The sequence below is a fragment of the Rana temporaria genome, chromosome 8, assembly GCF_905171775.1.
Source record: "Rana temporaria chromosome 8, aRanTem1.1, whole genome shotgun sequence".
NCBI classification, from domain to species: domain Eukaryota; kingdom Metazoa; phylum Chordata; class Amphibia; order Anura; family Ranidae; genus Rana; species Rana temporaria.
Window position 1 is genome coordinate 184,150,138 of NC_053496.1, and position 72,089 is coordinate 184,222,226.

The 72,089-nt window shown below is 47.1% G+C and overlaps 2 protein-coding genes across 2 annotated transcripts; one reads left to right on the forward strand and one right to left on the reverse strand.

Annotated features, from left to right (window-relative positions):
• The first annotated feature begins 3,878 nt into the window (after positions 1-3,878).
• Positions 3,879-7,266, forward strand: LOC120909568 (zinc finger protein OZF-like). The gene is made up of 4 exons (XM_040321332.1): positions 3,879-3,883; positions 4,142-4,351; positions 4,807-4,915; positions 5,689-7,266. Exons 2-4 carry the CDS (start codon positions 4,247-4,249, stop codon positions 6,807-6,809), a joined length of 1,335 nt encoding a protein of 444 aa, XP_040177266.1. The 5' UTR covers positions 3,879-3,883; positions 4,142-4,246; the 3' UTR covers positions 6,810-7,266.
• Positions 7,267-26,349: 19,083 nt separating this feature from the next.
• On the reverse strand, positions 26,350-30,574 carry LOC120909565 (zinc finger protein 572-like). The gene is made up of 4 exons (XM_040321328.1): positions 30,294-30,574; positions 30,016-30,213; positions 29,726-29,858; positions 26,350-28,175 (listed from the first exon to the last, which is right to left on the reverse strand). Exons 1-4 carry the CDS (start codon positions 30,552-30,554, stop codon positions 27,289-27,291), a joined length of 1,479 nt encoding a protein of 492 aa, XP_040177262.1. The 5' UTR covers positions 30,555-30,574; the 3' UTR covers positions 26,350-27,288.
• Between the last annotated feature and the right edge of the window lie 41,515 nt (positions 30,575-72,089).

Consider the following 72,089-nt stretch of genomic DNA (forward strand, 5'->3'; position numbering starts at 1 on the left):
TTGTAATGCTTAACTTGTAATACCAACGGCCACCACCAGATGGCGCCAGCTTACACATCTGGTGGTAATAACTTGTAATACCAACGGCTCACCAGCAGATGGTGCCAGCTCACCAAAAAAAAAAAAATATATATTTTTTTTTTTTTTTTGCCCCCCCCCTTCCAAGCCAAGTCGCCAGGACCCTATTTCTAGTCGCCATGGCGACCTGGCGCCCGGGATTTGTCGACCCCTGTCTTAGGGTGCATATTTACGCTGGCCGCTAGGTGGCGCTTCCGTTGAGTTTGGCGTAGAATATGCAAATGAGCTAGATACGCCGATTCAGAAACGTACGTGCGCCCGGTGCATTTTTTTACGTTGATTACGTAAGGCTTTTTCCGGCGTAAAGTTAGTCGAACAAATAGCTGGCCTAGGCAATGTTAAGTATGGCCGTCGTCCCCGCGTCGAAATTTGAAAATTTTTACGTCGTTTGCGCAAGTTGTCCGTGAATGAGGCTGGACGTCATTTACGTCGAAACCAATACGTCCTTGCGGCGTACTTTGGAGCAATGCACACTGGGATATGTCCACGAACGTTCGTTAAAAACGTCAATCACATCGGGTCACTAGTCATTAACATAAAACACGCCCCCCTGTTCCACATTTGAATTAGGCGCGCTTACGCCGGCCCATTTACGCTACGCCGCCGTAACTTAGGAGGCAAGTGCTTTGTGAATACAGCACTTGCCTCTCTGACTTACGTCGGCGTAGCGTATATGCGATACGCTATGCCGCCTGAAAATTAAGCCAGTCTATCTGAATCTGGCTATCAGTGATTGACGTGATGACAAAAGCTTCCCCCCGGCGCATAATGCGCGTCACCAGTTTTCGAAAGAAGCCGAACTGCGAGTCGGCTCTATACGGCGCCTGCGCACCGACGTTCAGCTTCTTTCGGAAACTGGTGACGCGCATTATGTGCCGGGTGGAAGCTTTTGTCATCGCGTCAATCACTTAGTCTCTGAATAGGAACGCCCACTCCCGCGGGAGCCACTACCCGGAAGCCGGGGGGAAAATAACTATACGAGGGTATGTACAGCGAAAAAAAAACAGCATACTGTACATGTCGGCAGTATGCTGGATGCAATGGTATATACATGTTTTTAGGGTGAACCCCCGCTTTAAGAATAATGCTGGGAGGGGGTGCCTGTACTGAGGGGTTGGACTTGGAGAGAGGGGTTGTCTGTACTGAGGAATTATGGTGGGAAGGGGGTGTCTGCACTGGAGGGTGTCCGTATTCTGAGGTGTCTGTACTGAGGGGTGCAACTTGGAGAGAGGGGGTGTCTGTACTGAGGGGCTAGACTTGTTGAGAAGGTGTGCCGTTCAGGAGGATATCTGTATTCTGAGGTGTCTGTACTGAGGGGTTCAACTTAAAGAGAGGGGGTGTCTGTACTGAGGAATGATGGTGGGTGTTTGTACTGGAGGGTGTCTGTATTGAGGGGCTAGACTTGTAGAGAAGGGGTGTCTGTACTGTTAAACTATGCTGGGAGAGGGTGTCTGTACGAAGGGGTTAGACCTGGAGAGAGGGAGGGGGTGTCTGTACGAAGGGGTTAGACCTGGAGAGAGGGAGGGGGTGTCTGTACGAAGGGGTTAGACCTGGAGAGAGGGAGGGGGTGTCTGTACGAAGGGGTTAGACCTGGAGAGAGGGAGGAGGTGTCTGTACTGGAGGCTGTCTGTATTATGAGGTGTCTGTACTGAGTTGTTAGGTGGAAAGCCAGGTCTGTACTTGGAATCCTGTATTGAGGGGCTGGGCTTGGAGGGGGGAATATACTGGGGGGTCTATACTCAAAACTGTACTGAGGGGTAGTTTGGGTGGGAAAACTGTATTGGGGGGGGGGCCTATAATGCGGGAATAGGCTGGGAGGGGGTTCTGTATTGGAGGGTCTATACAAGAGCTGGAGGATTAATGGTTAAAAAAAATCGCAATCTTGATTCAACACCCCCTCACGATCTTAATCCGACATTTCCACGATTCATGTAACAAGTGCAGAGCAGTTCTGCTCACAGAAAAAGCAGCTGGCAATGTTTATCAACAACATTGCTCAGAAATAGAGAAACAAAAGAAATAAACAATGTATCCTTCTGTTCTTTTACAGCTCAAAGGGATGAACTTCGGTCTGCAAATTAAGTCAGTTTAACCACTTAAAGACTAAACCCTTTTCTGATACTTGTTGCTTACAAATTAAAATCTGTATTCTTTGCTAGAAAATTACTTAGAACCCCCAAACATTATAATTATATATATATATATATATATATATATATATTAGAGATGCGCCGATATATCGGCACAGATACATATCGGCCGAAAACAGCTGTTTTGGCGACATGCTGAAACAGCTTAAAAATTGCCGATATGGGCATCGGGTGCCCGTAAAAATGATGTGCGCTGGGCTGTCACGGGTCCGTCCTCTGCCTCTGCCTATGGCGAGTGCCACTGCCAAAGTGTTCCTCCTGACTCGATCGGTTATTCAAAAATGGCACCGGGTGGTGCCATTACGTATCTGTGCATGCGCCCCCCAGCCAAGCAGATACGAGCTTTCCTGAGCCGGGCGGCGCATGCACAGATGCGTAATGGCACCACCCGGCGCCATTTTTTAATAGCCGATCGAGTCAGGAGGACTCAGGAGGGACACTTTGGCAGTGACACTCGCCATAGGCAGAGGACGGAGCCATGACAGCACAGCCCAGAGTCCAGCCCTGCTTCAAGGTAATAAAGAAGATGGTGGCAGAAGGTGATGGTGGCACTGTGGCAGGAGGTGATGGTGGCACTGTGGCAGGAGGTTGAGGGGCAGGAGGTGATGGTGGCAGTAGGTGGGGGTGGTGTTTTAACATACAATTATTTACAAAAAAAAAATAGAAAAGTAATTTTCGGTTTCGGCCTGACATTTTTTTATTTTTTTTTTCGGTTTCGTTTGGGTTCTGAAATTTCCATTTCAGTGCACCTCTAATATAACGAGAGATTGGAGCTGTTGGTTGATATTTGTACTGTGGGGGGATACGGCCCTTGGGGGTGATTTGTACTGGCCTATGTAGGGGGGCGGGGGGGTTCTTGGTTGTATTCTGTGCAGTGGCCTGGCTGTTACGCACTCAGAGTTTAGCTACAACTACTGTGGCATATACTGTATGTGTTGTGTATACAGTGATTATGCTCCGTTTTTATTTAACTATGGCCTTTTAAGCCCCTCCCACTGTAAGCACAATTTGGCCACACCCACCATTTGGCTTTATTCCTATAGTTATTTCATGTGTGTTTTTATTATCCCCCATACATCCCCATCCTACTATTGTACAACCAGTACAGCCCAGATAATTCTCTGTTATTGGTTGACAGGAAACCTGTATAGATCACATGACCAATGAGGATGGAGGACAACCAGAGTCACATGACTGAGAGGATACTAAACTTCACCCTGGAGATCATCTACCTGCTGACTGGAGAGGTGAGGAGGATTCTGGGAGGTCACATGACATCACTCTTATCTCTATTAATAAAACACAGACCTGACCGGAGAGGTGAGGAGGATGCTGGGAGGTCACATGACATCACTCTTATCTCTATTAATAAAACACAGACCTGACCGGAGAGGTGAGGAGGATTCTGGGAGGTCACATGACATCACTCTTGTCTATATTAATAATACACAGACCTGACCGGAGAGGTGAGGAGGATTCTGGGATTCTAACATGATATTCCTATTGGTTCCCCAATACAGAGATTTCCTCTTGTGAAGTCAGGTGATCATATGACCATCACAGTGCCTCCATGTGACTCCCTAAAACCCGAGAGACACAACATGGAGAAGATTCTAGAAGTCACCAAGAAGATGATGGAGCTGCTGACAGGAGAGGTGAGGAGGATTCTGGGAATTCTGGGACATTATCCAGTAACAGACAAGGGGTGTGTCTGGATGGTGACATCTTCTTGGAGAATGGATCCAGTAATGGGAACCACCAGAGAGATGTCCCCGTCCTCTGTATTCCCGGGATTCCACACAGGAAGGTCACACCATCCCCCACCATCATCAGGTCGATGAGGAACAATTATTGGTAGTTATGATTTATACACATGTATGTTTGTTACAATGAATGTTTTTTTATATATTTAGAGTGAAAACCTCGAGGATTATAATATTGTTGTTAAGGAGGAGTATAAAGAGGAGGATGAGGAGTATGGAGTACTGAAGGAGATTTCTGAAGGACACAAGGACATTATGATGGAGCCAACAAATAAGAAAAACCCACCAGAGAGATGTCCCCGTCCTCTGTATTCCCGGGATTCCACACAGGAAGGTCACACCATCCCCCAACATGATCAGGTAGGTGAAGTTATGACTAAGCACTGTTTGTTAGTGTGAAACGCGTCAGCTCTTCTGTCCGTTCTGCTGTGGCATGTATTTTTGATAAAACATTTTGAATAAAAGGCAAACACTTTTTTGGAGTGCGACTGTCCAGAACTTCTCCCTGTTTTAGAAGAGGAGTTGAGGGTCGGGAACATAAAGTGATTGAACACTCTGGCATGTGGAGATGATGTGTGGACTCTACAAGATGATATTTTCTATGTGATCTCACATCATAAATACTTCTATGTTACTCTCCTCCGCTATGTGCCTTTCATGTTCTATCTTAGTCGCCCTGATTGCGCCCTTACATTTCTTGTTGCATTCTTTGTAAAGTTGGAATGCTGATGATGATCCCTTGTATTCTTTGAAGGCCTTCTCCTTCGCGTTTATATGCATTTCAGATGTTATTTTCTGCCATTCTGTTGGTTTAGGGTGAAGATCTGATTAAAATCAAAGTTGAGAGCGAAGCAGAGGAGACGGATGTGGAGGAGGCTGAAATGGGAACGTTCGAAGAGGACACTCCTTCAGAGATCAGCACAGGTGACCCATAATATATTCTTCTCTTATCTCCGCTCTGTTGCTGCACACTGATTGGTCCAGAGTAGGGCGGGAGCTGAGTGATATCAGCCAATAATAGGTTGATAATGGTCCCCTCCCTGTACTGATACCCGTCCTGGGGTTCATCTGGCTGTATTAGGTTGTGTGTCACTCCTAGTTACAGTAGCACAGATATGATAACACAGATTGAGCCTTTCTTAGGTTGGTCCCTCTTCTCCCAGAAGACTTCTAGATAAATGTTTCCGTAAAACTCTATTACCAGTCTTGTCGGGATGACAATTATCGAGTAACATAAAACAGAAACACAACTTTCCAGGAGGAAATCCTGCAGCAAGCTCCCTCCAGTGCTGCATATCACCAGAAGCCTAGGCCTATGGTCACTTGCTCTATGGTAAAGGGTCTACAAGTCTGAACTTTGACCCTCTTGTTTATCAGAGATCACATGACCCAGTGCCTAGGCTTGTGGTTGTGTAAAGAGCACGCCCCTCCCAGTCCCCATTGGTTCCTGCTCTTCTGACAAGGCTGTGTAAATGTAGAAGTGATCTGGGAGGAGGACCAAAGGTTCTTTGATGGGGGGAAGAGTCCCAGCTGGTTGGGACCTCCACAGAGAACATCTCCTCACTCATATCTACCTGATCCAGATGGAATCTTGATGGAAGTGAACTAACCCTCTCATATCTATTGATCGTGTTTTAATATCGTTCCAGGACACGCCATGGAGAATTACTCAAACAATTGTCTTCCTTTATCTCCAGGTTGTAAAATGGAAGACGAGGACATCACAGGAGATTGTGGAGGAGAAAAGACAATGAGCTCCACTATGGATGGAGGACTTCACAGTGTGGATAGACCATGGAATCCCTCTGACTCTGAGCAACCTCCTACTGTGAGGGGCGGGGCCGGGATTCCGAGGGAGAAGACATTTTCCTGTCCTGAATGGGGGGGAAGTTTTAGCTCGGAATTAAATCTAAATCGGCCTCAGAGTTCTGACACGGGGGAGGAGCTTCATTCCTGTTATGAGTGCGGGAAATGTTTCCTTCAGAAATCAGAACTGGACATGCATTATGGTTTTCACATGGAGGAGAATCTGTATTCCTGTCCTGAGTTATGGACCTCGGGACAGGAAAACACAAACGCCCCCCCACAAAAGTCCCCTCTTTCCGTACATCAGAGTTTACACACAGAAGAGAAGCCGTATTCCTGTTCCGAGTGCGGAAAAAGTTTTTTACGGAAATCGGACCTTCGCGTGCATGAAAGAACTCACACGGGGGAGAAACCTTACTCCTGCCCTGATTGCGGCAAATGTTTTACGCAGAAATCCAGTTTTTCCAAACATCAGGTTTTGCATACGGGTGAGAAGTCGTATTCCTGTTCCGAGTGCGGGAAACGTTTCTCACTGAAGGCCCATCTTTCCAGACATCAGAAATCGCACACTGGCGAGAAGCCGTATCCCTGCTCCGAGTGCGGGAAATGTTATCCATGTAAATCGGACCTGCTTGTACATCAGAGGTCTCACACCGGCGAGAAGCCGTATTCCTGTCCTGTGTGCGGGAAATGTTTTTCCCAGAGTTCCAGCTTTTCCAATCATCAGATAATGCACTCGGATGAGAAGTCGTACTCCTGTCCCGAGTGCGGGAAATGTTTTTCTCGGAAGGCCCATCTCTCCAGACATCAGAGGTCGCACACGGGGGAGAAGCCGTATGCCTGCCTCGAATGCGGAAGATGCTTTTCACAGAAGGTCTGTCTTACCAGACATCAGAGATCGCACACGGGGGAGAGGCCGTATTCCTGCCCGGAGTGCGGAAAAACGTTTTCACTGGAGACCTGCCTTGCCAAACATCGGAAAACGCACGCGGGCAAGAAGCTGCAGGCCTGACCTGAGTGCGGGAAATGTTACACACAGAAATAAAAATAACAAATAGGGGAGCGCTGATCCAAGGAATGGCAAACAGTCAATAGAGGATAAAATCCGTGTGAAACATAAACAAATTATTGATAAGAAAGGATAAAAGAATTGTACATTCAGTAAAATTGGCAATGCAAACTATAAGGAAAATAATGGGAAGTGCCTGAAGACCACGTGGATTCACAGTAGTCATAGCAGACATAGAGCCAGAGATGGTAGATGGTTGGCTGTCCCACCTTAGAATCCGTCTGGGGGAACGGACAGGCACACCAAGAGACAGGGGTGCCAGGTGGAATCCTTCTGGAGTGGGGATGCCGGGATCGTGGGCAGATCTCCAGGAGAGGAGGGAGATTTAGCAAGAGCCCGACGTTCCAGACCACAGGACGCCCAGGGAGAAGAAGGAAGAAGCCGGTACAGTAACCAGAGGATCCGGAAAGGGATAGGTGCTGGAGAGGTTACCAGAGGACCGACAGGAGCAAACACAGCTCGACTTCCGGGTGTCCAGACACACCCGAGCTCCTCCCTGGAAAACAAGATTTTTCGGGATTGAACCCCCTCCTCAGGTTTTACGCCGAAACGTGTAGTTTTACACTGCTCAAACTCCGGCACCGCTTCCTGGGTCACATGACCCTCTGTGGTCTGCTGGAACCTGCCCATGGTTGGAGGAGAACCGGTGTCCGAACACCCGGAAGTCGAGCTGTGTTTTCTCCTGTCGGTCCTCTGGTAACCTCTCCAGCACCTATATTCTCCCGGATCCTCTGGTTAATGTACCGGCTCCCTTCTTCATTTCTATGGGCGTCCTGTGATCTGGAACCTTGGGCTCTTGCTAAATCTCCCTTCTCTGAAGCTGCCTGGAGATGTCTGACCCGGCCAGGGAGGAGAACCGGTGTCCGGACACCAGGAAGTCGAGCTGTGTTTGCTCCTGTTGGTCCTTTGGTAACCTCTCCAGCACCTATCCTCTACCAGATCCTCGACCCGGCCAGGGAGGAGAACCGGTGTCCGGACACCCAGAAGTCGAGCACCTAACCTCTACCAGATCCTCTGGTTACTGTATCAGCGCCTAACTTCTCCCTGGGCACCCTGTTATCTGGTACCTCGGGCTCTTGCTAAATATCCCTCCTTTGACGCTGCCTGGAGATGTCTGACCCGGCCAAGGAGGAGCTCGGGTGTGCAGACACCGGGAAGTCGAACTGTGTTTTCTCCTGTCGGTCCTCTGGAAACCTCTCCAGCACCTATCCTCTACCAGATCCTCAGCCCGGCCAGGGAGGAGAACCGGTGTCCGGACACCCAGAAGTCGAACTGTGTTTTCTCCTGTTGGTCCTCTGGTACCCTCTCCAGCACCTATCCTCTCCCGGATACTCTGGTTAATGTACCGACTCCTTTCTTCATTTCTATGGGCGCCCTGTGATCTGGAACCTCGGGCTCTTGCTAAATCTCCCTTCTCTGACGCTGTCTGGAGATGTCTGACCCGGCCAGGGAGGAGAACCGGTGTCCGGACAATGGGAAGTTGAGCTGTGTTTGCTCCTGTCGGTCCTCTGGAAACCTCTCCAGCACCTATCCTCTCCCGGACCCTCTGGTTACTGTATCAGCGCCTAACTTCTCCCTGGGCACCCTGTTATCTGGTACCTCGGACTCTTGCTAAATCTCCCTCCTCTGACGCTGCCTGGAGATGTCTGACCCAGCCAGGGAGGTACACCGGTGTCTGGACACCCGGAAGTAGAGCTGTGTTTGCTCCTGTCGGTCATCTGGTACCCTTTCCAGCACCTATCCACTCCCGGATCCTCTGGTTACTGTATCAGCGCCTTCCTTCTCCCTGTGATCTGGAACCCTCGGGCTCTTGCTAAATCTCCCCCATCTGACGCTGTCTGGGGAAAGGGAGAGGCACACCAAGAGACAAGGGTGCCAGCTGGAAGCCTTCCAGAGTGTAGATGCAGGGATCATGGCCAGATCTCCAGACAGCGTCAGGGGAGGGAGGTTTAGCAAGAGCCCGAGGTTCCAGACCACAGGACTCCCAGTGAGAAGAAGGAAGGAGCCGGTACAATAACCAGAGGATCCAGGTGAGCATAGGAGCTGGAGAGGTTACCAGAGGACCAACGGAAGCAAACACAGCTTAACTTCCGGGTGTCCGGACACCGGAGCTCCACCCTGGGAAAACAACATGTTTCGAGCTTTAACCACTTCCTCAGGTTCCAGACCACAGGACGCCCAGTGAGAAAGAAAGGAAGTAGCCGGTACAATAACCAGAGGATCCAGGTGAGCATAGGAGCTGGAGAGGTTACCAGAGGACCAACGGAAGCAAACACAGCTTGACTTCCGGGTGTCCGGACACCGGAGCTCCTCCCTGGGAAAAACAACATGTTTCGAGCTTTAACCACTTCCTCAGGTTAGACTCAGAAACGTGTTGTTTTACACAGCTCGAACTCCGGCACCGCTTCACATTCCTGTTTCCCTCTCCTCTCCCTCTGTTGCTGGGTCACACGACCCTCTGTGGTCTGCTGGAACCTGCCCATGGTTGGAGTGTCTGACTCCTCCCAGGGAAGAGAACCAGTGTCCGGACACCCGGAAGTCGAGCTGTGTTATCTCCTGTCAGTGCTGTGGTAACCTCTCCAGCACCTATACATGCCAACCATGGGCAGGTTCAAGAAGACCTCAGAGGGTCATTCGTTGCCAATTGTACTTTTTGGATATACCATATTTTTTTTATCCTTTCTTATCAATAACTTGTTTTTTTTTTTAGATGGATTTTATCCTCTATTGACTGTTTCTTGCATCAGCGATCCTCTATTTGTTTTTTGTTTTGTTTTTGTACTTTTCCTTGTTTGGGTGCAGCAGGTTAACTGTGGCACAGTGTTAATTTTGGCATCAAATTTCGATTTAGTTTTACTCTTAAGGCCGTATCGAATTTTCCGACGGTGATTGTGCGATGGCAGGCTTTTGTCAGAAAATACGACCGTTTGTACTCTCCAACGGACAACTGTTGTCGGATTTTCCGACAACAAATGTGGGATAACATGCTTTCAAATTTTCCGACAACAAATGTGCCCAGAAGTTGCCCAAAGGGTGGCGCTAAAGAGCAGAAAAAAAAATTGTTTCATGTTTGTAGGCCAACAATTCTTTTACCGATTGTATGTAAGACACATTCCTGGCCAACGCCTTCGGACAAAAAATCCTACGCTTTGTCCGCGGAAAATCCGATCGTGTGTCCCAGGCTTTAGTCTTAGGACTAAAATAGCATTTTAGACCCGGATTCACGTACAGCGGCGTATCTTTGTGCGGGCGTAACGTATCCTATTTACGTTACGCCTCCGCAACTTAGACGGGCAAGTGCTGTATTCTCAAAGCACTTGCTCCGTAAGTTGCGGCGGCGTAGCGTAAATAGGCCGGCGTAAGCCCGCCTAATTCAAATGTGGAAGATGTGGGCGTGTGTTATGTGACCCCACGTAAATGACGCTTTTTACGCCGTCCGTGGAATTTCCCAGTGTGCATTGCTCCAAAGTACGCCGCAAGGACGTATTTATTTCGACGTGAACGTAAATTACGTCCAGCCCCATTCACGGACGACTTACGCAAACGACGTAAAATTTTCAAGATTTGACGCGGGAACGACGTCCATACTTAACATTGGTACGCCGCATGTACGCCTCATATAGCAGGGGTAACTTTACGCCGGGAAAAGCCTAACGTAAACGGCGTATCTGTACTGCGTCGGCCGGGCGAACGTTCGTGAATTCGCGTATCTAGCTGATTTTACATATTTCTAGGCGTAAATCAGCGTACACGCCCCTAGCGGCCAGCGTAAATATGCAGTTAAGATACGACGGCGTAAGAGACTTACGCTGGTCGGATCTAATACAAATCTATGCGTAACTGATTCTAAGAATCAGGCGCATAGATACGACGGCCCAGACTCGGAGATACGACGGCCCAGACTCGGAGATACGACGGCCCAGACTCGGAGCTACGACGGCCCAGACTCGGAGATACGACGGCCCAGACTCGGAAATGCGCCGTCGTATCTCCTTTGAGAATCTGGGCCTTAGTTTTTAGTCCCATTTTAGTCTTTTGCAATTGTTTTAGTTTTAGTCATATTTAGTCGACTAAATGTCCAGAACATTTTAGTCATCTAAAATCGAGCGGGTGTAGTTAAACTGTAATGCATTATTTAAGCATTTCTCTACAATTTCCAAACTCATTACAGCGGAACCTCGGATTACGAGCATCATCCGTTCCAGGAGAATGCTTGTAATCCAAAGCACTCGCATATCAAAGCGAGTTTCCCCATAGAGGTCAATGGAAATGAAAATAATTTGTTCCACATTGACTTCTATGGCATGCAATACCGTATGCGTCCAGAGGTGGGGGGGGCGCTGAAGAGACTCTGAAATACTCAAAGATCGTTCGGTTGCCCTCGGAAACTGAATATTTCCGAACGGCTCCGGCGCCCCCCTGCACCTCTGGCCCAATGCGGTACTGCACACCCGCAAAGGCTCGAATCCTACTCGCTTTGTGAGACGGCATTCGCAAACTGAGTCAGAATTTAAAAACAAAAAAAAAATTGCTCGCATTGCAAAACGCTCGTTAACCGCGTTACTCGCAATCCGAGGTTCCACTGCATATACTGCTGGAGTGAAAAATTGAATACGTTATTATTGATGGTATTGAGGTATGAACATGCACTAGACCGACGTTAATTTTGACGTCAAATTTGAATGCCATTTTAGTTTTAGTCCTATTTTAGTCATCTCAATTGTTTTAGTTTTAGTCGTATTTTAGTCGACTAAAATGGTATTAAGTTAGTCGACTAAAATGTTTTAGTCGATGAAATTATTAGGCTTCCTTGGTTTTCATTGTTCTTGTTTTTTTTGCGCCTGGCTTTCTGTTTTACATTACCGTATTTATCGCCCTATAGCGCGCACCGGCGTATAGCGCGCACCCCAAACCTAGAGGAGAATCCTAGAAAAAAAAAAGAAATACTGACAATTTACAGATATAGTTACTTACAGTTGCCCGGCGGCCTTGTCCGGTCCGGCGTCCGTCTGCGGCATTCGTGGTGTCCTCCCCGCTTCTCCCGCTCTGTTTTTGAACGCCGCCGCCGCCGACATATACCGAGTGCAGTTGGCTGGGCTCGGCCATGCTCGGCTTCTCTTGCGGAGCCGAGCCCAGCCGAGTGTACTGCACTCGGTATATGTCGGCGGCGGCGCTCAGAAAGCCGACATATACCGAGTGCAGTACACTCGGCCACGCTCGGCTCCTCTCGCGGAGCCGAGCGTGGCTGAGCCCAGCCGAGTGTACTGCACTCGGTATATGTCAGCGGCGGCGCTTAGAAAGCGGGGATTGGCATATAGTGCGCGTTATACGCCGATAAATACGGTACATGCCGAAATAAGACCTTGCAAGATCTCGCTCAGGGAAGACGTCGTATTACTGCTCAATTTTATAAATTTTTTTCATGGAAATCCCTTCCCAACGCTCATCAGAGACCCGAGACGCGAAGAAAAGAGAGCGCACCGGCCTTGCGCGTTACCCAAGTTCTATCTTCAATAACGGATAAAAAGAAGTCTACTCGAAAACAAAAATACGTGATAAAATCATATCGGGTTCCGTGGTAGACGCAAAGCAACCGGGTCACCGAGACTGTTTCCAGCAAACCAGAGGACCTTTCAGATGGCTGACGCGTTTCGAGGGGAGATCTCCCCGTTCCTCTGGGATCCCCCCCCCCTCAAAAACGTGTCTTGGCCTAACAAACATCAGAGAACCCGAAGAACCCTTTGAGGTGAAGGTAACGTCTTCGGGAGGAGCCACATTTTGCTGTACATCAGGGATCTCCTACTGGGAAGTCCCTGGCTCATATACTGTGTCTCCTCTCCAGTCAAATCCCCCCCCCCCCATTTGTCAGCAACCTCCGTTCTCGGCTCTCTACGGCACTCCACTCGAGATCTTCCTTAGGCTGCAGGTCGGCTCTGCCGGCTGAAAGTGGAAAATGTCAATATTGACAATATCGGATGTACCATTTCATATTTAGCTGATGAAATGTTAACACTTCTTTTTGGATGAAACAAATAAAGATTGCATTGTTAGATCCCTAAAATCGTGATATTCCTTCTAAGCTAATCATTAAATCTGCCTATGAAATGCTCTTTTCTTTTCCTACATTCCTTTTGTATGTTGTACGTTACATACTCCTGACCCCTGCACTATATTCTCTATGTTGTACATTACATACTCCTGACCCTGCACTATATACTCTATATTGTACATTACATACTCCTGAGCCCTGCACTATATACTCTATGTTGTACATTGCATACTCCTGACCCCTGCACTATATACTCTGTTGTACATTACATACTCCTGACCCCTGCACTATATACTCTGTTGTACATTACATACTCCTGACCCCTGCACTATATACTCTATGTTGTACATTACATACTCCTGCTGTATATACTCTATATTGTACATTACATACACCTGACCCCTGCTCTATATAGTCTATGTTGTACATAACATACTCCTAACCCATGTGCTATATACTCTATATTGTACATTACATACCCCTGACCCCTGCACTATATACTCTATTTTGGTCCGGGTCTTACGTGGTTAATTGTGTATAGTATGCAGATCAACCAGCATCAACAAAGCCCCAAGAAAGATATTAAAGCAGGGTTTCTCGACTAGGGTTCCTCCAGAGGTTGCTAGAGGTTCCTTGAGCAGTTTCTGCCTCTCAGGTAAGTTGCCACTGACGCCACTGATCTCTTTAGCTATCTATAAGGAGGTAATTCTTCCCAATGACCACAAATGTGAAGAGCCATGAAACCCTTGGGTTCCTCCAGAGGTTCCTTGAGGAATGAGCAACTTCAACCTCTCAGACAAGTTCCCACTGATACTGTTGATCTTTTTAGGTATCTGCAAGGGGGTAATTCTTCCGAACGACCACAAGTGTAAGAAGCATTTTTTTCCACTCACCATCACACTAGTACCGCATTTGGCCTGAGGTGCGGGGGCACCGGATCCGAACAGCGATGATCGCAGCCGTTTGGCGCCCTTCGGCAATGCTCGGAAAGACATGGAAATACTTCCGAGCCTTTGCGACGTTTGCCGAGGTTAACCAAGGTGTCCTCGGGCCTTTCCGAGGCTCTCTGGCGCCCCCCACCTCTGGCCGCATGCGGTATTGCATCCCACTGAAGTCAATGCGGAACAAATTATTTTCGTTTCCATTGACTTCAATGGGGAAACTCGCTTTGATATGCAAGTTCTTTGGATTACGAGATATCTCCTGGAACGCATTATGCTCGTAATCTGAGGTTCCACTGTATAGTACTTTTTAGCAGGGGTTCCCTGAGAACGGAAAGTGTGAAAATCTCGATAAGACCCTAGGACCCATTTCAACTATACACAGCCTTCTTACCTCTACCTAGCTGGATCTTTCTGAATGGCATAATTTAACTTTCTTAAAGCCTGGTACACACGATCGGATTTTCTGCGGACAAAGCGTAGGACTTTTGTCCGAAGGGCGTTGGCCATAAACTTGTCTTGCATACAAACGGCAAAGAATTGTCGGCCAACACAAAACTACGCGTTTTTTCAGCTCTTTAGCATCACCCTTTGGGCAACTTCTTGCAATGTTGTGACGCCGTCTTGGTACAAGGAGACACAAACCCCTATTTTGCCGTTTGGCAGCACGGAGTGTGCGCCATTTTGGAGAAGATACCCCCCTATTGCTGGGAATTAATCTTTCTGAAGACTCAGTTACAGATTTTTTGTTGATTGCTGGGGTCTCCATTCGCTCTAGTATCTGCACATCTTATGACTGAGTGGATCTGGCTTCCACTGGTCACTGCCTTGGCAATCCTTGCTCCTCGTGCCATTGGGACCCTTTGGGCCGCGTTCTGACATTTTTGGTTCAGTTACTAGCAGAATTGACCACTTAATCCAAAAGAAAAGTTGCAAGGCCCTGACGAAGCACCTTTGTGTGAAACTTGTTGGCTACCTGCATACTGTCACTTATCTCGCTTTTGTAACTACTGTGGTCCAATTCATCTTTATAATTGTTTTTATGAATTATATATATTAAAACTTTTGATAATTTTGTAAAACTTTCTGTGTTTGGTGTACTTGCCTTTTTACAAACATATGACATTTCTCACTTTAAAATCCCCAAATCTGGAAGAGTGTGTATCTCTCCCTGATTGTTTCTTTGTTCTTTTTATTGTTTCTAACCACGGGATTGTGAGTTAATGTCATTTGGATCTGGAAACAATCCCACCAATTTTCTTTTTTTATGTTCTGGCAATGTTGTGTTATAGTGAGCATTGCTTCTAAACATGCGTGTTTGTACTTTGTTTTCTTTCCGAAGGACTTCTGTACACACGATCAGATAATCCGACAGCACACATTTGTTGTCGGAAAATTCTAAAGTATGCTATCCAACATTTGTTGTTGTCGGAAAATCCGACAACAATTGTCCGATGGAGCATACAAACGGTCGGTTTTTGTGACAAAAGCCTGCCATCACACAATTCCCATCGGAAAATCCGATCGTGTGTACGGGCCTTATGCCTCAGAATCCTTTAGAAATACCTCTATTACAGAGGCGAATTTCAAAGTATTATTGTGCTGGTATATGGTACCCGCGAGAGTGGCCTTGTATGTCTCGGGGGGGGGGGGGGGAACTCAAATTTCTTTAGGGGGTGCAGTCAAAAGGGGACATGTCCGAAAGTTAGAAGATTTTGGATTAGAGTTTATGGCCCGGATTCAGGTAGATCGGCGCATCTTTCTGCCGGCGTAGCACATCTCATATGCGCTACGCAGACGTAACACAGAGAGGCAAGAACAGTATTCACAAAGCACTCGCCCCCTATGTTGCGCCGGTGTAACGTAAAGTCGTCGGCGTAAGCCCGTCTAATTCAAAGTAGGTGGAAGGTGGGCGTGATACATGTAAATGAAGCGTGACCCCATGCAAATGAATAGTCGAACGAACGGCGCATGCGCCATCCCGTGGATGCTCCCAGTGCGCATGCTCAGAATCACGTCGGAACGAACGCCTAAGATACGTCGAATCACTGAACGTAACCTACGCCCAGCCCTATTCACGTAGTACTACGTAAACGACGTAAAATATGACGGCTGTTCCTTCGTCCATACCTTTGCATGGTATGCGCCTCCTATAGGTGGAATAACTTTACGCCGGACGTACGCTTTACGTAAACGGCGTATATTACTGCGACGGGCACAAGTACGTTCGTGAATCGGCGTATCTCAGTCATTTGCATATTCTACGCGTAAATCAATGGGAGCGCCCCTTGCGGCCAGCGTAAATATGCGCCCAGGATACGACGGCGTAGGACACTTACGTCGGTCGGAGGAAGCCAAATTTCAGGCGTGTCTTGCATTAAGAATCCGGCGCATAGAGACGACGACCCATCTGTGCACTTACGCGGCGTATCTAGAGATACGTCGGCGTAAATGCTACGTGAATCCAGGCCTATAACTTTATCTATTTTGTGACACCGATTAATCTCAAGAACTCCCCTTGGCAAGCCCTTCTTAATCGACTCATCAAGGAGGCACCGAGACATACCAAAAGGCTGACCTTCATCTTTTTAGCAGCCAACATAGCCAGATTCTGGAAATCACCCTTCCATCCCCTTAGATCTGGTCAAAGAAAAATTGTCACAGATCACGGTAAATGAGAAATGAACAATGAGGCGGTTGCCCTGCATAGAATTCTCGATTGGCAGCGTCATACAACCACCAAATATTGGGTTCCCCTTGAGAAATTCCTGGCACGTCGTAACTTACCTCACGCTCCATGGCTTCCCCTGGGATTGTCGAGGCCTCTCGGACTTTGTGTCTCTGTCCATGTGCTGAAGTTGTGGGATACATTGAACGCACAGGGGCTGCTGTCACAGCCTGTGTCCCCGCTTGCACCTCTTGGGGGCTTCCACTGGTTCACCCCAGGGGAACACCTCTCCTACTTCCGGATGTGGGCAAGGGATAGGAAGACACGATGTGGGAGGTTTGTACACGAGCAAGCATAGTCTCCCTAGACTGGCTCCGCTCTCAATTCGGCCACTTCCCGATGGACGAATGGCGCTATAGACAATTACATCCCTTTATCCGTGGTTTGCCTCATCCTGTTCGACCCCCTTCCTCCTTGACCCCGTTTGAAAGGCTATGTAAGTCTGAAGACCCCATTACTCTCACATATACCAGAATGGGAGAGGGATCTACAGCATACATTCACAGAGACTCAATTGCGTCATCTATACCTTCTCACTCACAAGAGCTCGGTGGATACTAAGATGCAAGAAAATAGCTTTAAGCTGCTGACCCGTTGGTATAGGGTCCCAGCGACCTTGGCTGGGATATATCTGACAGCTTCTGCCGCCTGCTGGAGGGGCTAGGCCACCAACTGGTGGTGATGGACATGGTGAAGCCCCACACGCCATACGGACTGAAAGCTGAGTGTGCCCGGAACACATGGCATGATGGGGCACGGTTCGTCCATTTACGGCAATGATGGGGCTGACAGGCCTGTGGGAGCACCGTTCTATCCACTAGCAGCAAGGTTGGGGCACTGTTCCTTCCACCATTAGCAATAGTGGGGCACCAGTTCTTCCACTGTGCTTCGAGGCACCTTCCTGCACACTTGGTGGGAACGCCCGAGGCTTCGGCCCTTCTGGCAGGATATCAGGCCCCAGATAAAAATTATTTTAGATGTTGATCTTCAGGATTCACCATTGGAGTTCTTACTACAGGTGCCATCCACTCCTCTCAGCCTCTATCGTAAGTCAATTCTCCCACGCCTCTTAAACGCTGCCCGGCGTCTGATTCCCATACATTGGAAGTCAACCCAAGTTTCGGGGGGCGACCCGAAAGGGTGCGCCTTCTCCACTTTATTATGGCAGCGGAGGAGTGGATGGCAAAGTGCAAGGATAGGTATGATACATTTTACGCAATGTGGGCCATTTGGATACACTCTAACATGACACAAACGCCACCTAATACGGCCCCAGGTGGGCTGATTAGAGGATGATGGTAAATAAATTTTATATTTTTTTTTTTGGAGGATAAGACCTGTGAGCCACGAACCCTTTATAACAGTTACAGATGTATGCTTACTGCTGTTGTGCCGATTGATCATTATGCTCATTGTTTTCGGGTATGGCCATTCCCCCCTCTGTTTCCCTCCCCCGCCTTTTCACCCTGGGTAATTATGGATGCAGCGCGCGTAGTGTTGTACCCTATATGTAAGAACGTTATTCTGTTCTGTTACAACGGTCAAAGTACCCACAAACCCCTCTGTTGTTGGGGTATAACTTGATAAAGTCATAGGAAGCTAGCTACTGACTGTATCAGAAGTCTTTTTGCTCTAGTAACCCAATGCCCCCAACCCCCCCTATGTGCCCCTCTGGGCACTCATTGTGTTCATTTTTCTTTGTTGGTGTAATGGGAGTCCCTTTTTGGGCATGTTTTGCTTTTCTTGGCACACATGTAGCCCCACTCTTCCTCAACAAGTGTGCAACGTTTGTTGTCCGGGGGACCTACGGGCCGGGGAGCACCGATTTTTCAAAGCCGGGCACCCCTTCCATAGACTCCTATGTTAAACGTTAGTCGTCATGGACACAGTGAGGCATGGGCACAGTGAGGCATGGGCACAGTGGGGCATGGACACAGTGAGGCATGGGCATAGTGAGGCATGGGCACAGTGAGCAGGGATGGATTGGCCATTGGGACTACAGGGAGTTTCCCGGTGGGCTGATTGGCTCAGTGGGCCCGCTTCAGTGACAGCGGACCGCCGCCCCCCTCCCTCTCCCTGTAGCGCTCACCTGGGGGGAACAAAGAAGCAGGGGGAGGAGCAGGGGGGATGACAGAGGAGCATGGGGGGAGGGGACAGACAGCTGACTCAACAGCTATGGCCTGGGAGTTTCTCACTTCTGCCTAATCTTATCCCATAAGGGGGGCACCAAACTGATTCTTTGCCCCGGGTGAAATAATGTCTAGCTTCCCCACTGGTACTGCCTATAAGAGTACCAGCCGTTCTACTCTAATAAAGTAGAATGGCTAGTGAAGGGGGAGAGGGGGCTTGGGTGGCCGGGGGGGGGGGGGGGGGTGCGTAAGTTGTCCGGCCGCCATAGGAGAGACCTGTCAAAGTGGGCCAGTCTGGATGAAGTCCAGGGCCAAATTTCTGTCCCAGTCCAGCCCTGACAGTGAGGCATGGACACAGTGAGGCATGCAGATGGACACCCTAGTCTTATACTCGAGTCAATACGTTTTCCCATTTTTTTGTGGTAAAATTAGGTGCCTGGGTTTATATTCGGGTCGGCTTATACTCGAGTATATACGGTATGTTATCTTGAAAATATAAAATAAAGATTATACAAAAAAAAAAGAGAAATTAACAGCAGTTCCTAATTACAAAATGTATTTATTTTGGTAAAACACGGGATCCATGGATACATTATCTCTATAGAAACTAGAATACGGTCTGGCGTAGTGGATGGTGGTGCTCCTCCAACTTCCGACTCTTCTCTTTTCCGTAACTATTCCTTTCCTCGATTTGTTACCGTTCTTATTCTCCTCTCAGGTATTTCCTGGTTTGGATCGTTAAATTGTTATTTTGAGTGTTAAGGAACATCGGTTAATGTTTGTGGAAGATGTGCTTTCACCTATTGACGCTATGACTAGTACTACATTGCATTACATTGCGTTATCTACAGTGGTTTTCTAATTGCTATAAATTTACAATGTACACTACGTTGATTCTTGTCTTCCAAGTGATACATAGGACGGCGTTCACAGCTATGTGTACTACTACTCTTTTGAGTACTCTGTTCTAATAGAAATGAAAACAAAATGAAAGGAAAGGTTCACATAAAGTGGCCCACACAGGGGGTTTAGCTTCACAAAGCAAACAGCCAACCGAAAAACGCAGAGGAAATCCCCTAGCCAAGACAACCACCGGGCTCCCTTGGCAGCGTCTCTTATGCCGCGTACACACGATTGGAAATTCCGACAAGAAAACCGTGGATTTTTTTTTCCAACGGAATGTTCGCTCAAACTTGTGTTGCATACACACGGTCACACCAAATTCCGACCGTCAAGAACGCAGTGACGTACAACACTACAACGAGCCGAGAAAAATTAAGTTCGATGATTCCGAGCATGCGTCAAATTCATTACGAGCATGTGGTTTTTTTTTTCGCGTCGGAAAAGCATCCAAGCTCCAGACCCATTTATAAGCCAAAGATCGCCGCTTTGCTGACATCCGCGGCCTGGACGTGGCATGATAAGGCCTCCGACAGTCATAGAGATGACTGGTGACCATCAGTCAGATCTTTTGCACATCTCTCCTCCAGGCTAGAAGATCAGATAAAAAAAAGTTAAAGATCTGATGCTTTACAGCCGAGATCGCCGCTTTGTTGACAATTGACATCTGCGGCCCGGAGGTGACGTCATAACGTTGCGCCCGGGCCTCCGATGGTCATAGAGATGACCATCTTGTCACCGGAAATCTTTACGCTCTTCATCCGGCAGCAGCAGATCCTTTGTCCGGGTCCCCGATGACACGGGAGAGCCCAGAGAAGCCCCGGAGGGAAGCGAGAGGGGGGTTGTCCCCTCCCATTGCCTGTAGGAACAGTCAAGCGGCTGAACAGGATTACAAAACCTGGTTAACACTGAATAAGTCCTCTCCACTCAGAAATAACTGTCTGGAGACACGGCTCTCTCTCTCTTAAAAATGTGAGCCCTGAACTCAGGCTTGGCTTATAAATGAGCCTGGACACCTTTATACCCACACAAAGTGCAGGTCTCCAGTAAGACCTGAACACAGGACTGGAGACTTCTTCCCATACAAATCTCTTTAAAGCCTCCAAGCTCCAGACCCCACAAGAGATTACAAAACCTGGTTAACACTAGCTAGCCAGTCTTCTCTACTCAGAAATAATGACCTGGAGCCAGGGCTTTGTCTTCAAAATAGGAGCGTGGGCTTGGCTTATAACGAACATGCACCCCTGCCTACCTACACAACATGCAGGTCTCAAGTATGACCTGGACACAGGGTTGGAGACTTCCTCCCACCCGAACCTTTTTTCAAGCTCCAGACCCTGTCCTCGGATTACAAAATCCAGTTAACAATGTCTAATAAATCATCTCCACTCAGAAATAATTGTCTGGAGACACAGCTCCCTCTCTTTAAAATTGGAGCCCCTGAGTTCAGGCTTGGCTTATAACAACCCACACAACTTGCAGGTAAGACCTGAACACAAGAGTAGAGACTTATTCCCACCCAAATCTCTTTAAAGTCTCCATGCTCCAGACCCAGATCCGGGATTACAAAACCTGGTTAAAAATGACTAGCCAGTCTTCTCTACTCAGAAATATTGACCTAGAGACAGAGCTTTGTCTTCAAAATAGGAGCCGTGAGCTATGCTTGGGCTTGGCTTATAACGAGCATGCACACCTTTATACCCACAATACCTGCAGGGCCCCAGTAAGACCTGGATACTGGAAACTTCTTCCCACCCAAACCTCTGCAAAGTCTCCAAGCTCCAGAACCGTATGCGGGATTACAAAACCTGGTTAACATTGACTAGCTACTCTTGTACACTGAAAATAATAAATTGTCTGGATGCAGGGCCTTGTCTCCAAAATGGGAGCCCTGAGCTCAGGCTTGGCTTATAACAAGCATGCACACCTACATACCCAAGCAAACCACAGATCTTCAATAAGACCCGAACACAGGACTGGAGACTTCTTCCCATACAAATCTCTTTAAAGTCTCCAAGCTCGGTTCTGCTGAAGCCCGGTAAGGAACCCTTGTCACCGGACTCCTACAGGCCAATTTCGCTTCTGACATGTGATGTCAAGCTGTTGGCCAGGGCTCTGGCTAGCAGGTTGGCGAAATGTATACAAAAGGTGATTCACAGGGATCAGTCTGGATTTATTCCAACGAGGTCTACCTCACAGAATCTGCGCAGACTCTTCCTGAACTTACAAATCCCCCCAGATAATGTGGGTAACAGGGCGGTTCTATCGTTGGACGCCGCCAAGGCGTTCGACAGCGTAGAATGGCCCTATCTTTGGGAGGTCCTGGCTCGGTTTGGGGTGGGGCCCACATTTTTGAAATGGGTTCAGCTCCTGTATAGCTCCCCGACGGCGAGAATGCGCATCAATGGGGAAGTATCAGAACCCTTTCATCTCGCTAGGGGCACTCGGCAGGGGTGCCCTTTGTCGCCCCTGCTGTTTGCCCTGGCTCTCGAACCATTGGCCATACATATCAGGCACATGCAGGACATAGTGGGGTTTCAGAGAGGGCCTAGGAAAGATGTGGTTTCCCTCTACGCTGATGACACTCTGATATACCTGGGAGACACAGACAACTCTCTACAAAATGTCATGAACCTGATTGCTGGCTTCGGTCAGCTCTCGGGTTTCACTATCAATTGGAACAAATCTGTTCTTATGCCCTTAGATCCCCTGCCGGGTCCATTGCCTGAGTGCGCAAGGGACATCGCTGTGGTGGATGAATTTCGATATTTGGGCATACAAGTCACGCCATTCCCGCTTAACTACCTAGACAAAAACCTGTCACCATTGCTACAGAAACTCCGCCTAAAATGTTCAGCCTGGAGGAAGTTGCCACTATCTGTGACTGGTAGGGTCAACCTCATTAAGATGGTATGGGCGCCTCAGCTCCTATACATCTTTCACAATTCCCCAATCTGGATCACTCATAGATGGTTTACTCGGATAGACTCTCAGTTTAGGGAATTAATTTGGGGGGGTAAATCACCTCGTATTAGTCTACACTCACTGCAGCTCACAAAAGACCAGGGGGGTTTAGCAGTCCCACACTCTAGATTCTATTTTATAGCCTCGCAACTCCAACATCTTGGCAACTGGGGAGTGGTAGATAGCTCTGACCCGATTAGGTCACTGATGGTCCCGGTGGATTCGGCTCTCCCGGCTCTGGTGTATCTGGAGGCTGGTCTTACCCAGTTCCCTGATACTTTTCCCACAATAGGCCTGTTGAACAAACTATGGAAGTATGTGAGAAGTATTTTTAAACTTAAATCAATCTGCCAGTTCACTCCAATCTGGAGAAATAAATACCTGGGGGAACTCTTTATTCTGAAGGGCTTCGGCTCATGGGAGATGCTAGGGATACATTATGTCACCCAGTTGTTCTCTGGTAATGTCTTTAAAACTTTTGCTGCCATGAAAGAGGACTTTGGCTTACATAACACTCAATTCTATCAATATCTACAGTTGAGACACGCAGTACAGTGCGAGAGTAGACTCTCCCCGTTAGTTGTGACAGCACACCCGTTGATGAGAGATGTGCTCTCCACGGAGGATAGAAATGGCATGATTTCACGGGTCTATGCAAGGCTACTTCAACATACACATGATGCCAGTAAACTTCCTTGTAGACGTGGGTGGGAGCGTGACTTGGGACCTATAGACGGGGAAACCTGGGAGTTGTGTCTGACATCTGCCCCCTTAGTCTCAGTCTCTGCTTCCCAGAGACTGTCCCACTTATATCTACTACACAGGGTGTACAGGACCCCGGCTAGGCTACACAAGTGGGGCTTTAGAGACACCCCCTTGTGCCCTAAATGCACCGCACAAAATGGAGATCTGCTGCATATGATGTGGAAGTGCCCCAAACTATTTCGGTATTGGAAATTTGTTCTGGATACTATAGCTCAGGTGTTTCAGATACCAGTTCTTACTGACCCAGTGGTCTGCCTCCTTGGTGCCTTGGAACTACCTGACCTGTCACCAAATGGCCATACTGCAGTGCTACGACTGCTTTATCTTGCCCGCAAGGAGATTGCTAAACTATGGATCACCCCTAGGGTACCAACGGGTGCGCAATGGGTGAAACAGGCTAACAATATTTTAATACGTGAGAAACTAACATATCAACACCGGGGTGCCTTAAAAAAGTTTTACTCTATGTGGCAGCCATGGCTGGATGTACCGGGACTGGGTCCCTTGCAATTGGTGAGAGACAGATTGCTACAGGGATAGAGTATCTTACTTTAGTGAAAGGGAGTGTGATGGTGCTGCGGGTGGGGAGAGAGAGAGGAACATGCTACATCATTTATTGGAGAACCTAAAAAGGCACGGAGAATATGATAGAGGTCCACAGCTTTCTTTCTTTCTTTCTTTATCTTTCTTTCTTTCTTTTTCTTTCTTTCTCTTTCTTTTTCTTTCCTCTTCTTCTCTTTTCTTTCCTCTTTCTCTCCTATTTACCCTCCTCCCTTTCCTTCCAACTTTAGTTTATTTCACTTTCTTTTACCTCCTGAGATTGCAGTTGGATGCATCTGCACACAGTCAGATTACGTTTCCCAGGGTGATGCTACATATGACATGCAGTACTGTAAAGTATAACATTTTCTCATGATTGTACTGTTTATGGATATGTTGGATATAGGATTATATCCTGATTCTTCCCTGTAAACTGCAAATAATGTTGATCTGTCTGTGTACAATTATATGATTGTATTCCTATCTGTATACAATAAACTTGCTTTTTGATTCAAAAAAAAAAAAGTCTCCAAGCTCCAGACCCCACGGGAGATTAGAAAACCTGGTTAACACTAGCTAGAAATAATCATCTGGAGACAAAGCTCTGTCTCTAAAATGGGAGCCCTGAGCTCAAGCTTGCCTCCTAACAAGCCTGGACACCTTCATACCCACACAACTTGGTCTCCCGTAAGACCTGGACACGGAAATGATAACTTCTTCCCACCCAAACCTCTATAAAGTCTCCAAGCTCCGGACTCCGATCCGGGATTACAAAACCCAGTTAACACTGACTAGCCAGTCTTTCCCACTCAGAAATAATCCTCGGGAGACAGAGCTCTGTCTACTAAATGGGAGCCCTAAGCTCAATCATGCCTCATAACGAGCCTGGACACCTTCATACCCACACAACTTGGTCTCCAGTAAGACCTGGACATGCAAATGAAGACTTCTTCCCACCCAAACCTCTATAAAGCCTCCAAGCTCCGGACTCCGATCTGAGATTACAAAACCTGTGTCCAGGTCTCCAATAGGACCTGGATACAGGATTGGAGACTTCTTCCCACCCAAATCTCTTTAGAGACTCCAAGCTCCATACGCCATTCCGGGATTAAAAAACCTGGTTAATGCTGACTACCACTCAAAAATAATCTTCTGGAGACAGGGCCCTGCCTCCAAAATGGGAGCCCTAAGCTCAAGCATGCCTCATAACGAGCCTGGACATCTTCATACCCACACAACTTGGTCTCCAGTAAGACCTGGACACAGAAATGATAACTTCTTCCCACCCAAACCTCTATAAAGTCTCCAAGCTCCGGACTCCGATCCGGGATTACAAAACCCGGTTAACACTGACTAGCCAGTCTCCCCCCCCAGAAATAATCCTCTGGAGCTTCATACTCAACCTTAAAACCCGTTTGCGGTTTTCCCTAAACTAACACTGTGGTAGGACCCAGCACTGTAACACTGTCTATACAACTATACAACAATATTTATTAATACAATTCTAAAATATACCAAGGGGATATATACAAGACATGGATCAACCCCCAAAAATAACAATAATGAAAAGGTAAATCTGAGCCATGCCAAAATACAATGACATTTTTGCCAACTATTTATATGGAATATAGAGGCCGGAATAGAAAAACAGCCGTAAATTGTAAATACTAGTACCGGAAAGGAGTATAGATGATAGTTTCTGCCAGTTCCCAGTTGACTTTACCAATGACCTCAAATATTATTACATTTTTTGTTGCATTGGTACAGTGCCAAGTCCCCTAATCGCCTTTTTTTGCCAATCCCTTGGCAAAAGGGAAAAAAATTGAGAAAACGGATTTGGCTACTGTTGACTTCATCGGGATTGGATTCGGCAGCCCAACGTTTAACATGCTTGGCCTGAACCAATCTAAACCCAAACCAGGTGTGTTCGGCTTATCCATAACCACAATGACGTCTTCCATTGAAGCTTCTGCTGAAGATCTGCTGGACCTTGCTGTGTGCACTGGTGGGCAGTCATGTTGGAACAGGAAAGGGGCCGTCCCCAAACTGTTCCCACAAAGTTGGGAGCATGAAATTGTCCAAAATGTCTTGGTATGCTGACACCTTAAGAGTTCCCTTCACTGGAGCTAAGGGGTCAAGCTCATAATCCCCCCTCCACCAAAAGATTTGGACCAGTGCACAAAGCAAGGTCCATAAAGACATGGATGAGCGAGTTTGGGGTGGAGGAACTTGTCTGGTCTGCACTGGTCTATCAACCCGATAGAACACCTTCGGGATGAATTAGCAGAGATTGCGAGCCAGGCCAGTGGTCAAACATTCCCATAGACACCCTCCTAAACCTTGTGGACAGCTTTCCCAGAAGAGTTGGAGCTGTCATAGCTGCAAAGGGTGGACCAACTCAATATTGAACCCTACGGACTAAGACTGGGATGCCATTAAAGTTCATGTGTGTGTGAAGGCTGGCGTCCCAATACTTTTGACAATCTAGTGTACATTGGGAGGTCCTTATACAGTTGTGCCTCAAACGCGTTTCGTGGGATAAACCCACTTCTTCAGAAAGACTTCAAGGGATAAAGATAAATCTGAGGCCAACTCAATATTGAACCCTACGGACTAAGACTGGGATGCCATTAAAGTTCATGTGCGTGTAAAGGCAGGCGTCCCAATACTTTTGACAATCTAGTGTACATTGGGAGGTCCTTATACAGTTGTGCCTCAAACGCGTTTCGTGGGATAAACCCACTTCTTCAGAAAGACTTTGAGGGATAAGGATAAATCTGAGGCCAACTGAGCTGCAAAGGGCGGGGCCAACTCAATATTGAACCCTACGGACTAAGACTGGGATGTCATTAAAGTTCATGCGCGTGTCAAGCGCAGGCGTCCCAATACTTTTGGTAATATAGTGTAGAAGGCATTTCCCTCACTCAGGACAATAATACACCTTGAGGGTTGTGCGAGTTCTCTGATGTTTCACAAGACCAGACGTCTATGAAAAACATTTCCAGCACTCAGGGCAGGAATACAGTTTCTCCCCTGCGTGAGATCTTTGATTCATAACAAGGTCTAATTTCCATGGAAAACATTTCCCGCACTCAGGGAAGGTTCTACGGTTTCTCCCATATGCGAGTTCTTTGATGCCTAACAAATACTGATTTCTTTCCAAAATGTTTCCCGCACTTTGGACAGAAAAACGGCTTCTCTGTGTGAGTTCTTTGATGCATATTGAGGTCTAATTGCCATGAAAAACATTTCCCACACTCAGGGCAAGAACATGATTTGAAGTCTGACAAGTGTTGATTTCTGTCCAAAAGGTTTCCCGCACTCAGAGCAGGAATACGGCTTCTCACTTGCGCGAGTTCTTTGATGCATAATGAGGTCTGATTTCCATGGAAAAGATTTCCCGCACTCAGGGCAGGTTTTGCGGTTTCTCACCCGTGTGAGATCTTTGATGTCTGACGAGTACTGATTTCTGTCCAAAACATTTCCCGCACTCAAAGCAGGAGTATGGCCTCTCCCCCGTGTGAGATTTCTGGTGCCTGACGAGTACCGATTTCTGTCCGAAACATTTCCCGCACTCGGGACAGGGAAAGGGCTTCTCACCTGTGTGGGTTCTCTGATGCATATCGAGGTCTAATTGCCGCGCAAAACATTTCCCGCACTCAGGGCAGGTATAAGGCCTCTCCCTTGTGTGACATCTTTGATGCATAACGAGGTCTACTTGCCGGGCAAAACATTTATCGCACATAGGGCAGGAAAATGGCTTCTCGCTCGCGTGTATCAACTGATGTCTGTAGAAGCTGGTCCTATGTGAGAAGCATTTGCCGCACTCGGGGCAGGTATGCGGCTTCTCCCCCGTGTGAGATCTCTGATGTGTGATAAGGTTTGATTTCTGCGAAAAACTTCTCTCGCACTCGGGGCAGGAATACGGCTTCTCCCCCGTGTGAGACCTCTGATGTATGACCAGCGTCGACTTACGAGGAAAACATTTTCCGCACTCGGGACAGGAATGAAGCTTCTCCCCCGTGTGAGACCTCTGATGTACAGAAAATCTTAATTCAGAAAAAAAACTTTCCCCAAATTCAGGACAGGAAAATGTCTCCTCCCCCGGAATTCCAGAACCATCCCACACAGCGCATGGATTCTCAAACTCAGAGGGATTCCATGGTCTGTCCACACCGTGAAGTCCTCCATCCATAGTGGAGCTGTTTTCCCCGACACAATCTCCTGAGGCGTCCTTGTCTCGTATTCTCCACAAAATGGGGCGATCCTTTGAGGGTTTCTCCATGGCGTGTCCTGGAAAAATAGAAAAACGTTGTCAATATATCTGAGAGGGTTAGTTCACTTCCATCAAGATTCCATCTGGATCAGGTAGATATGAGTGAGGAGATGTTCTCTGTGGAGGTCCCAACCAGCTGGGACTCTTCCCCCCATCAAAGAACCTTTGGTCCTCCTCCCAGATCACTTCTACATTTACACAGCCTTGTCAGAAGAGCAGGAACCAATGGGGACTGGGAAGGGGCGTGCTCTTTACACAACCACAAGCCTGGGTTTAAAGGGGTTGGAAAGGTTTGTTTTTTATTTTGTAAATAGGTTCCTTTAACCACTTAAGGACCGCCTCCCGCACATATACGTCGGCAGAATGGCACGGCTGGGCACAAGCACGTACATGTACGTCCTCTTTAAGTGCCCAGCTTCCGGTCCGAAGCTCTGTGACCGCGGCCGCAGGACCCGATCACCGATGGAGTCCCGCGATCGGTCCCCGGAGCTGAAGAACGAGGAGAGATGTGTGTAAACACAGCTTCCCCGTTCTTCACTGTGGCGCCATCATCGATTGTGTGTTCCCTGATATAGGGAAAGACGATCAATGACGTCACACGTCAAGCCCCGCCCCCCTACAGTTATAAACACATATGAGGTCACACTTAACCCCTTAGCGCCCCTAGTGGTTAACTCCCAAACTGCAATTGTCATTTTCACAGTAATCAGTGCATTTTTATAGCATTTTTTGCTGTGAAAATGACAGTTGTCCCAAAAATGTGTCAAAATTGTCCGAAGTGTCCGCCACAATGTCGCGGTCACGAAAAAAATCGCTGATCGCCGCCATTAGTAGTAAAAAAAAAATTATTAATGAAAATGCAATAAAACTATCCCCTATTTTGTAAACGCTATAAATTTTGCGCAAACCAATCGATAAACGCTTTTTGCGATTTTTTTTTACCAAAAATATGTAGAAGAATACGTATCGGTCTAAACTGAGGAAAACAATTGTTTTTTTCCGATATTTTTTGGGGATATTTATTATAGCTAAGGGTAAAAAATATTGCATTTTTTTAAAAATTGTCGCTCTATTTTTGTTTATAGCGCAAAAAATAAAAACCGCAGACATGATCAAATACCACCAAAAGAAAGCTCTATTTGTGGGGAAAAAAGGACGCCAATTTTGTTTAGGAGCCACGTCGCACGACCGCGCAATTGTCAGTTAAAGCGACGCAGTGCCGAATCACAAAAAGGGGCAAGGTCCTTTAGCTGCATTTCGGTCCGGGTCTTAAGTGGTTAAGATCCCAACAAGACTGGTAATAAAGTTTTACGGTAACATGTATCTAGAAGTCTGCTGGAAGAAGAGGAACCGACCTAAGAAAGTCTCAATCTGTGTTATCATATCTGTGCTACTGTAACTAGGAGTGACACAACCTAATACTGCCAGATGAACCCCAAGAGGGGCATCAGTACAGGGAGGGGACCATTATCAACCTATTATTGGCTGATATCACTCAGCTCCCGCCCTACTCTGGACCAATCAGTGAGCAGTAACAGAGCAGAGAGAAGAATATATTATGGGTCACCTGTGCTGATCTCTGCAGGAGTGTCCTCCCCTATGATTGTCCTTGTCATCCCAGCCTCCTCCGTATATTGCTGATCATCCCTCACATACGTCTCTTCTTCTTCTTCCTCAACTTTCATAATCAGATCTTCAACCTAAAACAACAGAATGTGGATAAAAATAACATCTGTAACATAGAAGTATTTATAATGTGAGATCACATAGAAAATATCATCTTGTAGAGTCCACACATCGTCTCCACATGTCAGAGTGTTCAATCACTTTATGTTCCCGACCCTCAACTCCACCTACCTGATCATGATGAGGGCTGGTTTGACCTCCCTGTGTGCAATACAGAGGACGGGGACATCTCTCTGGTGGGTTTCTGTTACTAGGTGGTTCCATCACATCCTTGCGTCCTCCAGAAAGCTCCTTTATCACTCCATACTCCTCATCCTCCTCTATATACTCGTCTTTGACAACAACTTTATGACCTCCAAGGTTTCCACTCTGAATATATAATAAAACATTAATTCTAACAAACATGCTTATGTATAAATCATAACTACCAATAATACTCGATCACCTACCTGATGATGGTGGGGGATGGTGTGGTCCTTCCGTGTAGAATCCCGGGAATACAGAGGACGGGGACATCTCTTTGGTGGGTTTCTGTTACTAGAAGACTCCATCACATTCTTGTGCCCATCTGAAACCTCCTTCATCACTCCATACTCTTCATCCTCTTCCATATTCTCTTCTTTAACATCAATATCACTATCACTATCACTATCACTATCACTAAGGTTCCCACTCTGAAAATATAAAAAAACATTCATTGTATTAAACATGTTTTTATATCATTTATAACCACCAGTAATTGTTCCTCATCTACCTGATGATGGTGGGGGATGGTGTGACCTTCCTGTGTGGAATCCTGAGGACGGGGACATCTCTCTGGTGGGTTCCCATTACTGGATCCATCTGTAGGAAACACACACACTGACTGAATACATTGTTTCTATGTGTTTATCAGATGATGGGGGATCTAGGTGGAGCCTCCGTACTGCTCTCTCCTTTACAATAAAGTCTCCTCTTACCCGGTGATGTGAGGGGCGGCTGATTGTCCATCATGATGTCACCATCCAGATTCTTCCCTTTTCTTTTACGGGATAATGTCCCAGAATTCCCGGCACCGCTGACTTTTCCTGTCAGCAGCTCCATCATCTTCTTGGTGACTTCTAGAATCTTCTTCATGTTGTGTTTCTCAGGTTTTAGGGAGTCACATGGAGGCACTGTGATGGTCATATGATCACCAGACTTCATAGGAGGAAATTTCTGTATTGGAGAACCAATAGAATATCATGTTAGAATCCCAAAATCCTCTTCACCTCTCCGGTCAGGTCTGTGTCTTATTAATAGAGATAAGAGTGATGTCATGTGAGAGAGGCCCAAAATCCAAGGAGTACCTTCAGGCATTCTAGGGGCATAAATTACACATCAAACTTTCTGACTACCTATCACATTTTTTAAGGCCCTGGAGCACCAGGACAGTAGAAAACCCCACAAAATTACCACAATTTGGAAAGCAAACACCCCAATGTATTTTCTATGAGGCAGAATGGGTCTTATACAAAGTTGTCAATTTATAAGTTATTTTTAACACATAGCATGAACATATCAACAATTACACCCCAAAATACCTTCTGCTGCTCCTCCTGAGTAAGGCAATACCACATGTATGAGGCCTTTCCACAGCCTGGCCACATACAGAGGCCCAACATCCAAGGACCACCTTCAGGTGTTCTAAGGGCATAAATGATAAATCTAATTTCCTACCTATCACATTTTTGAAGGCCCTGGAGCACCAGGACAGTGGACACATCCACAAAATGACCACCATTTGGAAAGAAAAACACCCTAACGTATTTTCTATGAGGCATAATGAGCCTTTTGAACATGTCATTTTTTCCACAAGTTTTTGAAAAATGTGGAAAGAAAACTATTTTTTTTTACACAAAGTAGTCAATTTATAAGATATTTTTAATACATAGCATGAACATACCAACAATTACACCCCAAAATACATTCTGCTACCTTTCCTGAGTTTGGCAATACCATGTGTGTGAAACTTTTTTTACAGCCTGTTCACACAGAGAGGCCCAAAACCCAAAGAGAACTTTCAGGCATTCTAGGTGCATAAATGACACATCAAACTTTCTGACTACCTATCACATTTTGATGGCCACTTTTTTACACAAAGTTGTCAATTTATAAGATATTTTTAACACACAGCATGAACATAACAATTAGACCCCAAAATACATTCTGCTACACCTCCTGAGTAAGGCAATACCACATGTATGAGGCCTTTCCACAGCCTGGCCACATACAGAGGCCCAACATCCAAGCACCACCTTTAGGTGTTCTAGGGGCATAAATGATAAATCTAATTTCCTACCTATCACATTTTTGAAGGCCCTGGAGCACCAGGACAGTGGACACATCCACAAAATGACCACCATTTAGAAAGCAAAACACCCTAATGTATTTTCTATGAGGCCTAATGAGCCTTTAGAACATTTTTTTTCCACACGTTTTTGAAAAATGTGGAAAGAAAACTATATTTTTTTACACAAAGTAGTCAATTTATAAGATATTTTTAATACATAGCATGAACATACCAACAATTACACCCCAAAATACATTCTGCTACTTTTCCGGATTTTGGCAATACCACGTGTAAAACTTTTTCACAGCCTAGCCACATAGAGAGGCCCAAAACTTAAGGAGAACTTTCAGGCGTTCTAGGTGCATAAATTACACTTTAAATTTTCTGACTACCTATAACATATTTGAAGACCCTGGAGCGTCAGGACAGTAGAAACACCCACACAATGACTACCATTTGGAAAGCAAACACCCCCAACGTATTTTCTATGAGGCAGAATGAGCCTTTTTGAAATCTTACACAAAGTTGTCAATTTAAAAATATCTTATAACACACAGCATGAACATATCAACAATTACCCCCTAAAATATATTCTGTTACACCTCCTGAGTAAGGCAATACCACATGTATGAGACCTTTCCACAGCCTGGCCACATACAGAGGTCCAACATCCAAGGACCACCTTCAGGTGTTATAGGGGCATAAATTATACATCTAATTTCCTGACTACCTATCACATTTTTGAAGGCCCTGGAGCACCAGGGTAGTGGACACATCCACAAAATGACAACATTTTGGAAAGCAAACACCCTATTGTATATTCAGTGAGTCTTTTGAACATGTCACTTTTTTCCACAAGTTTTTTGGAAAAAGGAGAAAAGAAAACTAAAATGTTGATTTTATTTAAATAAAGTTGTCAATTTATAAGCTATTTCTAACACATAGCATAGACATACTAAGAAGTACACCCCAAAATATATTCTTCTACTTGTCCAGGCAGCAGGTAGGAATATGGTCTATAATGGGCACAGTGGCGACAATTGGCACAGTGGCGACAATAAAGGGCACAGTGACATCAATGGGCACAGTGGCGAAAATGGGTACAGTGGTGACAATTAAAGGGCACAGTGGCGACAATTGGCACAGTGGCGACAATGGGCACAGTGGTGACAATTAAAGGGCACAGTGGCAGCAATTGGCACAGTGGCGACAATTAAAGGCCACAGTGGTGACAATTGGCACAGTGGTGACAATTGATTGGCACAGTGGCTGCGTTTGATGGCATGGCACAGCGGTGACAATTGATGGCGCAGTGGTTGTGTTTGATGGCATGGCACAGTGGCTGCGTTTGATGGCATGGCACAGTGGTGACAATTGATGGAATGGCACAGTAACTGCATTTGATGGCATGGCACAGTGGTGACAATTGATGGCACAGTGGCTGCGTTTGATGACATGGCACAGTGACTGCATTTGATGGCATGGCACAGTGGTGACAATTGATGGCACAGTGGCTGCTTTTGATGGCATGGCACAGTGGCTGCGTTTGATGGCATGTCATAGTGGTGCGAATTGATGGCACAGTGGCTGCGTTTGATGGCATGGCACAGTGACTGCATTTGATGGCATGGCACAGTGGTGACAATTGATGGCACAGTGGCTGCGTTTGATGGCATGGCACAGTGGCTGCGTTTGATGGCATGGCACAGTGACTGCATTTGATGGCATGGCACAGTGGTGACAATTGATGGCACAGTGGCTGCGTTTGATGGCATGGCACAGTGGCTGCGTTTGATGGCATGGCACAGTGGCTGCGTTTGATGGCATGGCACAGTGGTGACAATTGATGGCACAGTGGCTGCGTTTGATGGCATGGCACAGTGGCTGCGTTTAATGGCATTGCACAGTGGCTGCATTTGATGGCATGGCACAGTGGTGACAATTGATGGCACAGTGGCTGCGTTTGATGGCATGGCACAGTGGTGACAATTGATGGCACAGTGGCTGCGTTTGATGGCATGGCACAGTGGCTGCATTTGATGGGCACAGTGAGGCTGCAATTTTTTTTTTTCGTTTTCGCCCCCCCCAAAAATGTTGAGCACCAACCGCCACTGACAGGGCACCAGCTGCAGGGACACAGGAAGTCAACATTAGGGGGACGGATCCGGCAGTGACACACACTGCCTGGCGCCCCCCTAAATGTTGCACCCGATGCCACGACACCCCCCACGCTACCCCACTGGCTCTGCCCCCTCTCCGTCCACCGACTTCCGGGTATCGGATCTGGCATTGGATGAGCCTTTTGAAACCTTACACAAAGTTGTCAATTTATAAGATATTTTTAACATTGATGACATGGCACAGTGACTGCATTTGATGGCATGGCACAGTGGTGACAATTGATGGCACAGTGGCTGCTTTTGATGGCATGGCACAGTGGCTGCGTTTGATGGCATGTCATAGTGGTGCGAATTGATGGCACAGTGGCTGCGTTTGATGGCATGGCACAGTGACTGCATTTGATGGCATGGCACAGTGGTGACAATTGATGGCACAGTGGCTGCGTTTGATGGCATGGCACAGTGGCTGCGTTTGATGGCATGGCACAGTGACTGCATTTGATGGCATGGCACAGTGGTGACAATTGATGGCACAGTGGCTGCGTTTGATGGCATGGCACAGTGGCTGCGTTTGATGGCATGGCACAGTGACTGCATTTGATGGCATGGCACAGTGACACACACTGCCTGGCGCCCCCCTAAATGTTGCACCCGATGCCACGACACCCCCCACGATACCCCACTGGCTCTGCCCCTCTCCGTCCACCGACTTCCGGGTATCGTTTCTGGCATTGGGAGCATTTGTGCGAGTACAAGTACTCGCACAAATGCTCGGTATCGGTCTCGATACCGATACTAGTAGGGGCCGCGACCTGGACTCAGCTGCAGCGAAGTCCATCCTCACCACTAGAGGCTCTGGCGAACACCTGCTGGCTCTTAGACTCCGCGCCCTGGGCAATCTCACGTTCTAGCTCCCTGTGAGATCCGTCTTGGCGTCCCAGAGCACCTGACTTCCTGCACCACCCAGGTTTCCAATCGCAGCAGTCAGCCGTAGTGTCCACTATCATAGCAGTGCACTCCTGACCCAACAGTGTGCATCTGTCATCTAGTGACCTGACACTTGGAATATACTGCTTGATTCCCAGTCGGTTACTGAGGTGGACAAGGGACTCGTTACTCTGGGAAAAAAATGAATTGGTGTGCAGATTTTGCAGAGCTGATCATAGCCATGAGAGGGCACTCTGACTTATCGTTGAAATGCATGACCTGGGCATTACATGGATGGGGTGATGGATGGGGTGGGTGGACCAGTAAGCTTTTAATTTTTTTTATTTATTTTTTTATGTTGTTTTTTTTTTTTTTAATGTTAATTGTGATCGAAAAATTATTTGAACTCTGTGAGACGTCTCCATTCAAACGGATGGACATGAATTGGGGTCGTTTGAGATATATTGCTGGGCAAAAAGATTGGTCTGGTCCAGGAACTGCTTAATAGAGAGAAGAGTGATGTCATGTGACCTCCCAGAATCCTCCTCACCTCTCTGGTCAGGTCTGTGTTTTATTAATAGAGATAAGAGTGATGTCATGTGACCTCCCAGAATCCTCCTCACCTCTCCGGTCAGGTCTGTGTTTTATTAATAGAGATAAGAGTGATGTCATGTGACCTCCCAGAATCCTCCTCACCTCTCCGGTCAGGTCTGTTTTATTAATAGAGATAAGAGTGATGTCATGTGACCTCCCAGAATCCTCCTCACCTCTCCGGTCAGGTCTGTTTTATTAATAGAGATAAGAGTAATGTCATGTGACCTCCCAGAATCCCCCTCACCTCTCCGGTCAGGTCTGTGTTTTATTAATAGAGATAAGAGTGATGTCATGTGACCTCCCAGAATCCTCCTCACCTCTCCGGTCAGGTCTGTGTTTTATTAATAGAGATAAGAGTGATGTCATGTGACCTCCCAGAATCCTCCTCACCTCTCCGGTCAGGTCTGTGTTTTATTAATAGAGATAAGAGTGATGTCATGTGACCTCCCAGAATCCTTCTCACCTCTCCGGTCAGGTCTGTGTTTTATTAATAGAGATAAGAGTGATGTCATGTGACCTCCCAGAATCCTCCTCACCTCTCCGGTCAGGTCTGTGTTTTATTAATAGAGATAAGAGTGATGTCATGTGACCTCCCAGAATCCTCCTCACCTCTCCAGTCAGCAGGTAGATGATCTCCAGGGTGAGGTTTAGTATCTTCTCAGTCACGTGACTCTGGTCCTCCTCCATCCTCATTGGTCATGTGATCTATGCGGGTTTCCTGTGGACCAATAATTCATAACAGAAAATTATCTGGACTGTACCGGTTGTACAATATTAGGATGGGGGTAATATGAGGGTTTGTATTATGGAAGAACGGTCCTCAGTAGGATTACACACAAAGGAACATTCCGTTCAGGGTTTGTATTGTTTTGGGGGTTCGGTAGCCTCTTTCCCTTTGCCCTTTATATCGAAATAAGACTCATATCCTCCGGCCCCGTAAATAAGGAAACGTTCTGGCCCTGAAGGGGTTAATCTAGGTTTCCACACTATATATGTGTGTATCATCATCTGCTGGAGATAAAAGACGTCACAGTGACTGGAGGAAGAGGACGGACATGACGGGGGTTACTGGGTGTAAATATATAATAAGATCTTATTACCTCTTCTGCTGCCACTTCCAGCAATGTCTCCTCTCTAATTTGTACAAGGAGCCTATTGTCTATAGCTGAGATCACTTCCTGTCTGTACCTGACATCACTTCCTGTCTATCTTTCATAGAGACTTCCTATTTGGGTAGAAGCTAGAAGATCACCATCTTGTGGAGCTTAAGGGAACTGCAGCCCCGAGGAAACGTCTTTTTTAATTTTGTTTAGTTTCAGATGCATTCGTCCATCGGAGAATATTGTTATGTCATTCGTTATGCTGAAAGGATTCGCTTTCAGGATCAGTTTTCCTATCTTCGGAGTTCGTTTCGTATATATATTTCTTGGTCCAGGTGGATTTGAAAGATTTTGCATTTTTTTTGGAAAATTGCGATATATTCGTTTTTGGTTTCAATATTTAGTGTGGATTCGTTATTCATATAGCAGAACTATTCAGAAGGATTTGAAATCTGATATTTGAAATTCAAATCTATTCGATGTCCAAATTTTAAATGAATTTAAAAATGTAATTCATTTCCCCATGGGCTCGAAATGAATGAAACAAATCCATTAGGTCATTTCCTTATAACTTTTTTTGTTGGAGTTCGATACTACTAGCTAGATTCACAGTCCTCGCCGCAACTTTAAGGCGGCGTAGCGTATCGTATTTACGCTACGTCGCCTTAAGTCAGGGAGGCAAGTACTGTATTCTCAAAGTACTTGCCTCCTAACTTACGGCGGCGTAGCGTAAATGCGGCGGGCGCAAGCGCGCCTAATTCAAATTCGGCTGAGGGGGCGTGTTTTATGATAATTAGGCTTGACCCGACGTGATTGACGTTTTTTTGGGACTGCGCATGCGCCTACATTTCCCAGTGTGCATAGCGGCTTATTGATTTTGATGTGGAAGTAAACAACGTAAATCCCTATTCACGGACGACTTACGCAAACAACGTAAAATTTTCGAATTTCGAAGCGGGAAACCGGCCATACTTTAATATTACTATTCCAACTATTTGATGGAATAATTTTAGGCCTGATGATGCGTTACGGAAACGGCGTATCTGTACTGCGTCGGCCGGGCGTACGTTCGTGAATAGGCATAACTAGTGATTTACTTATTCTACGCCGACCACAATGGAAGCGCCACCTAGCGGCCAGCCTAATTATTGCACCCTAAGATAGGACGGCGCAAGATAAGTTTAAGTGTATCTCTGTTTGAGAATACACTTAAACCTAGGTCGGCGCAAATTCCGAGTTAGGCCGGCGTATCTACTGATACGCCGACCTAACTCTACCTGAATCTAGCTATACATGTCTATTAGGAGATTCCTATACATCCGAATCTCCGAAAATCGATTCATAACTAAACAAAACATAGATGTCTAGCCGGGAAAGGCCCCACTAATTAGGCTCCCCCTGATGCTGGCTCCTGGTAAGGTATATAAACCCTCCCTGTTTTTGTCAGCTTCCCTTCATTCGTATATACCAGTGGTCTCCAAATTGCAGTCCGGAGGCCAGATAAGGCCCTTTGCTTGCTTTTATCTAGCCCTTGGGGAACTATTTTTATCCAACGATACCACAGACACCAATGATGGGGCTCAATGACACTAATGATTGGGCACAATTCCTCCCAATAACACCAACAATGGGGCACAATTCCTCCCACTGACACCAACGATGGGGCACAATAACACCAATGATGGGGCACAATTCCTCCCAATGACACCAACAGTGGGGCCCAATTCCTCCCACTGACACCAACGATGGGGCGCTGTTTTTCCCACTGATGCCAACGATTGGGCATTGTTTATTCCCACTGATGTCTGGATATTTTCTATTCCCAATGGCCACAGTCCGGCCCCCCCCCCCCCCTAAGTCTGAATGGCCGTAAACTGGCCCTGGTATATTAGGGTGACCAGACATCCCCAGTTTCAGGGGACAGTCCCCTGATTGAGGACACTGTCCCCTGGACCAAGTCTGTCCCTGGGTTTGTCCCCAGATTGGATTTAATAGGGGGCAGGGGCAATTTCAAAGACAATCAGTGCAGAATTAAAATTAAAAAATTTGAATTACACACCCCCGCTCCGCCGTGCCTACTAGCATAGGGGGGTGTATTTTTCCCATTATCTGTGCCCCTTTCTGATGATCATGTGCTGGTCGGAGCAGAAGGGAATATTTCTTCAGTTTCGGGCGCATGTTCTTCTGCCTTGGCTCAAATCCTGGCCAGCCACCTGCCTGCTAGGGATGAGCTCCGCGTTCGATTCGAACGTATGTTCGAATCGAACATCGGTCGTTCGATCGTTCGTCGAAAATCGAACAAAATGGGTCGTTCACGCCAAATTCGAATGACACAAAACGTCCCATAATTCACTGGGGCGTTGAGCGCTGATGATTGGCCAAGCATGCTGTATGTCCCGCATGCTTGGCCAATCACAGCGCTCAAAAAACGAAGAGCCATAATTGGCCAAAGCCAGGGTGGCTTTGGCCAATTATGGCTCAGGGGGATTAGTACACGCCCCCCACTATAAAAGGCAGCCTGCACGGCTGCCTAGTGTAGTGTGTTGGCGGTTCTAGAGAAGATCAGTCAGTCAGACAGAGAGAGATAGAGAGATAGAGACACAGTGTCTTAACTAGATAGATAGATAGATAGATAGATAGATAGATAGATAGATAGATAGATAGATAGATAGATAGATAGATAGATAGATAGATAGAGTAGTTAAAAGTACAGTTTGTAGAGAATATATTCACATCCTTAGGCGTTGTCAATATATTTATAAACTGTACAGCTCAGCTAGTTTATCTATTAGTATCTGTCAGGCAGGAGATTGTTCTACATGCAGCGCTCTAACGTGTTGTATTGCCTGCATTAGGGATTTACTTTAAATATAATTATTCTGTGTTATTTAACGTGTGCTAGTTAATTGCACACACAGACGCATTACCTGTTACTGCACGTGTGCAATTTATTTGCACAGAAGCGCAGTCGCTGTTAATGCAACTGGGCTATTGAATTGCACAGAAACGCAGTCGCTATTACTGCGTGCGTGCTGTTTAATAGCAACTAAAGGCAGTTGGTGTCACTGCGTGCGTGCTGTTAAATCGCATTTGACCGCAGTCGCTATTACTGCGTGCGTGCTGTTTAATAGCAACTAAAGGCAGTTGGTGTCACTGCGTGCGTGCTGTTAAATCGCATTTGGCCGCAGTCGCTATTACTGCGTGCGTGCTGTTTAATAGCAACTAAAGGCAGTTGGTGTCACTGCGTGCGTGCTGTTAAATCGCATTTGACCGCAGTCGCTATTACTGCGTGCGTGCTGTTTAATAGCAACTAAAGGCAGTTGGTGTCACTGCGTGCGTGCTGTTAAATCGCATTTGACCGCAGTCGCTATTACTGCGTGCGTGCAGTTTAATAGCAACTAAAGGCAGTTGGTGTCACTGCGTGCGTGCTGTTAAATCGCATTTGACCGCAGTCGCTATTACTGCGTGCGTGCTGTTTAATAGCAACTAAAGGCAGTTGGTGTGACTGCAACTATTTTGTTACTTTACACTTGAGCCAAGTCGCTCTTACTGTGTGGTTGCTGTTTAATACCATCTGAACGCAGTTGGTGTGACAGCGACTATTTTGTTACTTTACACTTGAGCCAAGTCGCTCTTACTGTGTGGTTGCTGTTTAATACCATCTGAACGCAGTTGGTGTGACAGCGACTATTTTCTTACTTTACACTTGAGCCAAGTCGCTCTTACTGTGTGGTTGCTGTTTAATACCATCTGAAAGCAGTTGGTGTGACAGCGACTATTTTGTTACATAACACTTGAGCCAAGTCGCTCTCACTGTGTGGTTGCTGTTTAATACCATCTTAACGCAGTTGGTGTGACAGCGACTATTTTGTTACTTTACACTTGAGCCAAGTCGCTCTTACTGTGTGGTTGCTGTTTAATACCATCTGAACGCAGTTGGTGTGACAGCGACTATTTTGTTACTTTACACTTGAGCCAAGTCGCTCTTACTGTGAGGTTGCTGTTTAATACCATCTGAACGCAGTTGGTGTGACAGCGACTATTTTCTTACTTTACACTTGAGCCAAGTCGCTCTTACTGTGTGGTTGCTGTTTAATACCATCTGAACGCAGTTGGTGTGACATCGACTATTTTGTTACTTTACACTTGAGCCAAGTCGCTCTTACTGTGTGGTTGCTGTTTAATACCATCTGAAAGCAGTTGGTGTGACAGCGACTATTTTGTTACATAACACTTTAGCCAAGTCGCTCTTACTGTGTGGTTGCTGTTTAATACCATCTGAACGCAGTTGGTGTGACTGCGACTATTTTGTTACTTTACACTTGAGCCAAGTCGCTCTTACTGTGTGGTTGCTGTTTAATACCATCTGAACGCAGTTGGTGTGACATCGACTATTTTGTTACTTTACACTTGAGCCAAGTCGCTCTTACTGTGTGGTTGCTGTTTAATACCATCTGAAAGCAGTTGGTGTGACAGCGACTATTTTGTTACATAACACTTTAGCCAAGTCGCTCTTACTGTGTGGTTGCTGTTTAATACCATCTGAACGCAGTTGGTGTGACAGCGACTATTTTGTTACTTTACACTTGAGCCAAGTCGCTCTTACTGTGTGGTTGCTGTTTAATACCATCTGAACGCAGTTGGTGTGACAGCGACTATTTTGTTACTTTACACTTGAGCCAAGTCGCTCTTACTGTGAGGTTGCTGTTTAATACCATCTGAACGCAGTTGGTGTGACAGCGACTATTTTCTTACTTTACACTTGAGCCAAGTCGCTCTTACTGTGTGGTTGCTGTTTAATACCATCTGAAAGCAGTTGGTGTGACAGCGACTATTTTGTTACATAACACTTGAGCCAAGTCGCTCTTACTGTGTGGTTGCTGTTTAATACCATCTGAACGCAGTTGGTGCGACATCGACTATTTTGTTACTTTACACTTGAGCCAAGTCGCTCTTACTGTGTGGTTGCTGTTTAATACCATCTGAAAGCAGTTGGTGTGACAGCGACTATTTTGTTACATAACACTTTAGCCAAGTCGCTCTTACTGTGTGGTTGCTGTTTAATACCATCTGAACGCAGTTGGTGTGACTGCGACTATTTTGTTACTTTACACTTGAGCCAAGTCGCTCTTACTGTGTGGTTGCTGTTTAATACCATCTGAACGCAGTTGGTGTGACATCGACTATTTTGTTACTTTACACTTGAGCCAAGTCGCTCTTACTGTGTGGTTGCTGTTTAATACCATCTGAAAGCAGTTGGTGTGACAGCGACTATTTTGTTACATAACACTTTAGCCAAGTCGCTCTTACTGTGTGGTTGCTGTTTAATACCATCTGAACGCAGTTGGTGTGACTGCGACTATTTTGTTACTTTACACTTGAGCCAAGTCGCTCTTACTGTGTGGTTGCTGTTTAATACCATCTGAACGCAGTTGGTGTGACATCGACTATTTTGTTACATAACACTTTAGCCAAGTCGCTCTTACTGTGTGGTTGCTGTTTAATACCATCTGAACGCAGTTGGTGTGACTGCGACTATTTTGTTACTTTACACTTGAGCCAAGTCGCTCTTACTGTGTGGTTGCTGTTTAATACCATCTGAACGCAGTTGGTGTGACAGCGACTATTTTGTTACTTTACACTTGAGCCAAGTCGCTTTTACTGTGTGGTTGCTGTTTAATACCATCTGAACGCAGTTGGTGTGACTGCGACTATTTTGTTACTTTACACTTGGGCCAAGTCGCTCTTACTGTGTGGTTGCTGTTTAATACCATCTGAACGCAGTTGGTGTGACATCGACTATTTTGTTACTTTACACTTGAGCCAAGTCGCTCTTACTGTGTGGTTGCTGTTTAATACCATCTGAAAGCAGTTGGTGTGACAGCGACTATTTTGTTACATAACACCTGAACGCATAACTATGGCTGGAAGGACAAAGAGAGGCAGAGAGTCACGAGGGCAAGCAGGCTCTGCATCTAGAGGTAACGCTGGTGATGGATGTGGTGCATCCTCTTCAGCACGTGGCCGTGGCCGCTCGTCCTTCTTTTCGGGAGCTGGCCGTGTTGAGCCTCAACATGCTGAGAAATTAGTTGAGTGGATGACCAAGCCGTCCTCATCCTCCTCATCCTCTCTCACACAGACTGATTATAGTTTGTCTGGCAAAGCAGCTGCCAAGGCGTCCTCTACCCTCTGCACAATGGGATCACACAATCCTTCCCTAGTCCCACCGTGTCCTCCTGAGGAGTCCCCCGAACTGTTTCAACACAGTGTTGGGTACATGCTAGCTGAAGATGCACAGCGTTTTAAAGACTCCGATGACGGAACACTGATAGAGGAAGGCATTGATGTGAGCCCAGGGAGAGGGGGTGGCCGAGAGGGACAACAATCTGGGAGTGATGTTCCCCCAGCTGGAGCATACTGCCAGGTTGTCGCCAGTGATGATGAGGAGGGAGGGGATGATGAGGTCATTGACTCTACCTGGGTGCCTGGTAGGAGAGAGGAGGAGGAGGAAGAGGACGAGGCACAGGCACATCTTCAAAGAGGCAGGAAGCCCTCCAGGGGTCAGCTTAAGGGCAGTACACCAACTGCATTACGTGGCGCTGCTGTGTCTCAACGGTACAGCAAAAGTTCTTTGGTGTGGGCCTTTTTTGAAACCTGTCCATCAGATGCTACCTTTGCTGTTTGCAACATATGTCTCAAGCGTATCTCGCGTGGCCAAAACATCACCCGCTTGGGCACCACATGCTTGTCCAGACATATGTCGACCTGCCATGCAGCTCGTTGGCAGGCATACCAGAAAGACCCACACCAAAGACCAAAGCGGTCCTCCCCTTGCCCTTCTGTGACCTCAAACCCCACTAGACCCCTAGTCCTCTCTGCAGCCTGCACCGAAGGTGTAGAAATAGGTGTGTCACAACGTAGTAGTGGTAGTACATCCGGCCAATCTACTGATATTACCAGACAAATTTCCCTGCCCCAGCTGCTGCAGCGCCGAAAGAAGTACGCTCCCAGCCATCCACATGCCCAGCGGTTGAATGCTAGCTTAGCAAAATTGCTAGCACTTCAACTGCTACCTTTTCAGTTGGTAGATTCTGCCCCCTTCCGTGAGTTTGTGGAATGTGCAGTACCTCAGTGGCAAGTACCCAAACGCCACTTTTTTTCACGGAAGGCGATTCCGGCTCTCTACCGGCATGTGGAAGGCAATGTCCATACCTCGCTGGACAGGGCGGTCAGTGGTAAGGTGCATCTTACCGCTGACTCATGGTCCAGCAGGCATGGACAGGGACGTTACCTGTCTTTTACGGCCCATTGGGTGACTCTGCTGGCAGCTGGGAAGGACGCAGGTCAAGGCACAGTAGTTTTGGAGGTTGTTCCACCACCACGCCTCCAAAACACTACAACTGCTTGTGACACACCTCTCTCCTCCACCCCCTCCTCTTCTTCTTCCTCTGTGGCCTCTTCCTGTGGTGATGTTGGCTCAGAACCAGCCGTGCTCCGTAGGCGTACGACGGGCTACGCAGGAATGCAGGCCAAGAGATGCCATGCGGTCCTAGAGCTGGTGTGCTTGGGAGACAGGAGCCACACTGGGGAAGAGGTTCTTTCAGCTCTGCAGGGGCAGGCTCAGAGGTGGTTGACGCCACGCCAGCTGAAGCCTGGAATGGTGGTCAGCGATAATGGCACCAACCTCCTCTCTGCCCTGCGACGTGGAAAACTCACCCATGTGCCCTGTTTTGCGCATGTTCTCAATTTGGTGGTGCAGCGGTTCTTGGGCAGGTACCCTGGCTTACAGGATGTCCTGAGGCAGGCCAGGAAAGTCTGTGTGCATTTCCGGAGGTCATATAATGCCACTGCTCGGCTGACAGACCTCCAGAGGGAATACAACCTGCCCAAGAACCGCCTAATCTGTGACATGCCCACCAGATGGAACTCTACGTTGGCCATGCTGCAGCGGCTGCACACGCAGCAGAGGGCCATCAATGAGTACCTGTGCCAATATGGCAGCAGAACTGGCTCAGGGGAGCTTGGGTTTTTTTCACCACGCCAGTGGGCCTTGATCAGGGATGCATGCACTGTCCTGTCACCATTTGAGGAGGCCACGAGGATGGTGAGCAGTGACAGTGCATGCATCAGTGAGACTGTCCCGCTTATTCACATGTTGGAGCACACCCTACATGGAATAATGGACAGGGCCCTTGAGGCAGAATAGAGGGAGGAAGAGGAGGACTTCCTTACCTCTCAAGGCCCCCTTTATCCAGATACTGTTCCTGCTTGCCCACCTGGAACACAGGAAGAGGAGGAGGAGGATGAGGAAGAGGAGGAGGAGGAGGATTGTATCAGCAGCATGGAGGTGGAGCCTAGCACTCAGCATCAACAGCAGCAGTCTTCAAGGGATCATTTACAGTCCCAAGGAACACGTGGACTTTTACGTGGCTGGGATGAGGTGGCTGAGGATCCTGTCGTCCTCAGTGACCCAGAGGACTGTGCCCCGAATGCCTCTGCAAACCTACGCTGCATGGCCTCCCTGATTCTGCAAAGCCTGCGTAAGGATCCTCGTGTACGTGCTATCAAGGAGAGGGATCATTACTGGCTGGCAACTCTCCTTGATCCACGTTACAAGAGTAAGGTAACGGATCTTATGTTGCCATCGCAGAGGGAGCAGAAGATGAAACTACTGCGGGAGGCCTTGCAGAAGGGTCTGTGCAATGCGTTCCCAGAACCGGGGGGATTACCAAAACCTGGCCCTGGACAACGTCTTGCTGAGGCTTCGGTGAGTCAGAGAAGGAGCGGTGGAGAAGGTGGCCGTCTGACCGATGCTTTCAGACAATTTTTTAGTCCGCAGCCCCAAGGTCTGACCGGTTCCAGCAACCATCGCCAGCGTCTGGTTTACATGGTCCGGGAATACCTAGCGTCAAGATCCGACTTGGACACCTTCCCCACGAAAAATCCTCTGGCTTACTGGGTCTTGAGGATGGATCACTGGCCAGAGCTTGCACAGTACGCAATTGAGCTACTGGCTTGCCCTGCATCCAGTGTTCTTTCAGAACGTACATTCAGTGCTGCTGGAGGCTTTGTGACCGATCACAGGGTACGCCTCTCCACCGACTCTGTTGATCGACTGACCTTCATCAAAATGAATCAGGCTTGGATCAACACCGGCTACCAAGCACCTGATGCTGATGTTACTGAATAAGAATTTTGTGTTGAAATATCAGATCCCTTTGAGACTGCTGATGCTGAGTGACTGTCCTGTTGTGCTGCTGATGGAATATCCTTCTCCTCCTCACTTTTCATGCTGTTAGCTAGTAAGAAATTTTGTTTTTCTGTGCTCCGTCACCAGTGCCTAAGGCCTAATTTTTCTGCCCCTGTTTAACAGGGGCGCCTAATAACAATTTTTGATGCAATACTTTGCACGTGGCCTAAGGCACAATTTTTGTGCCCCTGTGTAACAGGGGCGCCTAATAACAATTTTTGATGCAATACTTTGCACGTGGCTCTTTGTTGCGCTCCAATTACAGATATTGGGAGGGGTTGCAGTGTTATGTTGCGCCTAAGGACACATTTTTATGCCCCTGTGTAACAGGGGCGCCTAATAACAATTTTTGATGCAATACTTTGCACGTGGCCTAAGGCACAATTTTTGTGCCCCTGTGTAACAGGGGCGCCTAATAACAATTTTTGATGCAATACTTTGCACGTGGCTCCTTGTTGCGCTCCAATTACAGATATTGGGAGGGGTTGCAGTGTTATGTTGCGCCTACGGACACATTTTTATGCCCCTGTGTAACAGGGGCGCCTAATAACAATTTTTGATGCAATACTTTGCACGTGGCTCCTTGTTGCGCTCCAATTACAGATATTGGGAGGGGTTGCAGTGTTATGTTGCGCCTACGGACACATTTTTGTGCCCCTGTGTAACAGGGGCGCCTAATAACAATTTTTGATGCAATACTTTGCACGTGGCTCCTTGTTGCGCTCCAATTACAGATATTGGGAGGGGTTGCAGTGTTATGTTGCGCCTACGGACACATTTTTATGCCCCTGTGCAACAGGGGCGCCTAATAACAATTTTTGATGCAATACTTTGCACGTGGCTCCTTGTTGCGCTCCAATTACAGATATTGGGAGGGGTTGCAGTGTTATGTTGCGCCTACGGACACATTTTTATGCCCCTGTGTAACAGGGGCGCCTAATAACAATTTTTGATGCAATACTTTGCACGTGGCTCTTTGTTGCGCTCCAATTACAGATATTGGGAGGGGTTGCAGTGTTATGTTGCGCCTAAGGACACATTTTTATGCCCCTGTGTAACAGGGGCGCCTAATAACAATTTTTGATGCAATACTTTGCACGTGGCCTAAGGCACAATTTTTGTGCCCCTGTGTAACAGGGGCGCCTAATAACAATTTTTGATGCAATACTTTGCACGTGGCTCCTTGTTGCGCTCCAATTACAGATATTGGGAGGGGTTGCAGTGTTATGTTGCGCCTACGGACACATTTTTATGCCCCTGTGTAACAGGGGCGCCTAATAACAATTTTTGATGCAATACTTTGCACGTGGCTCCTTGTTGCGCTCCAATTACAGATATTGGGCGGGGTTGCAGTGTTATGTTGCGCCTACGGACACATTTTTATGCCCCTGTGCAACAGGGGCGCCTAATAACAATTTTTGATGCAATACTTTGCACGTGGCTCCTTGTTGCGCTCCAATTACAGATATTGGGAGGGGTTGCAGTGTTATGTTGCGCCTACGGACACATTTTTATGCCCCTGTGTAACAGGGGCGCCTAATAACAATTTTTGATGCAATACTTTGCACGTGGCTCTTTGTTGCGCTCCAATTACAGATATTGGGAGGGGTTGCAGTGTTATGTTGCGCCTACGGACACATTTTTATGCCCCTGTGTAACAGGGGCGCCTAATAACAATTTTTGATGCAATACTTTGCACGTGGCTCCTTGTTGCGCTCCAATTACAGATATTGGGAGGGGTTGCAGTGTTATGTTGCGCCTACGGACACATTTTTATGCCCCTGTGTAACAGGGGCGCCTAATAACAATTTTTGATGCAATACTTTGCACGTGGCTCCTTGTTGCGCTCCAATTACAGATATTGGGAGGGGTTGCAGTGTTATGTTGCGCCTACGGACAAATTTTTATGCCCCTGTGTAACAGGGGCGCCTAATAACAATTTTGGATGCAATACTTTGCACGTGGCTCCTTGTTGCGCTCCAATTACAGATATTGGGAGGGGTTGCAGTGTTATGTTGCGCCTACGGACACATTTTTATGCCCCTGTGTAACAGGGGCGCCTAATAACAATTTTGGATGCAATACTTTGCACGTGGCTCTTTGTTGCGCTACAATTACAGTATGTTTGAGGGGTGCCCTTTTTTCTACAATTTTGCTTTCCCAAAAAGATAATGCCACCCCCCCACCACCCCTAAAATAATCGAGATATTGTTCCCACACAGCACGTGCGCAACCAGTATTAAATTACTTTGTTATTATAATAATTTAATGTTGTGCAGGGACATTTCTAAACACGTGCCACTACTAGAGACACACAGCAGGTGTGATATTTGAAGGAATTTTTCATTTTTTTTTTTCACTTTAAACATCATTAAAATCGCTGCTCCGCAAAAACGTCCGTTTTTAAAATATTTTTTTCGATTGATACATGTTCCCTGGGGCAAGACCCGGGTTCTGAAAGACGTTTACCAACATTAAATTGAATATTGGTCTTTAAAATGATCGTTTTTGAATTCGAACGTTCGAGTCCCATAGACTTCAATGGGGTTCTAAATGTTCGCGCGAACCCGCGGTCTGTTCGAACGTTCTGATGCGAACCGAACCCGGGTATGTTCGGCTCATCCCTACTGCCTGCCTATCTCCTTGCCTTCCCTGACGGAGTGATCTTCCTCCGCTCCCCATCCAGTAGTAGCCGGGGCCCGAAAAGTAAGACTTGAGGGGCTGTGAGGCGGGCGGCGACGGACAGAGAGTCGCTGATTGTTGCCATTACTAGTAAAGAAAAAATATGTCCCCGGATTTCATTTTAAAAATCTGGTCACCTTATGGTATATACTGTATTATAGTTAGGCTGTTTGTTTGGTTTCTGCGCCACAGTCTTTATTTTCACTTTTATGTTGGTGTTGAATGGGTGTTGTGTGTGTAGCACTACCCCCGCAGGAGCTACTGGTTTAGATTTGGGGTTTTGCACGTTACCTTTAGGTTCGTTGTCAAGAGAAAAAAGTCTATAGAAATTGCAATATCCACACAAGATGTAAAACCTTCAACCGTCTGAGAACGAAAGATGGATAGTCAGGGATCCTCTGCCACAGGATTTAAGGCCCGAACTTCCAGCCTTACAGCAAAAGAGCCTTTAAGCCGATCCGGCAAACTGTAAGACAAATAGAGCAGTGGATCCCTTTATAACAAAGTCACCAGGCCTATCCCAAGACATTAGCTTGGTCTCCTCCAGGGCAGGTTTCCTTCGTTAAGCAGCTTCCCCCACTTGGATGGACAGCTTGGGATCCCCTTTTGAATCGTAGGCACCAGCCAGCATAACTGAGCTTACTCCATGGAAATGCGACCTCGGGCCAACCTGGTCCTGAGGTCGAGATCACACACATGTGCCTCGCGCCAAGAGGGCCCACAGGGCGAAAGGACCCCGAAAAACGGCGTCTGCCCCTTAAGTATCCCTTCCCGGCATGCTGGGTTGCTGCCGAGAAGGATCTCTTAACACACCATGGTTCGCTTGTGTTCCAACATGGGCCTGAGGTGGTAATGCCACCTACAGGCTACAGGGGAAAATCCTATCAAGCACAACCATAGCCAGAACAGAGGCTAATTTCAATTGAATTCAACAAAGTCTGAGCCCACTATTTGCTCTCTACACCCTCTAAATTTAGAATAGCGCCCCAGTCATTGGAAGCAGGGCGCTAAATGTGTATAAATAAACTTTATTTTACTTATACTCGGTCTGACTTCAGCTTCTTTAAGTGTAGCCCACCGATCTGGTCATCCCCTCAGTCTCCTCAAAAAATTACTGAAATTCATAAACAGCTCCTTTGTTACATTTAGATGTAACGAAACGTCCTACACTCCGCTTGAGTGCTTCGTCATCTACCACTTCCTCCAGTCTGAATGTGGATATTAGATATTATAGCATATGACAACCAAGAACTAGGCAGGACTCGTTCGGCTGCAAAGCTGGAACTGAACTGTTTTTTTTTTTTAACAGAGGCACACAGATATACACTCAGAGGACAATCCCACCTCCTTTGCATAATGACACAGGGCTGGGTAGACTTTACCTTCACCAGTAGGGATGAGCCGAACACCCCCTTGTTCGGTTCGCACCAGAACCTGCGAACAGACCAAAAGTTTGTGTGAACTTTAGAACCCCATTAAAGTCTATGGGACTCGAAAGTGCTAATTTTAAAGGCTAATATGGAAGTTATTGTCCTAAAAAGTGTTTGGGGACCCGGGTCCTGCCCCAGGGGAATTATGAATCTTTACGAACCTACGGGACGAGACGAAACGGAACAAAAAAAATAAGAACATTTTTGTTGTGCACATGTCTACTAGCTGCTGGGGAGCACAATATTTTATCACATCACAGTAAGGCCTTGTACACACGAGGGGACATGTCCGATGAAAACGTTCCACGGACCGTTTTCATCGGACATTACCGCTTGGAGATTTCTGTCTGATGGTTGTACACACCATCAAACAGAAATCCGGGCAGACAGTGGCCGCGACAATGACACGGCGACGTGCGCGACTCTGGAAGGTAAATGCTTCCACGCATGCGTCGAATCACTTTGACGCATACGAGGGCTTTCGGCCGAGCGGACATGTCCGGTGAGTCGTACAGACGACCGAACATTTCCGACGGACAGGCTTCCAGCGGACATGCATGCTAAGAAACATTTGTCCGCTGGAAACCTGTCCGATCCGCCGGACAATTTTCCGGTCGGCCGTACAGACGACCGAACATGTCCGCTGAAACTGGTCCAGTTTCAGCAGACATGTTCGGTCGTGTGTACGAGGCCTAATACAATGTAGCTGCTGTCAGAGCAGACTGGCTGCCAAGATGCAAGGGAGGGTGGAGAGGTAAACAGATCCCACGTGTGTGCAGGTAGGGGCTCACTGTGCGGGGTGGGGTGAGGGCAGTGGGCCCCATGAAGGAGGACATCAGGGAGGGGCCCCCGACCCTAAAGCTGTGTAAGGGGCCCCACAATTTCTGATGGCTGTCCTGATGGCTATGCCTCCTGGGATACATGATGTGCATATCCCAGGAGGCAAAATGCACGTCTTATGGGACCGAAAAAGTACTTTATATTTAAAAAAAAAGACCTCTATCTGTGAAGAGGACCTAAGGAGGGGTGGTGAAGAGGGATGATGTTTTTGAGGCTGAAGATCTGCTTTCCGTCAATAAATAATGAGATACCTCCATTGTAATAGAATGTATAAATAACCGACTCCATTTTAAGTAGAAATTTAGGGCCAGATTCTCATAGGAGATACGACGGCGTATCTCCAGATACGCCGTCGTATATCTGAGTCCGGCCGGTCGTATCTATGCGCCTGATTCTTAGAATCAGTTACGCATAGATATCTATTAGATCCGACAGGCGTAAGTCTCTTACGCTGTCAGATCGTAACTGCATATTTACGCTGGCCGCTAGGGGCGTGTACGATTATTTACGCGTCGAAATATGTAAATCAGCTAGATACGCGAATTCAGGAACGTACGCCCGGCCGACGCAGTACAGTTACGCCGTTTACGTTAGGCTTTTCCCGGCGTATAGTTACCCCTGCTATATGGTGGCGTAATTGCGGCGTACCAATGTTAAGTATGGGCGTCGTTCCCGCGTTGAAATTTGAAAAAGTTACGTCGTTTGCGTAAGTCGTCCGTGAATGGTGCTGGACGTCATTTAAGTTCACGTCGAAACCAATGACGTCCTTGCGGCGTACTTTGGAGCAATGCACACTGCATGCGGGTCAAGCCTGATTTACATAACACACGCCCACCTCTTCACAATTTGAATTAGGCGGGCTTACTTTTTTTGAGAATACGGCACTTGCCTGTAAAAGTTGCGGAGGCGTAACATAAATAGGATACGTTACGCCCGCACAAAGTTACGCCAATCTACGTGAATCTACCCCTTACTTTTCAATATGTGTTTTGATATACCGTATTTATCTGCATATACCGTGTGCCGGCATATAACGCGCACCCCAAACTTAGAAGGGAAGTTTAAGGGAAAAAAAAAAAACTTACATTTTTCGGTGTCAGTCTGCTGTCTTGCCTGGCGTCCATTGGCGGCTTTGTCCGGCGTCCGACTGCGGCCCATCCAGCCTTGTGGGTGTCCATCTGTGGCTTTGGAGGTGTCTATTTGCTGTCTTGCCAGATTTCCTGTGTCCTGCGGGCGGAGCCGAGTGCGCAGTACATTCTGCTCGGTCTATGTCGGCTTCTCTCGCGGTCCTGCGGGCAGAGCCGAGCGTGGCCGAGCCTAGCGGAAAGCGCAGTACACTCGGCTCGGTCATTGTCGGCGGCGCTCAGAGAAAGCAGAGATCGGCGTATAATGCACACCCACGATTTTCCCCTGATTTTAAGGGGAAAAAAGTGCGCGTTATACGCCGATAAATACGGCAATTAGCTTAACTAACAGTTTGCATAGAAACCCACCCTGCAAGTCATTGCGGTTAAAGCTGATTCTTGGAGCAGCCTGTTGTGTAAGCAAAATCATCAACCAGTTCTTGTTAAACTAAAATTCAACAGTTTTTTAATCGTGATAAGAAAATACTGAGTTTGTATAACTTTTATGCCGCGTAGACACGACCGTTTTTCGTGACGAGAAAAATGCCAATTTTTTAATTGGTCAATAAAAACGACCGTGTGTGGGCTCCAGAGCATTTTTATCGCCGTGAAAAATGGCCATTCAGAATTTAGAACATGCTCTTTTTTCTCGTCGTGAAAAACGGTCGCGTGTAGGCTTTACGTGTTGTACGTCACTGCGCTTTTCTCTAGCATTTTTTTTTCACGATTGTGTGTATGCAAGGCAGGCTTGACAAGAATCACGTCGAGAAAAACATTGTTTTTTCCATGACATTAAAAACGGTCGAGTGCGAGTGAGAAACTTAGGCCTCGTACACACGACGGGACATGTCCGATGAAAACGGTCTGCGGACCGTTTTCATCGGACATGTCCGCTGGCGGATTTTGGTCTGATGGCTGTACACACCATCAGACCAAATTTCCCACGGACAGCGAACGCGGTGACGCGGCCGCGACGATGACGCGGGCGACCCTGTAAGGTCAATGCTTCCACGCATGCGTTGAATCACTTCAATGCTTCGACGCATGCGAGGGCTTTCGGCCGAGCGGACATGTCCGGTGAGTCTGTACAGACGACTGAACATGTCCGACGGACAGGCTTCCAGCGGACATGTTTCTTAGCATGCTAAGAAACATTTGTCCGCTGGAAACCTGTCCGATCCGCCGGAAAATTGTCGGGTCGGCCGTACAGACAAACGAACATGTCCGCGGACCAGTTTCAGCGGACATGTTCGGTCGTGTGTACGAGGCCTTATATAGCGCAACACATGCAAACTGAATCGCCTCTGGGCGCTTAGTATCCTTTCCCTATTGTACTTTTGCCCTCAGAAAAGATGGGTTTTGAGTTTTTTTCTGAAGTCCAGGTGATTCACCTCCAACCGGATGCTGGTTGGTAGAGCGTTCCATAGTCTAGGTCCTTGGATTCCAAATCTTCGTTCTCCTTTGGACTTGTATCTGGAGTAGATTTTGGTCGGTGGATCGCATAACGCGATTGGGGTTGTGACATTTTAATTTTTCGCATTGATATTGGGGGGCATTTCCTTGAACACTTATGTGTCAGACAGTATGTACGCGGCATAAGAAACGTATGCATTAAAACACAGCCCCTCCCTTCTTTCTTTTGCATATAAGCCACTGTGGTATTCAGTAAAGGTTAGAGATCTTATGAACACACTCAAATCTGTTTCCTTGTGTCTCATTTGGTCTCTCCCGGACCCGGGGGGTCTCTGAAGGTATTCCTGCATTACCTGGGTGGTCGTATTACCCGTTTCCTCTTCAGCCATAACGCAATATAAAATTACAGCAAAAATGATGTTACATTATAATAACGCAACTCAAAAATCCAGCAACCTGCTGAGCAGAACGGGAGATGATGTTGATGTTTTCGGGGATGAGAACGTAGTTGGTGTTCCAGAAACGTAGCTTGACCCCTCACAAGACTGGGCTGTTGGTTGCAACGTAAACAACCTAATTAATCGGAACTCAAAACAATACATGAAACCCGGTACAAAAAGAGAAGGGCCCAAAACAGTATTAAAAGACATAAACATGTATATCGACTATTATGGAAGAACCTTTATTAATACACTATGATCGTAGAACCTTTATTAATACAATTCCAAAATATACTAATACTAGTGAGCCGTACAAGATATGGATCTACCCCCAAAATAACGTTAAGAGGTTAAACCTGGGCCACGCCAAAGAAGACATTTTTGCAAACTATTTATACATATTTTAGTAGCCCGTATTCAAAAACAAAAAGACATCCATACATTATAAATATTAGTACCGGAAAGGAATATGGGCAATATTTTGTGCCGGTTTCCCAGTTGACTGTAGCAATGATCTCAAATATTTATTTAGAGCTAGGGACCACGCTGGACTGGTCCAGAAGGTTGCGGATAGTTGTTAGGTGGTTCCGTGGGTAAGTGGTGGTGCTGATCTCCATTAGGGATCACGCTGGACCGGTCCAGAAGGTTGCGGATAGTTGTTAAGGGGGTTCCGTGGGTAAGTGGTGGTGCTGATCTCCATTAGGGACCACGCTGGACCGGTCCAGAAGGTTGCTGATAGTTGTTAGGTGGTTCAGTGGGTAAGAGGTGGTGCTGATCTCAATTAGGGATCACGCTGGACAGGTCCAGAAGGTTGCGCATAGTTGTTAGGTGGTTCCGTGGGTAAGAGGTGGTGCTGATCTCCATTAGGGACCACGCTGGACCGGTCCAGAAGGTTGCTGATAGTTGGTAGGTGGTTCCGTGGTGGTGCTGATCTCCATTAGGGACCACGCTGGACCGGTCCAGAAGATTGCAGATAGTTGTTAGGTGGTTCCGTGGGTAAGAGGTTGTGCTGATCTCCATTAGGGACCATGCTGGACCGGTCCAGAAGGTTGCTGATAGTTGGTAGGTGGTTCCGTGGTGGTGCTGATCTCCATTAGGGACCAAGCTGGACCGGTCCAGAAGGTTGCAGATAGTTGTTAGGTGGTTCCGTAGGTAAGTGGTGGTGCTGATCTCCATTAGGGATCACGCTGGACAGGTCCAGAAGGTTGCGGATAGTTGTTAGGTGGTTCCGTGGGTAAGAGGTGGTGCTGATCTCCAATAAGTTTGGGCTGCTTACCTTACCGATATGATGGAGCCGTCACCTCAGTAGAACCAATGCTTGAGAATGAGAAGGAAGGAGCACCCGCTGTCAAAGATAATTCAATTCTTGGAAGGGGATTACAATAGTTTATTGAAAAGCGTGAGAACGTACAGACTGAGTCAACGCGTTTCAGGGGCACTAAATTAAAGCTCATGTTGAACATACAAAATGGCTACAGGAACTCAACCAGCAGTGATGACACCTTCTCTCTCCTAGACTAAGCCAACAAACGTTGAAGTCTTTAGTGATTTCCTTATAAAGTGTTTCTTCCATGATAAAGATCAGAGGAGCGCTCAGCCACGTGTTTTCTGAGGTGTATATCAAGGTGAGCTTCTTCCCAGTGTGAGATCTCTGATGTACGGCCAAATATGATCCATATAGAAGACGTTTCCCACACTCAGGACACTAAAACACCTAGGGGTTGGCGTGGGTTTTTCGATGTTGGGTAAGATAAGACTTTTGTGAAAAACATTTCCCGCACTCAGGGCAGGAAAACGGCTTCTCCCCCGTGTGAGATCTATGATGTGTAGCAAGGTCGGATTTCCGACCAAAACCTTTCCCGCACTCAAGGCAGGAATACGGTTTCTCCCCCGTGTGAGATCTCTGATGTTTAACAAGGTCTGACTTCTGCTTATAACATTTTCCGCACTCGAGGCAGGGATACGGCTTTTCCCCCGTGTGAGTTCTTTCATGTATAACAAGGTCTAATTTCCGCGGAAAGCATTTCTCGCACCTAGGGCAGGCAAACGGCTTCTCACCTGTGTGCAATATCTGATGTCTGGCAAAGTTGGCCTTCTGCGAAAAAGATTTGCCACAGTCAGGGCAGGGAAATGGTTTCTCCCCCGTGTGAGATCTTTGATGAACAACAAGGTTTGATTTTCGTGGGAAGCATTTCCCGCAATCAGGGCAGGAATATGGCTTCTCGCCCCGGTGCAATCTCTGATGGCTAGAAAGATGGGCCCTCTGCGTGAAACATTTTCCACAGTCAGGGCAGGTATACGGCTTCTCCCCAGTGTGAGTTCTGTGGTGAATAAGAAGTTCTGATTTCCATACAAAACATTTCCCGCACTGGGGGCAGGAATATGGCTTCTCACCCATGTGCAGTTTCTGGTGTGCCGATAGATAGGACTTCTGAGAAAAACGTTTCCCGCAGTCAGTGCACGAAAACGGCTTCTCCCCCGTGTGAGATTTGGAATGTTCAACAAGTTCCGATTTACAAACGAAACCTTTCCCACACTCAGGACAGAAGTGAAGCTTCTCACCCCCGTGAAAGCTCCGATATATAGAAAGAATTAGATCGGGGCTAAAACTTTCCCCACATTCGGCACAGGAAAATTTCTTCTGTTCCTGAATTTTGGCCGCATCTCCCACAGTACGAGCTAGGTCGGAGTCGGAGGGCTTCGATGGCCTATCCACACTGTGAGCTTCGCTATCCACAGTGGAGCTTATTTTCTTTTCTTCTCCACAATCTCCTGTGGTGTCCTCATCTTCCATTTTACAACCTGGAGATAAAGTGAGACGATCCTTTGAGGGTTTCTCCATGGCGTGTCCTGGAAAAATAGAAAGAAACGTCGTCAATATATCTGAGACTGTTAGTTCACTTACATCAAGATTCCATCTGGATCAGGTAGATATGAGTGAGGAGATGTTCTCTGTGGAGGTCCCAACCAGCTGGGACTCTTCCCCCCATCAAAGAACCTTTGGTCCTCCTCCCAGATCACTTCTACATTTACACAGCCTTGTCAGAAGAGCAGGAACCAATGGGGACTGGGAGGGGCGTGCTCTTTACACAACCACAAGCCTAGGGCCTGGGGCATGTGATCTCTGATAAAAAAAAAGGAAGAATGTCATGGATGGGTTTTTAGGGTACACAAAAAGGGAATGAGGAGTAGCCCCTTTCTTGCATAGCTAGTCTGATGGTACACTTGTCACAGGTGGGAATACCTGGTGCCACCACTGATGGGAGTCTACATCCAAACCTAGCTGGCTGGCCACATACAGGCATATACAAAGAGCTTACATGCAATCTGGTGAACTTCAAGAGTTTGGGGGGAGGGGGGGGGGGGCGGACGGTCTAGCAATTTGTAAACACTTCTGGGTTTCCTCAAGCTATCCTACAAGCTAGAATCCTGGCGTTAGCCAACTTGTTCAGAACTGGCTCCATGCAAATCAAGCCGTCCATATCTCATGCCCCCTCAATTTATTGAGATATCGATGTGGGGTGGACTCTAACCCTTGGGCAATCAACCCTGGTGGAGTTCCCTCCTTAGCCCTGAGGATGGTCCTGCCTTATGAATTGGCAATGGGCCATGGAAGGTTCCTATGGCTGGGTCGAGATAGAATTTTCGACACAAGAGCACCATTCCGGTCACAAGTCCAAACACCTAATGGCTGTCACAGGCGGGGCCCATTCAACAGTTTAGGGTTCTGTACACCCAACTCAAATCTGTGCGTAGCCAAAGATGAGTATTAGGAAAAGGAATTATTGTCATCTCTCTTCAACGAATATTTTAGATTTTATGAAAATTGTTAGAACGTTTTCTTTGGTCTAATATCTGATATACATCAATTAACAAATGAATGGATGGGTCCTTGGAATAATTGATTTGGATACATTTCTAGTTTCTAGATATGGAAAAAGTGAAATTATATAGACTTTTATACTTGTGAACGTATATATTCTGTTATAAGCTTTTCTAAAGAGCTCAAACATGTGTTAGTCAGGGGCGTCGGGAGGGGGGGGGGGGGCTGGAGCCCAGAATGGGTCCCCGAAAAGCCCAGAGTCTCATGCATGCAGGTCTCCATTGTTAGCCCAAAGCGAGCGGCGAGCGCAGGGACCGATCTGATCCCAAGCGCCGCCGAATGTGGCCTGAGTGCCATAGCAGGTCCCGCCTTCTGGAGCCTGCGCAGCACCTATGATGGACCTCCCACTGGTCCAATGCCGGGACCGTGTGATGTCCATCATAGGCGCTGCGTAGGCTCCAGAAGGCGGGAATTACAATGCGGCCGGCCGCGCCACATCCCGCTCGGAGCTCAGGCGGGCGGCTCTCCTCCCCGGCTATCCTCCACTCCAGGCTCCTCGGCTCTCCTCCCCTCCAGCATCGTCGGCTCTCCTCCCCTACAGCATCGTCGGGTCTCCTCCCCTACAGCATCGTCGGGTCTTCTCCCCTCCAGCATCGTCGGGTCTCCTCCCCTCCAGCATATCCTCGGCTCTCCTCCCCTCCAGCATATCCTCGGCTCTCCTCCCCTCCAGCATATCCTCGGCTCTCCTCCCCTCCAGCATCCTCGGCTCTCCTCCCCTCCAGCATCCTCGGCTCTCCTACCCCCCAGCATCCTCGGCCCTTCTCCCCCCCAGCATCCTCGGCCCTCCTCCCCCCAGCATCCTCGGCTCTCCTCTCCTCCAGCATCCTCGGCTCTCCTCCCCTCCAGCATCCTCGGCTCTCCTCTCTTCCTCGGCTCCTTCTCCTCATAGGCAGTGTATGTAAATATCAGTGTATATAGGCCAGCTGCTTGGCTTTGAAAAAAGCTTCCATAGACCTCAATAGGGTTTGCAGATTTTAAGCTTCCGTCGTGCATTTTCCTGCGAACTGAACACAGGTCAGGTCACTCATGACTACTCCATATGTTTAATCCCAACAAGGGAGTTTTTTTTAATACAAATAAGTCTTCTGGAAGAAGAGGGACCGACCTGAGAAAGTCTCAATCTGTGTTATCATATCTGTGCTATTGTAACTAGGAGTGACACACAACCTAATACTGCCAACTGAACCCCAGGACGGGTATCAGTACAGGGAGGGGACCATTATCAACCTGTTATTGGCTGATATCACTCAGCCCCCGCCCTACTCTGGACCAATCAGTGAGCAGTAACAGAGTAGAGATAAGAGAAGAATATATTATGGGTCACCTGTGCTGATCTCTGTAGGGGGTGACTTCTTCATAATGTTCTTGTAGTGACCCTTGCGTCCTTCAGAAAGCTCCCCCAACATACCATACTCATCATCCTCGTCTGTATACTCCTCTTTAACAACAATGTTATAATCCCTGAGGCTTCCACTCTGAATATATAAAAAAAAAACATTAATTGTAGGAAACATGTTTGTGTACAAATGATATCAACCAGTGATTGTTCTTCACCTACCTGATGATGGTGGGGGATGGTGTGACCTTCCTGTGTGGAATCCCGGGAATACAGAGGACGGGGACATCTCTCTGGTGGGTTTCTGTAGCTGGATGACTCCACCATGGTGTCCTGGTACAGATCTTTGTGTTCTTTGGGGGACACTGACCCCTCTGTCACCACATCCTCTTCATCCTCCTCCTCCTCGGTTATCTCTTCTTTAACCTCAACTTTAGAATCTCTCAGGTTTCCACTCTGAATATAGAATAAAAATGAATTTTAACAATGCAGATCCCGACACACACAATGATACAGTCACCATCCAGACACACCCCTTGTCTGTTACTGGATAATGTCCCAGAATTCCCAGAATCCTCCTCACCTCTCCTGTCAGCAGCTCCATCATCTTCTTGGTGACTTCTAGAATCTTCTCCATGTTGTGTCTCTCAGGTTTTAGGGAGTCACATGGAGGCACTGTGATGGTCATATGATCACCTGACTTCACAAGAGGAAATCTCTGTATTGGAGAACCAAAAGGAATATCATGTTAGACTCCCAGAATCCTCCTCACCTCTCCGGTCAGGTCTGTGTTTTATTAATAGAGATAAGAGTGATGTCATGTGACCTCCCAGAATCCTCCTCACCTTTCCGGTCAGGTCTGTGTTTTATTAATAGAGATAAGAGTGATGTCATGTGACCTCCCAGAATCCCCCTCACCTTTCCGGTCAGGTCTGTTTTTTATTACTAGAGATAAGAGTGATGTCATGTGACCTCCCAGAATCCTCCTCACCTCTCCGGTCAGGTCTGTCTTTTATTAATAGAGATAAGAGTGATGTCATGTGACCTCCCAGAATCCTCCCCACCTCTCCGGTCAGGTCTGTGTTTTATTAATAGAGATAAGAGTGATGTCATGTGACCTCCCAGAATCCTCCTCACCTCTCCGGTCAGCAGGTAGATGATCTCCAGGGTGAGGTTTAGTATCCTCTCAGTCATGTGGCTTTTGTCCTCCTCCATCCTCATTGGTCATGTGATCTATACAGGTTTCCTGTAGACCAATAATTGATAAGAGAGTATTATCTGGACTGTACCGGTTGTACAATAATAGGATGGAGATGTATGGGGGATAATATGGGGGATGTTCAGTTCAGCGTTTCCTATGTTTTTGGGGTCCAGGAGCCTCTTACTCTTTGGACTTTATGTCTAAATAAAACCTTAATCCTCCATGAGAGGATGGACAAGGAGGGGGGGGGTTAAACTTAACATTCCACCTAATTTACTGAGTCCACACCCAATACACACAACTATTTATATAAACCATGATGACTTAAAGCCAAATCCCAAAAAACAATATTTTCTATAAAGAAGGTAAATTCTTACCTCTCTATCCACCTTTGCCACGGAACACGGCTTTGATGCAGACCAAACTCCATAAAGGGTCTTCATCAGAAACCGACTCCTCCCAGATTGTCCATCTCCTGGTCCCCCGTGGTGTTTTTTTCCAGCCAAACAACATGTCAATGCTGTGTCCTCGTTACCATGCCCTGTAGTGATGAGGGAGTCACAGGAGGAGCCACAGAGCTTTGTGGAGGACCAGGAGATCGGCACTCCCCAGTTGAGTCAGGTTCTGAAGAAGACCTCAGCCAGCATCGGACCTCCATTCAGACAGGTGTAGTCCTCTTTTGGAGGGGTTGTTATGGGAAATGGTCTTCTCTAAACAGGATTTTGCACTAAACTTGAAGGTAAATAAGAGAACTAGAACCTTCACAAAGTTAAAGAGTGTGTTTGATAATAAAGTTGGCAGTGCCTCCACCCAGGATGAGGCCTCTGTGAACAAAGGGGACCCCCTTATTGGGAAATTAACCAGTCAACAAATCAAAGTAATTGGGAGCAGATGAACTACTGCAACCAGCATTTAACATTACTGCAACCAGCATTTAACATTAACCATAAGTACATAGATGTACACCAGTCTAGAAATAATACAAGCTTTGTATAAGAAGAGGTAATAGCAGTGAATACATCTCATGTACAAACAGGTATCGTTAGCGAAGACCCCGATGGGAGTCCTGGTTGAATTGAATTGAATACCCAGGTATATATAGTTATTAAATGAATGAATGTTACAGTTGCAGGGACCCCTGAGGAGTAGCATGATGTGGGATGGCCTTGTTGTCGAAGACCTGATGTTAGGTCACCTGTGGCCAGGTGACAAATGCACCCCGATGGAGACAGGGGTGCACCGCAAGGTAGTGAACCCAATAGCAGACTGCTGCGGATTGACAGGAAACGTGAACCCAAGATTCCCCATGGCGCGGAGTCTAAGGTCCAGCAGGTGTTCACCAGAGTTTCTAGTGGTGAGGATGGCCTTCGCTGCAACTGAACCCAGGTCGCGGCCCCTGGAGTGCCCCAGGTCACGCTCCGTAGGGAGAGAGGGGAAGCAGCCAGAGGACACAAAGAATAGTGATGGGCAAGCCGAGGTCGGGGCAACAGGCAGACGAGGGTAACCAAGGGACAGGCCAAAGGTCAGGGTCACAGGAAAACAGGAGTCATCAGAGACGAGCCAAAATCAGTACACAGAAAGTTTACCGTAGGGAACAAACAAAGTTGAACAGCAAAGCAGACCTGCAGTGCACTAGTTAATATAGACTTCCTGGGATGGCCTGGGGTGGAGCCATACAGGGAGGAGAGGTAATAAAAGGCAGCCAGAAAGAGAGTCAGGCCTCTAATGGACACATGGAGGAGAAGGTAAGCTGCCAGACATTATTGCATATCCATGACACCTGAAGACAAGATCGGTGATGATGGGAAGATCCTACAGCCATTGCCCAACCAGCCTGGAATACAGCTTCTCAAAGTAATTTGTACACCAGTCTAGAAATAATACAAGCTTTGTATAAGAAGAGATTGATAACAGTCCATACATCCAATGTACAAACAGGAATTATCAGCAAATGCCAATAGGAGAACTGGTGGAATTTCGTACATATACCCGGGTATATATAGTTATTAATAGAGATACATAGTCAGGTTAAAAAAATAGTCCATCTAGTTCAACCAAAAATAAATACAATACCATATAAACAATCCTATACCCACAGAGGACGACGAAAAACCCCAGTAGAGCATGATCCAATTTGCTACAGCAGTAGAGAAAACTCCTTCCTGATCCCCCGAGAGGCAATCGGATTTTCTCCGGATCAACTTTTCCTATAAATGTCAGTACCCAGTTATATTATGTACATTTAGGAAAGTATCCAGGCCTTAAAGTAATCAACTGAGCTGGCCAGAACCACCTCTGGAGGGAGTCCATTCCACGTTTTCACACCTTTTTTGCCGCATACAGACGATCGGGCATTCCGACAACAAAACCGTGGATTTTTTTTTACGACGGATGTTGGTTCAAACTTGTCTTGCATACACACGGTCACACAAATGTTGTCGGAAGTTGCGAACGTCAAGAACGCGGTGACGTACAACACGTACGACGAGCCGAGAAAAATTAAGTTCAATAGCCAGTGCGGCTCTTCTGCTTGATTCCAAGCATGCGTGGAATTTTGTGCGTTGGAATTGTCTACACATGCTCAGAATTTCTGACAACAAGTTTTGTTGTCCAAAAATTTGAGAACCAGCTCTCCAATTTTTGTTGTCGGAAATTCCGAAGTGTCCGATGGAGCATACACACGCTTGGATTTTCCGCCATCAAGCTCACATTGAACATTTATTGTCGGAAATTCCGACCGTGTGTACGCGGCATTACTGTGAAGAAACCTTTCCGTATTTAGAGATGAAATCTTTTTTCCTCTAGACGTAAAGAGTACCCCCCCTTGTCCTCAGTGATGACCTTAAAGTGAATAACTCAACACCAAGTTCACTATATGGACCCCTTATATATTTGTACATGTTGATTATATCCCCCCTTATCTATTTGTACATGGAGATCATATCCCCCCTTAATCTCCTCTTCTCAAGAGTGAATAAATTCAGTTCCTCTAATCTTTCATCATAGCTGAGCTCCTCCATGCCTCGTATCAGTTTGGTTGCCCTTCTCCGCACTTTCTCCAGTTCCCTGATATCCTTTTTGAGAACTGGTGTCCAAAACTGAACTGCATATTCCAGATGAGGTCTTACTAATAAATTGTACAGGGGGGGCAAAATTATATCTCTCTCTCTGAAGTCCATACCGCTTTTAATACAAGAAAGGACTTTGCTTGCTTTGGAAACCACAGCTTGGCAGTGCATGTTATTATTGAGCTTATGATCTACCAAAACCCTGAGATCCTTCTCCACTATTGAGATACCGCCAGAGGAATGTTATATAGCCAGTTATATATAGGTATTAATCAAGATACCTCCAGATAAATGTTGTAGAAAAGATCACTTGCAGGGACCCCTGAGGATAATCGCGATGCAGGCTTGTGTCCAACAAGCCTGGAGAGCAGCTTCTCACCAGCAGGATCACCAGTGATACTGGAACTCAGAGTCAGCCTATCTACTCTGCGTCTTAAACTGGCTATCAATGGATCGAAATTCTGGACCAATGGAATTTAAAGAGGGGGTTCTCCCATAAATGTTTTTTTACCCTTAGATCGATGCTCATCTAGTCTAGGGGAATGGGCTATTTGTTTTAAAATCCGAGCAGTACTTACCGTTGTAGAGGGCGATCTTCTCCGCCACTTCCGGGTATGGGTCTTCGGGACTGGGCGTTCCTTCTTGATTGACAGGCTTCCGAAAGGCTTCCGACGGTCGCATCCATCGCGTCACGAGTAGCCTATACTGCGCACCGACGTTCGGCTACTTTCGGAAAATCGTGACGCGATGTATGCGACCGTCGGAAGCCTTTCGGAAGACTGTCAATCAAGAAGGAACGCCCAGTCCCACAGCCCATACACGGAAGTGGCGGAGAAGATCGCTCTCTAAAAAGGTAAGTACTGATTCGATTTTAAAACATCTAGCCGATTCCCCTAGACTAAGTGAGCATCCATCTAAGGGTAAAAATAGCAATTTAGCGGTGAACCTCCGCTTTAAATCCATGTATGGGCACCGTGGTTATACAGAAGTCCATCTACCAATCGAGTTGTACGAAGGTCGATCTACCAATAGACTTCTGTACAGCTGCCCTGCTGCAAAAAATGTCCTCCCGGTCAGTACTGCAGGCTCTAGCCTGTAGTGCTGATCTGTGCATTCTGACAGTATGGAAGTCTCCCCGGTGTCAGAACACAATGACACAGCGAGGAATGTGTGGATGGGGGAATTGGGACAGTTTTTTTCATTCAACAAAAAAACTGACTCATCTATGGCCAGCTTTAGTCTCTGGTAGCTTCTAATCTGCCATGCAACTGGACCTCCAACTACCTAATTGGCTGTTGGATGCCTAATCAGGCTCTTGCTTATGCTGGTTATTGAGCCCCAAGACTAGATATAGAGAGAGAGAGAGAATTGTAAAGCGCAACACATGCGAACTGAATCGCCTCTGGGCGCTATATCCATTTCATGGGTAAGGAACCCCTTGACCTCAGAAGAGATGGGTTTTAATCTTTCTCCTGAAGGCCAAGTGGTCCGACTCCAGTCGGATGGTAGTTGGTAGTGCATTCCACAGGCGAGGTCCCTGGACTGCAAATCTTCGATCTCCTTTGGACTTGTATCTGGCTTTGGGTATCTGGAGGAGGTTTTGATTGGTGGATCGCAGAATGCGATTGGGGTTATGGGCTTTTATTTTTTCGCGTAGATATTGGGGGGCGTTGCCTTGAATACACTTATGTATTAGACAGAGTGCCTTGAAAGTGATTCTGTCTTTTACTGGCAACCAATGAAGGGATCTCAGTGAAGGTGAGATTGATTTCCATGTTTTTTTCCCAGTCACTAGTCGAGCGGCCGTATTTTGAACGACTTGCAGACGAGTGATTTGGTATTTGGGGAGTCCTAGATAGAGGGCATTTGCGTAATCGAGTCTGGAATTGATGATTGTTCCCACCACGACTGAAATCCTAGACCAGAATGAAAAGGGTTAACTAGAATAACAGGAGCTGCATATAAATTATTTAGCAATAAAAAAGTTCACCTACTATGATGCAGCAAGATGATGGAGGTGGCTCATTGATTGAGGTGAGGTGGGGAGGGCTCATTGATGGAGGTAGGGTGGGAAAGGCTCATCGATGGAGGTGGGGGAGGGAAGGCCCATTGATGGAGGATGGGGAGGCTCATTGATGGGGGAGGGATGGCCCATTGATGGAGGTGGGGTGGGGAAGGCCCATTGATGGAGGTGGGGTGGGGAAGGCCCATTGATGGAGGTGGGGTGGGGAAGGCTAATTGATGGAGGCGGGGTGGGGAAGGCCCATTGATGTAGGCGGGGTGGGGAAGGTCCATTGATGGAGGTGGGGTGGGGAAGGTCCATTGATGGAGGTAGGGTGGGGAAGGCCCATTGATGGAGGTGGGGTGGGGAAGGCCCATTGATGGAGGTGGGGTGGGGAAGGCCCATTGATGGAGGTGGGGTGGAGAAGGCTCATTGATGGAGGTGGGGGAGGGAAGGCCCATTGATGGAGGCGGGGTGGGGAAGGCCCATTGATGGAGGCGGGGTGGGGAAGGCCCATTGACGGAGGCGGGTGGGGAAGGCCCATTGACGGAGGCGGGTGGGGAAGGCCCATTGACGGAGGCGGGGTGGGGAAGGTCCATTGATGGAGGCGGGGTGGGGAAGGCCCATTGACGGAGGCGGGTGGGGAAGGCCCATTGACGGAGGCGGGTGGGGAAGGCCCATTGACGGAGGCGGGTGGGGAAGGTCCATTGATGGAGACGGGGTGGGGAAGGTCCCATTGATGGAGGTAGGGTAGTCCGATCCAGTAGAAAAGTTACTAGAGCTTATATTGGCTGGAAAAAAAGAACACTGGTTCTGATAGAAAGGTGTCAGAACACCGCAGTTTGTTGTGTATGGGGCTTTGTAGCCGCAGACCGGTCTGGGTGGCCATGGTGACCTGTGTCCAGAGCCAAAAGAGCCTATAACGGGCACATGAGCATCAGAACTGGACCACAGAGCAATCGAAAAATGTGGTCTGATCTGATGAATTCAGGGATGGCTTGAGGAACACGACTAAGCGTTTGAGGTGTTGACTTGGCCTTCAAATTCTGCAGATCTCAATCCAATCGAGCATCTGTGGGATGTGCTGGAAAAACAAGTCCGATTCATGAAGTCCCCACATCGCAGCTTATAGGACCTAAAGGATCTGCTACTGGTGGCTTGGTGACAGATACCACTTAGAGGTCTAGTGGGGTCCATGCCTGAACAGGTAAGAGCTATTATGGCGGCAAAAGGGGGACCCACTCAATATTGGGTAGGTGGTCATAATGTTAAGGATGATCAATATAAACAGTTTGGGCCCTTAAATAGTATATTTATTTGTGTGTCCATCAGACTGAAAATAGGGCCATATAAGAAAGTTACTGAGCATATTAATTCACAATAATGGACGGTGACCGGAGCTATGACAAATTAATATCATATTACCTCCTCTGCTGCCAGTCCCAACAATGTCTTCCCTCCTATTCCTCCCACATGGAACTTCCTTTGTGGTCTATATATAATTTCCTGTCTTTCCCTGACATCACTTCCTGTCAATTTTCCATAGAGGCTTTCTGTCTCCGATATACGACAGATCACCATCTTGTGGAGATCAGAGAAACTGCAGATCCGAGAAACGTCTCGTAGGCCCAGATTCACAAAGGACTTACGACGGCGTATCTCCATGTACGCCGTCGTAAGTCCGAATGTGCGGCGTCGTATCTTTGCGACTGATTCATAGAATCAGGTACGCCTCACTGTTGCCAAGATACGAGCGGCGTAAGTCTCCTACGCCGTCGTATCTTGGGGTGCATATTTCCGCTGGCCGCTAGGGGCGCTTCTGTATATTTCCGCGTCGCATATGCAAATGAGCTAGATACGCCGATTCACGAACGTACTTGCGCCCGGCGTATTAAAATACGCTGTTTACGTAAGGCGTACGACCGGCGTAACTTTACCCCTAATAAAGCAGGGGTAAGTCATGTTAAGGTATGGACGTCGGAAACGTCGGAACAGCGTCGTATTTTACGTTGTTTGCGTAAGTCGTACGTGAATGGGAATGGGCGTAGGTTACGTTCACGTCGACTAAACATTGAGCCGGCGTAATTTAGGGAGAAAATTCGACGTGATACTGAGCATGCGCGCGCATGCACCGTTCGTTAGGCGCATCATTTCTGTGGGGTCACGATTCATTTCCATACAACACGCCCCCTACCACCCTTCTTTGAATTACGCAGGCTTACGCCGGCCCATTTACGCTACGCCGCTGCAACTTACGGAGCAAGTGCTTTGTGAATACTGCACTTGCCTGTCTAAGTTGCGGTGGCGTAGCGTAAATAGGATACGCTACACCCAACTAAAGATACGCCATTGTATCTGAATCTGGCCCAAAATGTCCACTTCTGTGTATCACGCCAATTTAAAAATAAATATAACTTTAATGTGTCACATTAACCTCTTCCAGACCGCCCACAGTACATGTACGGGTGGCATGAGCAGGCTAAGTGACATAACCTCTACTTCGCTTAGCACTGACAAGCCACACCCACAACCACTGTGTCCACTAGACATGTGCACAACAAAAAATGTCTTTCTTTTTCTTTGTTTTGTTTCGTCTCGTTCCGTAGGTTCGTAAAGATTCGTAATTTCGTAAGACGCAAGTTTTCCTATTCGGACCCTTTCGTATTTTTGTAAGACACAAGTTTTCCTATTCGGACCCGTTCGTGTTTCGTAAGACGCAAGTTTTCCTATTCGGACCCGTTCGTATTTCGTAAGACGCAAGTTTTCCTATTCGGACCCGTTCGTATTTCGTAAGACGCAAGTTTTCCTATTTGGACCCGTTCGTATTTCGTAAGACGCAAGTTTTCCTATTCGGACCCGTTCGTATTTCGTAAGACACAAGTTTTCTTATTCGGACCCGTTCGTATTTCGTAAGACGCAAATTTTCCTATTCGGACCCGTTCGTATTTCGTAAGACGCAAGTTTTCCTGTTCGGACCCGTTCGTATTTCGTAAGACGCAAGTTTTCCTATTCGGACCCGTTCGTATTTCGTAAGACGCAAGTTTTCCTATTCGGACCCGTTCGTATTTCGTAAGACGCAAGTTTTCCTATTCGGACCCGTTCGTATTTCGTAAGACGCAAGTTTTCCTATTCGGACCCGTTCGTATTTCGTGAGACGCAAGTTTTCCTATTCGGACCCGTTCATATTACGTAAGACACAAGTTTTCCTATTCGGACCTGTTCGTATTTCGTAACAGTTTTATTTTCGTTGATACTGAATGATTGGTAATTCTGTCTAATTTATTTTCGTTGATTCGAAATTCTGTTAGATAATAATTTTCGTTTAATGGATTTGTGAATTTGTACTTTCGTAAATACATTGCGGCGCGGTCATTCGCAATCTCGTATTTTAGTTTAATTTTCATATTAAGACTTTCTCTTAAGCCCCGTACACAAAGTCTGATCGTGTGTACGAGGTTTTACACTGTCCAATGTGACTTGCTGATTGGCTAAGATATTAAGTAAGATACATCACTCACTAACTACACTGCCCAGTGCCCATTCGAAAGAACGATACGAGTACACAAATTTACGAACAGACAAAGAAACGGATTTACAAAACACACAAATGAAAATACGAACATACGAATGAAAATACGAACAGACAAAGGGTTTAAAATACGGAATGCAAATCGTTCGTTATAGATGTCATTTTCGTTCTTTTGCTGTTTCTGTGTTTCTTATTTTAGTAAGATTGTCCAATCGTACTTTCGTATTTTCGCTTGTTCGTTATTTGGCTTATTCGTAATTTCGTAACTTTCATATTTTGGTTCTTTTAGCTTTTCGGATGTTCGAATTGATACGAATGTACGAAAACGAACAAATTTGTATGAAAATCCATTCGTTACGAACGGGAACGCACATGTTTAGTGTCCACCATAAGCTCCTGGTAGTCGGTTGCTTTGATCAGCTGGGGGTATCATCTGATCAATATGTGAGATTGGCCCTCTGTCTGGTCTGCAAGTTTTACCTACATGTCCAATTTTATGCCGCCCCCCCTCCTTGCGGGCTGTGTGTCCCTGTGCAATCCGGGGACTCAGCATGGGTAACCCGTTCAGAGGTTCCTCCAAGAGCAGAGTATTTCCACCAGTGATCGCTACATTCATTTGAGGTTATTACGTTAGCGATCACGTATCACGTATGCCTCATCTGCATTGTTGCCAACAGTCCCGATTTTGGCCAGGACATTCATGGAATTCAGAACCATGTCCTGGTCTGAGCCTGTCCCGGGCAGAATCAAAGAAAATAGGCTTTGTCCCAGGCAGTGGCAGACTTTGCCAGGGGGGGGGGGGGGGTCTGAACCCCCATAAAAAAGCTCCGTTGTCACCCGGTGCGGCTTGAGCATGGTCCTCAAAACGTGTCATCCCAGGCTGTCCACATAGTAAGCTATCTCTCTCTCCTCTCTCCCCCTCTCTCTCTCTCTCCCCCTCCCTCTCTCTCCCCCTCCCTCTCTCTCCCTCCTCTCTCCCCCCTCTCTTTCTCTCTCTCTCTCCCCCCTCACCCTCCATCCCTCTCTACACCTCTTTCTCCCTGGTAGACCATTCGACATCTTACTTGAGGATAACATCTACCAGGCCTCCCATTTCCTCATTGGACAATGTTTACCCTCTTTGCCACCTCACCTCTTAGCGCACATATTGATCGGTCCTACCATTCAGGCCGCGTACACACGGTCGGACAAAACCGATGAGAATGGACCGAGGTTCAGTTTCATCGGTCCAAACCGACCGTGTGTATAGCCCATCGGTCTGTTTTCCTTCGGTCCAAAATTTTAAAACATGCTTCAAAATCGAACCGATGGACCGCTGCCCGATCGGTCCAAACCGATGGTTACAGAAAGCATCGGATCATGCTCAGAATCAAGTCGACGCATGCTTGGAAGCATTGAACTTCGTTTTATTCAGCACATCGTGTGTTTGACTTCACCGCGTTCTGACCCGATCGTTTTTTGGAACGATGGTGTGTACGCACATCAGACCATCAGGCCACATCAGCGGTGAACCGATTGAAATGGCCCGTCGGACCATTCTCATCGGTTTGGAACGACCGTGTGTACGCGGCCTCAGAGCTTCTCACAGTCCCTTTGACGTACACATTATCCTATGTAAACTCTCCTCTCTTTCCTATACTGGGCAATCCAGCATTCTTGCCTGGCTCCTCTGGTGGACCATTCCACATCTTGAAAACGTTGACCAGGCCTCCTCTTTCCTCAATAATGGACATTCCCTTTTGAAATACAAATTATCCTTGGTAAACTCTCCTCTCTTTCCTATACTAGGCAATCCAACATTCTTGCCTGGTTCCATTGGTGGACCATTCCATATCTTACTTGAGGACATCTACCAGGCCTTCCATTTCCTCACTAGACAATGGACAATGTTCATCCTTTCTGCCGCCTCACCTCTGACCACACCCATTGATTGACCCTACAATTCGGAGCTGCTCACAGTCCCTTTGACATACACATTATCCTACGTAAACTCTCCTCTGTTTCCTATAATAGGCAATCCAGTTGTCTCACCGGGCTCCTCTGGCGGACCATTCCCATATTGACCATGCCTCCTCTTTCCTCATTAATGGACAATGGCCCCTCTAACCGCCCCTTCTCCATACACAGGTCCCTTCAAATTAACGTCCTGTAAAGCCTCTTAGCTCAAACACTTTTGTCCTCCCCGCCATCTCCCGAATCCCTAAACTACAAACCCATTTTGAATGCCTATCTTCCGAAACCTTTCCACCCAGACACCCCTTTCTATTACCTATTCCCTACTCTCCCGAACTCAGGAACCACATCAGACTTCTTTTCTTTCTCAATGGGAATGAGGTTTTCAGGTTACTTTTTACCATTGCAAAAGAATCTCCATTGCTCCTTAAGGTCTTCCATATCTTCAAGACTTCAGGAAACTAGGTCCAATTTTTTTCTTCTAGGTGCTGCAGAAACCCATCCGCTCTACATTTTCCTTTAATCCCGATATCCCTGACAATTGTTGGCTCAGCAATTTGGAAAAAGGCTCACTTCTTTACTAAGAGAGCCCAAGTCCTGCCCCAAATTGACTCCATTCTGGAATAAGGTACAGTGGAACCTCGGATTACGAGCATAATCCGTTCCAGGAGAATGCTCGTAATCCAAAGTACTCGCATATCAAAGCGAGTTTCCCCATTGAAATCAATGGAAAAGAAAATAATTTGTTCCGCATTGACTTCAATGGCATGCAATACCGCAAGCGGCCAGAGGCGAGGGGGCTCCGGAGAGCCTCGGAAATGGACGGAAACCTCGTCAAACCTCGGAAAGACTCCCTTTCCGAGGTTTGCCAAGGTCAGCCGAACTGTTCCATTCACGGGCCTTTCCGTGCATTTCAACTGCGACAATCGGCGCCTCCCCCCACCTCAGGCCAAAAGCGGTACTGCACACCGCTTTGGTCTGAATTCTGCTCATTTTGCGAGACAACACTCGCAAACCGAGTTAGGAGCTTTAGAAATACAGC

Bases quoted from the DNA above. Each gene is read 5' to 3' on its own strand.
- LOC120909565 (XM_040321328.1), bottom strand. From the start codon at position 30,554: ATGTTTAATACAATGAATGTTTTTTTATATTTTCAGAGTGGGAACCTT. The intron at 29,859-30,015 runs GTAGGTGGAGTT...CTGTTGTTTTAG, and splicing joins CCAGCCCTCATCATGATCAG to GTTGAAGATCTGATTATGAA. The intron at 28,176-29,725 runs GTGACCCATAAT...CTATTTTTCCAG, and splicing joins TCCTGCAGAGATCAGCACAG to GACACGCCATGGAGAAACCC.
- LOC120909568 (XM_040321332.1), top strand. From the start codon at position 4,247: ATGATGGAGCCAACAAATAAGAAAAACCCACCAGAGAGATGTCCCCGT. The intron at 4,352-4,806 runs GTAGGTGAAGTT...CTGTTGGTTTAG, and splicing joins CCATCCCCCAACATGATCAG to GGTGAAGATCTGATTAAAAT. The intron at 4,916-5,688 runs GTGACCCATAAT...CTTTATCTCCAG, and splicing joins TCCTTCAGAGATCAGCACAG to GTTGTAAAATGGAAGACGAG.